The sequence below is a fragment of the Spinacia oleracea genome, chromosome 1 (assembly GCF_020520425.1).
Source record: "Spinacia oleracea cultivar Varoflay chromosome 1, BTI_SOV_V1, whole genome shotgun sequence".
Classification (NCBI taxonomy): domain Eukaryota; kingdom Viridiplantae; phylum Streptophyta; class Magnoliopsida; order Caryophyllales; family Amaranthaceae; genus Spinacia; species Spinacia oleracea.
The window spans coordinates 44,916,060-44,988,148 of NC_079487.1; the positions used below are offsets into that span (position 1 = coordinate 44,916,060).

The window sequence follows — 72,089 nt, forward strand, 5'->3', positions numbered from 1 at the left end:
GTTTTCGCTCAGCGAGGTGTTACTTATTGGTCCTAAAGGGGCAAGGTACACAAATAATTGTGAGTACATGTTAGTTTTGGTGAAACTCAACGATATAAGTAAGGAGTCCTTTTATGTCGTGGCAAAATCGATAGGTTTACCTAATAAGTTCTTAGACGTACCTATCAACCAAGAATAGTTTCTAGACTATTAGCAAAAGGCTTTTGCTTACCTAAAATGTTTTAGGATTAAGTCGACAAACTGTGCTTAGTTCTTCAATGATTTTAGGATCTTGGAATCATTTTATTCACACCTGCCGGAACACATAACTTGAATAAAATGCTTAATGAACATTGAATTATGCATGTGTGCTAGAATTTAAGTTTATTAAGAGAAACTGTGAATGGTTATTTATTTGTTTATTCTTTTCAATTGTAGTTTTAAATATGGCAAACAACAATTCATTCAACATTCGATCAATTCTCGAAAAGGAGAAGTTGAACGGGAAAAACTTCCTTGACTGGCAAAGGAACTTGCAAATAGTTCTTATGCAGGAAGAAAATGAGTATGTCCTAGAAGAGGCGATGCCCGAAGCCGCAGGCGACTGGGTCACTCAGGCAGCCCTCAATCGTTGGATTGATGCCAACAAGGATGTGAAATGTCTAATGCTCGCCACCATGAGTGCAGATCTGCAGAAAACGTTCATCAACTCAGATGCATTCACAATCATCAGTGAGTTGAAGAACATGTTCCAAGATCTGGCTCGAGTCGAAAGATTCGAGACTCATAGGAAAATTCTTGAGACCAAGCTTAAGAAAGGCGAGCCCATAAGTCCACATGTTCTCAAAATGATTGGACTCATTGAGAATATGAGTCGGCTGGATCAGCAATTTTCTCAGGAAATGGCTATAGACACCATCCTCCATTCTCTTCATAGCGGGTATGATCAGTTCAAACTGAACTACAGTATGAATAGTCTGGACAAAACGCTCACTGAGCTTCACGGTATGCTGAAGACCGCTGAAAAGACGCTCAAAAGTGATAAGCAGGATGTGCTTATGGTGCGTGGGGGCAAGTTCAAGAAATCTGGAAAGAAGAGGAATGCTAAGAAAGGTGGCAACAAGGCCAGCCCAACTAAGCAACTGGCGCCAAGTCTGTAAAGAGGAAGGTCAGTCAACCCACTTCTGAATCCGAATGCTTCTACTGCAAGAAAAAGGGGCATTGGAAGAGAAATTGCTTGAAGCTAAAGGAAGATCAAAAGAACGGAACAGTCGTTCCATCTTCAGGTACTTTCGTTATAGCCATATCCTGAGAAAATTGCTGATCCAGCCGACTCATATTCTCAATGAGTCCAATCATTTTGAGAACATGTGGACTTACGGGCTCGCCTTTCTTAAGCTTGGTCTCAAGAATTTGCCTATGAGTCTCGAATCTTTCGACTCGAGCCAGATCTTGGAACATGTTCTTCAACTCACTGATGATTGTGAAAGCATCTGAGTTGATGAACGTTTTCTGCAGATCCGCACTCATGGTGGCGAGCATTAGACATTTCACATCCTTGTTGGAATCAATCCAACGATTGAGGGATGCCTGAGTGACCCCGTCGCCTGCGGCTTCGGGCATCGCCTCATCTAGGACATACTCCTTTTCTTCCTGCATAAGAACTATTTGCAAGTTCCTTTGCCAGTCAAGGAAGTTTTTCCCGTTCAACTTCTCCTTTTCGAGAATTGATCGAATGTTGAATGAATTGTTGTTTGCCATATTAAAAACTACAATTGAAAAGAATAAACAAATAAATAACCATTCACAGTTTGTCTTAATAAACTTAAATTCTAGCATACATGCATAATTCAATGTTTATTAAGCATTTTATTCAAGTTATGTGTTCCGGCAGGTGTGAATAAAATGATTCCAAGATCCTAAAATCATTGAAGAACTAAGCACAGTTTGTCGACTTAATCCTAAAACATCTTAGGTAAGCAAAATCCTTTTGCTAATAGTCTAGAAACTATTCTTGGTTGATAGGTACGTCTAAGAACTTATTAGGTAAACCTATCGATTTTGCCACGACATAAAAGGACTCCTTACTTATATAGTTGAGTTTCACCAAAACTAACATGTACTCACAATTATTTGTGTACCTTGCCCCTTTAGGACCAATAAGTAACACCTCGCTGAGCGAAAACTATTACTAGATTGATGTAAAGGATATCCAAGCAAGTGTATATTTTGGCATGGCACCTTTTAACTCAATTTTTTAAGTTTGGAACTTAAGGCTCTTACTATGTTGGTTAGATTTTAAGTGAACTAAAATCCTTAATCATGCAACATAATCAAGCTTTTGATCTCATGCATTTTAAGACATATTTAAAAGCAATAAATAACTTAAAACATGCATAAGATAAATGTGATCTAGTATGGCCCGACTTCATCTTGAAGCTTTGACTTCAAAGTCTGTCTTGAAAATCTCCGTGGGAGGCACCATTTTCTTCAAATAGGATAAGCTATAACTAATTACAACTATTTGATGGTACGCAGACCATATTTGAATTGAAAAATAACTTTGGTACTTTAGACCAATTACATTCAAATTAATGGTACGCAGACCATATTTTCTATCCTATTTGGGCCATACTAGTCACTTCATAACCTGCAAAACAGTACATATACAATATATACCATTCACCCATTCATTATCATGAATGGCCCACATAGATGGTTAGTAAAACTCATTATGCATCACGTAAACATTTGCAGCAATTAATCAAGGGCACCAATAATCTACCAATTATTCAGTCCTTATTAATTCTAATCAAGTTGTTTTAACCTTAAGGATTTGTAGACCTAATCAAGAGTTTTATGACTAAAAGGGCTCCCACTCAAACCAATAAATTCATATTCTTTACTAATTTTAAACATAAAAATGTATTTCAAGTCTAACCGGAAACATACAAATTTAATTAAAATTTAAAGCTCATATAAATTTATAATTGAATCCAAAAGTTTAATTTAATTTCAGTCGTATTTAAATTAATTCATGATTTTAATTTTAGTAAAATAATTAGAATAAATAAAATTTATTATAATTACAATATTCAAAATTAAAATCCAAGAAAATAATTTAAATTATTAATTTTAAAATTAATTAAAATTACGTAAACTGAAAATTTTCAAATTAAACATTCAAAACGATCTAATCGCAACGCAAACACCCTACGCATCGCACGCCCATGGGCCGCACGCACACATCCATCGCTGGCCATGTTCGCGCAGCCCATGCGCTCGTCGCATAGCTGCTGCATCTACCATCGCAAGCCATCGCTCGCTGTGCGCGCGAGCCATTGCTCGCTGTGCGCGCGAGCCATTGCTCGCTGTGCGCGCGAGCCATTGCTCGTTGTGCGCGCGACATCGCTCGCTGTGCGCGCGAGCCATTGCTCGCTGTGCGCGCGACATCGCTCGCTGTGCGCGCGAGCCATTGCTCGCTGTGCGCGCGACATCGCTCGCTGTGCGCGCGAGCCATTGCTCGCTGTGCGCGCGAGCCATCGCGCGCGATCAACGCTGGGCGCAGCGATCGTGGCACGCGAGCTTGCGCTCGCTGCGCGCGAGGGTGCGCGCTCTTGCGCGAGGCAGTGCGCGTTGTGGCGCAGCTCGCTTGCTGCCCACACGCGACTGCCATGGCTCGCCTTTCGCCCATGCCCATTCGTCCATAGCTCGTGGCCCACGACACAAGGCAGGGCTGCTGCCTTGTGCTCGTGCACCATGCCTTGCTCATTGCATTCGTGCCGCACGGGCGACGAGCTCCCTTGCTCGTCGTCGCATGCCCGCACTATACAACACCCCTTAAGGGTAACACGAAGCGTCCATTGCTTTGTGCGTGCAAGTTATATGAACGAATCGCATAAAAATTTAAAATTTATATTTAAAATTAATGACAAATTAATAAATAATATTAATTTCATAATTTTAGGGCGAAAAATCGAAAATTTATTATTCAATTGATTTCCGATTATTATGGATTCAAGTCTAGGTCATAAAAATTTAAAATTTATCATAAATTTACAATTTTTATGGTGGTTTTTAATCATAGGTTTCTAATTAAATTATAATTAATTATGAAAATCAAATTAATTCTAAATTATTCTAATCTTCAACAAATTAATCATAATTACAAATTAGATTGCATAATTAACAAGGTTAGGCATTCAAACTTGTTAAACATATACAGTAGGTCAATCAAAAATTCAAGATTTATCAACAAGAATCGCAAATATTTAATTTAACATCTTAAATTTACGAAATTTTGCATTCGAAAAACTAAAACCTTCGAAAAGTCATAGTTAGGCTTCGAATTTGAGAATTCTGGGTTCGGCAGAAAAATACTATTTTATCAAAATTTTAGAATGCCTTTTACATGCGGAATTGACACAAAAATCACTCGATTTGGATGAGTAACGAAGAAACTGCCAAAAAACTGCGTACGTATAATTAAATAAACGCAATTTGCAATTAATTAACAATTACGAAAATTAATCACCCCTTTTAATTCTTGCAAATTTGTAATATTTAACCATGTTCATGCAATTTAGATTATGAAAATAATAAGGGGCTCGTGATACCACTGTTAGGTTATGATACATATGACAATTCATAAATCATGCGGAAACAACCATTTAGCCAGAAATACATATTATTTACACATAATCATATAGCATAGTTTAGATGCATACTATTTGTTGCGTGCCTTCCCTAGCTGCGCCCGAACCGAACAAGAACAAGTCTTTAGGACTCCAAGTGTCGTCCCTCCGTAGATAGTCCACAGCACGTCCGGATCCGCCTTAAGATTGACCAACTAGAATCGCCCTTAAGGTACTAGAATTTTCGGCACTCTTAGGTAAGAAATATGACTGAATTTTTCTCTTAAAACTCACTTTGAATACTTGAATTAATCTCTTAAAATATGTGACCCTAGGCACGTATTTATAGAGTTATGGAAAGAGAATTGGAATCCTAGTAGGATACGAATTAATTAAACTTAGAATCCTATAAGAACTCTAATTAATTAATTTATCCTTTTTGGAATAGGAATTTAATCATATACTAATTCTAATAGTTTTAGGAATCGTGCATGAACACAAACTCACACACACACACGGCAGCCACGAGGGCCGCCCATGCGTGCGTGCGAGCAGCAGCCCACGCAGCGAGGCCCATGGCCTTAAGCGCGCGCTTGGCCTGCCTTGCGGTGGGCCTGGGCGCTGCCTTGGCTGGGCGCGCGTTTGGCTTGCTGGGCGATGGCCCGACTTCGTGCTGGGCATTCGTCCGGCAGGCCTCGTCCGATGCTAATTCGTACGATACGCTTCCGATTAAATTCCCGGTTCCGGAATTCATTTCCGATACGAACAATATTTAATATTTCCGATTCCGGAATCAATTTCCGTTTCGAACAAATATTTAATATTTCCGTTTCCGGAATTATTTTCCGATTCCGATAATATTTCCGATTCTGACAATATTTCCGTTTCCGGCAATATTTCCGATTCTGGTAATATTTCCATTTCCGATAATATTTTCCGATACGTACCATGTTTCCGTTTCCGGCAACATCTACGACTTGGATAATATTTATATTTCCGATACGATCCATATTTCCGTTTCCGGCAATATCATCGTTTCCGGAGTATTCATTTCTTGCCTGTGACGATCTCAGCTCCCACTGAAACCAAGATCCGTCGATTCCGAATATCCATAGATGGAGTATCTAATGCCATTAAATACTTGATCCGTTTACGTACTATTTGTGTGACCCTACGGGTTCAGTCAAGAGTAAGCTGTGGATTAATATTATTAATTCCACTTGAACTGAAGCGGCCTCTAGCTAGGCATTCAGCTCACTTGATCTCACTGAATTATTAACTTGTTAATTAATACTGAACCGCATTTATTAGACTTAACATAGAATGCATACTTGGACCAAGGGCATTATTTCCTTCAGATTGGACTTAGTCAAAGCACTTATATCAATAAGGTGCTTAATAGGTTCAAGATGGCGGACTCCAAGCGAGGCTACCTACCCATGTCTCATGGAATAACTCTAAGCAAGACTCAGTGCCCAAAAACACTTGATGAGCGAAGACGAATGAATGGGATTCCATATGCATCATTGATTGGTTCAATAATGTATGCTATGATATGTACACGCCCGGATGTTGCGTACGCACTCAGTGCTACGAGCAGATACCAGTCAGACCCAGGAGAAGCGCATTGGACTACTGCCAAGAATATTCTGAAGTACCTGAAAAGGCACAAAGATGACTTCTTGGTCTATGGTGGAGATGATGAATTAATTGTTAAAGGCTATACAGACGCAAGTTTCCAAACCGACAAAGATGATTTCAGATCACAGTCTGGGTTTGTCTTCTGCCTCAACGGAGGTGCAGTAAGCTGGAAAAGTGCTAAGCAAAGCACCATTGCGGATTCTACAACTGAAGCGGAGTACATTGCTGCACATGAAGCAGCAAAGGAAGCTATATGGCTAAGGAAGTTCATAGGTGAACTTGGTGTAGTCCCCTCCATTAAAGGACCAATAGCCCTGTATTGTGATAATAACGGAGCTATTGCACAGGCAAAGGAGCCTAGACACCACCAGAGAGTCAAGCATGTACTTCGTAGATTTCACCTTCTACGAGAGTTCGTTGAAAGAAAAGAAGTCGAGATAAACAAGATTGGAACTGATGACAACATATCAGATCCATTGACTAAACCTCTGCCGCAGGCGAAGCACAACTCGCACACTGCAGCTATGGGAATCAAGCATATTGGAGAATGGCTTTGATATCCCTGTTTAATGTTTTAAAGTTTTAGAGTTTAAATCTTTGTAAAACATTATTGGTTAATCATTCACAACAAATGAAAAGAATTCATTTTTCCATTTAATTTGTGGTTTATTAAATGATGAGTCCCTTCAATTTGACGATATATTCAAGATAGACTGTCAGGACCAGTCCTGTGACTAAGAAATGTCTATCAAGTGAACTTGAATGTCAAAGGTTGAAAATGGTCCCTAGTCGGAGTTTTCTATAAAATTGGACGCATAGAAAACGTTAGACGATTAGAATGCAAGATGACTAGTAGTTCTGTTTCTTGAACTATGTGGACATGGCAATGTCATAATCATTTACATAGATACTTACTTTGGGAAGACTAGTATCGGACAAGACCTATGAAACTTTACTGTAAGAGATGAAAATTTGTCATAAGTAAATTTCATTAAAATTATTAGACACTAAATCCTCAATACCTGAGTGATTTGAGATTACTTGTTTGATAACTGGTTGCTTTGACGTTGACCAACCGTCGCACCGTAAAAGGAGGCTATAAAGGCAACGCTCAGGTAATCACCTATCAAACGAAGTCTAATCTCAAGATCGCAAGATTGGGATTGTCCTCCCATAAATCGGGATGAGATGCTTAAAAGTTGTACAAGGCCACTCAGAGAGCTAGAAACTGTGAAATGCATGGCCGTGCTCGGATGAATTATAGGCTATGATTATCTGTTTATTTGATCAGTTGAACTCTGAAACCGAGAAACACCTCTGGACATAATAAGGATGACAACTCTTACCTTATGTTCAAGAGCAAGCATCGAGCGACAAAGGAATTAGGAAATGCACACTTGTCCCTAAGGACAAGTGGGAGACTGAACGAAATAATGCCCTTGGTCCAAGTATGCATTCTATGTTAAGTCTAATAAGTGCGGTTCAGTATTAATTAACAAGTTAATAATTCAGTGAGATCAAGTGAGCTGAATGCCTAGCTAGAGGCCGCTTCAGTTCAAGTGGAATTAATGATATTAATCCACAGCTTACTCTTGACTGAACCCGTAGGGTCACACAAATAGTACGTAAACGGATCAAGTATTTAATGGCATTAAATACTCCATCTATGGATATTCGGAATCGACGGATCTTGGTTTCAGTGGGAGCTGAGATCGTCACAGGCAAGTAATGAATGCTCCAGAAACGATGATATTACCGGAAACGGAAATATGGATCGTATCGGAAATATAAATATTATCCAAGTCGTAGATGTTGCCGGAAACGGAAACATGGTACGTATCGGAAAATATTATCGGAAATGGAAATATTGCCGGAATCGAAAATATTGCCGGAAACGGAAATATTGTCAGAATCGGAAATATTATCGGAATCGGAAAATAATTCCGGAAACGGAAATATTAAATATTTGTTCGAAACGGAAATTAATTCCGGAATCGGAAATATTAAATATTGTTCGTATCGGAAATGAATTCCGGAATCGGGAAATTAATCGGAAGCGTATCGTACGAATTAGCATCGGACGAGGCCTGCCAGACGAAGGCGTACATATATTACTCTAAAACTTTAAAACATTAAACAGGGATATCGGACGAGGCCTGCCAGACGAAGGCGTACATATAGACGAAGACGAGGCCTGCCAGTCAAAAATTTAGAATGTCTTTTACATGCGGAATTGACACAAAAATCACTCGGTTTGGATGAGTAACGAAGAAACTGCCGAAAAAATGCGTACATATAATTAAATAAACGCAATTTGCAATTAATTAACAATTACGAAAATTAATCACCCCTTTTAATTCTTTGCAAATTTGTAAAATTTAACCATGTTTATGCAATTTAGATTATGAAAATAATAAGAGGCTCGTGATACCACTGTTAGGTTATGATTCATATGACAAAACATAAATCATGCGAAAAAACCATAAAGCCAGGAAAGCATATTATTTACACATAATCATTTAGCATAGTTTAGATGCATACACTTTGTTGCGTGCCCTCCCTAGCTGGCCCGAACCGAACAAGAACAAGTCTTTAAGACTCCAAGTGTCGTCCCTCCGTAGATAGTCCACAGCACGTCCGGATCCGCCTTAAGCTTGACCAACTAGAATCGCCCTTAAGGTTGCTTAGGAATTTCGGCTATTCGGTGCAAGTGTATGGCTGATTTTTTCTTCAAAATCTTACCTTTAGAATACTTCAATTGTGTCTATAAATTATGACCCTAGGCACCTATTTATAGAGGTATGGAAAAGGAACTGGAATCCTACTAGGATACGAATTAATTAGACTAGAATCCTATTAGAACTCTTATTTAATTAATTTATCCTTTTAGGATTAGGAATTTAATCATATATCAAATCCTGATAGCTTTAGGATTCGTATATGAACACAAACACACACACGCACGCACAACAGCCCACGAGGGGCGCCATGCGCGCGCGCGCAGCCCGCGAGCACTCGCAGCCCATTGCCACGAGGCCCACACGCTGCCGCAGCCTTGGAGCGCGCTGGGCCTGCCTTGCGGTGGGCCTGGCGCAGCCTTGGCTGGTGCGTTGTGGCGCGCTGGCTTGCTGGGCGATGGCCCGGCTTCGTGTTGGGCCTTCGTCTGGCAGGCCTCGTCCGATGCTAATTCGTATGATACGCTTCCGATTAAATTCCCGATTCTGGAATTTATTTCCGATACGAACAATATTCAATATTTCCGATTCCGGAATTAATTTCAGTTTCGAACAAATATTTAATATTTCCGTTTCCGGAATTATTTTCCGATTCCGATAATATTTCCGATTATGACAATATTTCCGTTTCCGGCAATATTTCCGATTCCGGCAATATTTCCATTTCCATTAATATTTTCCGATACGTGCCATGTTTCCGTTTCCGGCAACATTTACGACTTGGATAATATTTATATTTCTGATACGATCCATATTTCCGTTTCCGGTAATATCATCGTTTCCGGAGTATTCATTTCTTGCTTGTGACGATCTCAGCTCCCACTGAAACCAAGATCCGTCGATTCCGAATATCCATAGATGGAGTATTTAATGCCATTAAATACTTGATCCGTTTACGTACTATTTGTGTGACCCTACGGGTTCAGTCAAGAGTAAGCTGTGGATTAATATCATTAATTCCACTTGAACTGAAGCGGCCTCTAGCTAGGCATTCAGCTCACTTGATCTTACTGAATTATTAACTTGTTAATTAATACTGAACCGCATTTATTAGACTTAATATTATATGCATACTTGGACCAAGGGCACTATTTCCTTCAGGGACATGACCTCAAATAAATTCAAACTAGAATCTATCTTTGCTCTTCTTGAATTTCAAGATACGTCATGAAAAGGAGCATCTCAAACAATAATTTGGGAGATTCAACTTTCAAAGAGCTTAGGAAATTATCATGGAGATAAAGAAGATCATCAAGTGTAGTCGATTCATCATTTTGAGAAACAAAGGAAGTTGCCATTTTTTTGGTTTTCAAAAAAAAAAGAGAATGAAAAATGAACTAGACTAGTGAACTAGAATGAAAAATCAAACAATGATGCCATTCCCTGGCAACGGCGCCATTTTGATATAGGTATTTCCGGTCGTTGACGAATACACCTTTATCAAACAAAATTTATAAACTCCTAACTAACCGGCTATATGAGCTATAGCGGCAAGCATAGGGATCGTCCCAAGAGAATGAATATGTTTGGCTTTTCAATCTAATGTGTTCAAAAGCTAGTTTGAATGGAAAATGAATTTATGTAAGTATGAATCTATTGAAAGCAAGAAAAGTATGAAATATGAACAAGTAAAGAAATTCTAGAGGTTTCGAGAATCGGCAATGGAAGTTGAATTAGGAGAAGGACAAAGGTCAATACACATTGATTATGCAACGACTTGACAAATAGGGGAAAAGCATCGAATGACGCGCTCGCCACCTCTCGGATAGAACGCGCTTAGCTCTCTAATCTAGGAAGAGCTCTCGCATGATCCTAAGACTAAACAACTAGCAATTGAAACCAACTCTTCACATGCAACATAGAGATTCACAATCTCTTGCCAAATCAAAATGAAGCACTCCAATCTATTCTAATTGAACTAGCATTTGCAACTACTAATTCACTAGTCATGGAATTCCTAGCATCAAATCAAATTTAATTACAACATCAACATGAGTTTCCCCTCAATTTCCCCAAATTCATTCCCAAGGCTTCAACCCAAATCTCTAGACTAAGACTACTCAATAAGCATGATTAATATCAAGATTACACTGAAACTAATCCTAATCATGAAACTAATTGAATTAATGAAACTAATTGAATCAACAAAAATCAGAAAATTCAAATATCAAAATTGGGGGGGGAAATTCAAGAACTTTCAAAATATGAAACTAATTTTAGAATTCAACAATGAAATCAAAGCTTAAACAAAATTAATGAAGCATTGAAAGAATGAAAGAACAAATTAAAGAGAAAAGTAAGAATTATACCTTGAATGATTGAAATTGCATCAAAATTGAAGAAAAAAATTGAAGAACAAAACTCAAATGAAAGAGAAAAGAAATCTGAAATTTAGAGTTTGAATCAACTAAGAATTGAAGAATTTGAAGCTAAGAATCCTAATCCTAACCTCTAATCTAAGCCCTAATCTAATTCTCTCTTTAGAATTCTAATTATGAAAATCTAAAAATGAAACTAACAAACTACGTGTTTCAAACAATGCATCGAATTCTCTTTTATAACTTCAAACCCGCGCAGCTGTGCGGTCGAATAGAGGGTACGTTCGGTCGCACAACTTCCTGTTCGGTCGCACATATTCCTGTTCGGTCGCACAACAAAAATAGTATCTACTGATCTCAAATGGTTGTCTTGTGCGCCCGTGCTCTGTACCACGATCGCACAGCAGGCCTGTGCGACTGCACAGCCTGACTATTTGATCGCACAACACTGAAGTGTGGCAGTTCTGCTCGTGTTGTTGCTAAGCTGTGGCTGCTGTTCTGATGCGCTATTCTTGCTCGATTGCTGTTGTTGTGTAGCTGCTTGATGTTTGGAGCTGTTTACGTGTGTGACTGCAAGGTTGTAGCTGCTACAAGGGACTGCAAGGGAGCTCGTTGGTGAGTACAAGAGGCTGAAACAAAGGCTCGTGTTTGGCTGCTCGAGTGATGTTGTTCTTGTGATGCTGCGGAGCTGCAGTTCTGCCTTGCTAGCTCTTTGAGTTGCAACTGTGGCTGCTCGCGTATTGCTGCACATTAGAAGCCCGTCGCTGCAAATTAATAAGCAACGTATAGCACGTTAGAAAATCGCAATACATGTTACTAAGAATAGAAAATCGTATTATTAATTCGCATCGCAATTTTCCAAATCGTAAAATCATTTTAAACATCGTCAAGCATAATGACACATTATAAACACGTCAATGCTCAAAACGACCCTTACGCAATGAGAATGCGAACAAAAGGCACGTTTAAAGCAAAAACGACTAAAATCTACGCAAGACGAGAAAATGTTACGATTAATGCAAAAATTCGATAAACGAACTAAAAACGATAAAACTGAGCAAAAATAATAATAAAATGCTAATAAAATGAACTAAAATCCTAAGCTAAGAGCGACATAAATGTCGCTCATCAGTATCCCTTAAATAAATACAGGGGGATTAACTATTTTTACGTCACAAACAATGATCAAATAAGACTTTGTAACAATGTCAAAATTCAAAATGTACCCCAATAACGTATATTGAACAATATACTCATAGTACTTTGAAAACATCCTAAATTCCTAATATGTTATTCAAACTTAAAACAGTGAATTCCAAAATGAAGAAACATTATTGAAATCCAATTTCACAATAAAAAGTCAAACAATGTCGTTAATCATGTAAAAGAAGCACGGCATTGCGTGCAGTACTTTTAAATTAACGTTCTTTTTGTCAAAATTTAGAAACATAAACCAGTCTTCTAAAACAAGGAAATAATTACAGTACTTATATTTTTTTTTTATTTTTTTTTTGAGGGAAGAGTACTTAATTAGATATAACTTCAATTATTAGTTAATCAAATTTCGGCAGAAGTTTCCGTTTAAACCAAGCAAAATTACAAAAACTTTAACGTCATTAATGCTTAACTGTGTTACTCCAAACTTCCATAATAATCACATTCATTGCACATCTCTTTTTCAACCCCCTTCTTCTCTCTCCTTCTTTTGATACACCCTTCCCACCTTCCCTGACAATTACAACCAAACCATCTATAGTCGAGTAACGAGTTCGATCCTCTCGTTCGTGTTTCTGTTATTAGATCACTACCACCAATGAGGAAAATAGTTCCTCACTAGTGAAATATGGTGTGAATAAAAAAGTTTACCAACTACACCAATGAGAAGATGGAAAAGAGTTCACGAGGATTCGGAAAAAAAACCGCGCGGCGTTCTGCCTCACATATTTTCTCACGCCTTGGCCCTTGTGCAGAATGGGGACCACATGTATCAGTACCAGCAGGACTTTTATCATTTTGTTGCTGCAAGAAGACTAAAACGACGAGTACAAGATATTGCATGTACCCAACAAACCTAAAACGCAACATCTAAAGTTGAATCAGTTTGTTTTTACTTTAAATTGTACTTTTACAATAGCTATTTTTAGTCAGCAATCATTGTGGTGGGGTGTAATGAACAGTAGAAGTTAGAGAGTGGTGAATTTTTTTTTTAGTTTATTGGTGGGATAAATTTTTGTACATAAATTTTATTTGTGAGGAAAATGATAGGGAGGAGTAAGAAAGAGGTTGAGAGAGAGTGGTAAGCTTTTTTTTTCCCTCATTGGTGAGAGTGCTCTTAGGATTACACGAATATTGTAAAAATATATTATATCGTGTTTTCAGGGATAGGGACTCTGTTACTGTACCTTATAAAGACTAAAGAGTCCTGAAGGGTATGCAAATTTCTTAGAAAACCCTGAAATTTGCAAACTTTTTTCCCAATTTCTGTTAAAAATCAGAGCTTTTTCATATTGGTTGCGTTTATTTTCTGTCGATTTCAATGGGGTGTTCAGCATCGAGGCTCGATACTCTTCTGGCAAAAGCCATTGAAGACCCTTCTTTTTCTCTCTCCTCTCATCATTCTTCCTTTTCGTCTTCTTCTCCCTCAACAAACGCCGTTCCTTCTTCTTCTTCAACATCGTGTTCTTCAACTTCTACTTATGCAAATTCTTCTGCAATTTCAAAACCTCGTTCTCTTTCAACTCCGTTAGTTCACCACCCTGCGGTTCGAAAAGGCGATACCCACCACCTTGTTTCGCTCACCTCCACCACTTACGGCTCTCTAATCGTCGTCGACAACCACCCCACCTCCGTTGACGGTGGTGATTTCTCCGGGAAGTCGTCGCCGGACTCTGTGATCAACACATGGGAACTTATGGAAGGGCTTGAGGAGGAGGCAGAGGAGGGGTTTAATCATGATTTTGGTAACGATTTAAAGCTTAAGTCTTTGAATTCTTGTGATTTTGATGATGCCCAGAAAAAACCCACTTTGAGATTAGGTTTAAATTTAAGTGATTCTGTGAAAAAATTAAGTGACTCCTATGTGTTTGTTGAAATGCCTCAACGAAGAGTTGAGGAAGGGGAGTTGGATTCTAACCTAAATTCGAAACCTTTGTGGCAACTTTTGTCTGAGGAGTCACTCCTATCTAAAATGGACCCTAATGTTGCTTCTAGCTATCAAAGGGCATTATCATCTCAAAGTTTGGGTTATAATTCATCTATGCGGATGAATAAGTCGGTGGATTCGAGTCCGTTTACTCCTAAAGTCACCAAGTGTGTGGATTCTAGTGCCGTGGTCTCGAAATTATGTGGTGATGATAGTGCTGGGAAGGTGGCTGGTTGTGAGGACAAAATTGTGCTTTATTATACCAGTGTGAGAGGGATTAGGAAGACTTATGAAGATTGTAGCGCGGTTCGATTGATACTTAGAGGGTGTAGGGTTATGGTAGATGAGAAAGATATTTCTATGGATTCAAATTTTAAGAAGGAATTACAAAGTGCACTTGGTGGAAAAGCATTTAGTTTGCCTCAACTGTTTATTAGAGGGAAGCATGTAGGAGGTCCTGATTATGTCAAGCAGTTGCACGAAACCGGAGAGTTGGAGAGGCTTTTGGATGGATTTCCGATTCAAGATTGTGGGTTTGAATGTGAGGGGTGTGGTGATGCGAGGTTTATTCCTTGCTCGAATTGTTATGGAAGCCGGAAGGTTTTTCAAGAAGAGGAAGGAAGAACTAGAAGGTGCCCTGACTGCAATGAGAATGGGTTAGTTCGTTGTCCTGGTTGTTGCTCGTGAATGGTGATTCTGCTTCATTCATTTTTACTACGAAACTTCCTCAGTTTCTTGGTAGTAATCACTTCTTTTCACTATATTTTAATGCCTAGGTCTGAATTATATCCTTTATTCTTTATCTATCAATATCTTTTGTCATTGGATGCATTGCCACATTGTTCATTTTTCTCGTTGTGTAAATTTGTAGCGAAGGCTAATGAATCAATTCTCTAAGATTCTCCAATCTTTTATCTCAATGTGTCTGTTTTATTGCATAATTCATTGTAGTAGTAGTAGTAGCCAGTAGGGATGCGATCATGTGGAGTACTTGTTAGTTTAAGATTGATGTGCACGAGTAAAGGATTTGCTAGTTGTTGGGTCAATATTATCAAATATCGCATTGCTAGAATGAAGGGGCAAGTATGGTGGAACCAAAATAGTTTGTTAAAGAAACAAGTACTCTGTATTTGGTAAACAGGAGTAAGATAGTTTACGCAACTTAATGTTTTCTTTGAATTATGCAGAGAGAGTAGTTTCGTTTCATTTGATAATGTGGTCCTATTCTTGCCTAGAGAGTAATACCTAAAGGGTCACCTCATGCTTGCTGTTAGTCATAATTCTATTTGTGCTGATTCATACTACCATACCCTTTGCTCTTGCATTTGTTTTGGTGGTACTGGTAACATCATGTTTGTCAAGCCGAGCTTATAAATTTCCTTTATTATTCCTCAACTCTACTTGTGCAAACTTGAGTGGCTCACTGCCATTCATTTTTTATTCGGTTTCTACTTTCTAGTGTGGTTATTCGATTAGGCATGAAGTAAAGCTGGATGTGGTTATTGTGACTCTAGTGCTTAGCATTTTCTGTATTAGTAAAGCGAATTCTGGATATCACAATGATGTTGTGATTAGAAGTTTAAAAGATTGGAAATTATGAATATTTGCCATTAGGGTAGGTAGTTGTTATTATGTGTTGCATAGTCCATAAGCTATGGTAGGGTATTTTGCTGGAGAAAAGGGGCCTATTGTCTTATATCGATTTGATGGAAGTCAGCCTTAATTATGATGATATGAAAAACCTTGTCATTTTGAATTGAGTGGTCCTATTTTTGCCTAAAGATAGATTGCTTTTGGTAGAGCATTGTGTGTCTCCATCTGCCTTGTTGAAAGAAGTAATGGCCTGAAAGTTGGGCAAGAGGCGAAATTAGGACGTTTTGCTCCTTGTTATGTCTAGCTTTTTAGGCAAATAGAGCCACTGTACAGTTACGTAGGTTGTTTTAACCACGATACCTGATTACTGTCGCAGTACCTGTGAATCTATGATGGATTACATTACCATGCACGGCTCTAGGATTAATCTTGGATTAGTAAAGAGAGTTGTCGTTTGTCCTTGCAAATAAGAATAAGACTAGAGATTTGTCAATTACTATTCCTCAACTAGATTTGCTGCATGTTTAAGTGCCTTTGTCCTACACCCATAATTCTCAGGTTTTGGTTGTTTAAATGAAGTTGGCAACTTGCAATGCCATATACAGATTACAGAGTACTCCGTGTGAGTTAAAGCACAAAGTTTGTTTGTAACAAAAACCTGAACTGCACACTTGCAGAGCAGACTGCAAAGTTTTGAGAGGCTAGCAGTCAAGTGTCGGGTGCTCTCAGGTCTGAGGAAGTCTTTATCTATACTAGGTATACCATTTAAATGGTATACTAGTAATAAAATAATAATATCTATAATAGTGGGGCAAAAGCAATGCAAAAAGAAAAGTAAAAATGTTATTCCTGTGAGCGCCAAAAAAAAAGTTAGAGAGAGACTGAAATTTCCATTTTGCGCCATCAGCCAAAATACCCAAAATTGAGCGCCATAACCACAAACTTTCAACAAATATCCAAACCCTTCATAGCTTTCTCTCTCCTTCTTCAGAACCGGAAAAAACATCAATCTCTTGATTTCAAATTTGAGTTGCAGTTTTCTTAAACAAGAATATTTGATTCAACATCAACAGCGGAGGGTGGGAAAACAGTGAAAGAATTTCCCGGCAAGGTTTCCCTCTTTCTCTCTTCAGATTATCGATTTCATGCCATCTGATTGAATGGTGTTAATATGGTACGTTGTGATTTTGGTTTTTATTTGCGCATGTATATTCGCACATCACTAATTTTGACGAATTTTCCCCAGTCATTAAGATTTTAGGGTTTCTGGGGATTCCTGTTTGTCAAATTTGTTTTTTTTAATGGAGTTTTCTGTCCTTTTTAGTGTTAGGGTCTGCGGTTCGAGCTAGTTTTGATTAATCCGAGTTACAATGGGTTGGAAATGGATATTTTGCCATACAATGAAGTTTTGAAATTTTAATTTCCGTAGTTTTAGACCCAACACTTGAATAAAATAAGGGGTCAATGGTGCTTTAATTGAGGCCAGTTTAGTGATTTTGGTTATTGTGTTTCTTCTAGATCTAATAGGATAGAATTGCAAAGGATAATATTGCTAATTAGGTGACTTTATTTGCAATTGAAGAATTCATGATTTTGGTTAATGCATCTATTTGTTGGTCTTTTATTAAAGTATAATATGAGATGCTAGTGTTGTTTGTGTGTTGGCGCTATTAACAACTGTAAAGATTAGGTGACTTGGGTTGATTAGCACGAACCCATAGTTCACTATGATAACATTAAGAAGAAAATCTTGTATGAGTTTACCCTTATGTCATATATATGAATAAATAAAGATGGTTTTCCTTTCGAGTAAATAGGTCTGGAGGTCCCTAAACTTTGCCAAAAGGAGCAGTTAGGTCCCTCAAGTTTCAAAAGGAGCATTTAGGTCCCTCAAAATGGATGGAAACCGCTGCTTTTTTACTTCTGTTACTAACGTCTGTTAAATGAATTAAAAATAAAGGCAAATTAATATAAAGGGCAGAAAAGGACAAAATAACAGTTACTTTTACATATTAACAATAATTAAATAAAGGGAAACCCTTTTAAGTTAGCTTTTTACAAAAAACTAGCAGTTCAAAGTATTTAACAAGGCCATTTGTACCCAAATTATTCAACACTTAATAAAATAAAATAAAGGATCAACGCTTCCTACTAATCAAATCCCCCAAATTAACACACCCAACAAGCATAGGTTAATCAACAACATTTCTCAGAGACAATTTATCAAACACCTTGTGTGCACACCCAAGTAACTTACATTTCCGATAAAATTCATCCGAGCTCAAACCCATAAACTCCATGCATCATCATCATCTTCAATCTCATGTTTAATCAGCAAGTCAGCAACTCATACATGAAATCTAACGAGCCTACGACTAATGAGGCAATATTAGGTACTTCCGTTTTTCTACAGTCTAATGAGTGTCAATTTGTCTTAGAGTTTGCCTAGAGTTAGTGTAAAATGTGATACTTTACAACTAAGGTGTGTTTTGGGAGCTTTGTAAGGCCGTAAGGATTTGCATCTCCACCAAGTCAATATGTCGTACTTAATTTTAGGATAATGCAACACCCTTATGGGTTGTATATAAGGAGCTAATACTTGCTATCACATTTGGTATCATAGATTGGTAGGAGAAAAAGATAATGAGCCTCTGAGTGTTGGCATCACACCCTTCAATATAATCTGTTTAATTTTGCAAATTTATTTCTATTGTGGGTTTGCCTTGTCTCCGTTTTTTAGGCTTAAGCATTGAGGGCAATGACAAATGTGAAATTACAATGGAATTGTTGGAGAAATCCAGAAATTAAGAAAGAGAAGCAGATTGAAGAGAATCCATAATAAAAGATGAGAGAGAAAGAGAGAGAAAAAAGGTAGAAGAAGAACTAGTGGTAGTAGCAGACATCTGGGAGAAGAGAATTTGAAACTTTAGAGTTGTGGAAGAACAACAATTAGCTGAAGTTTATGGCGATAATTGCTGAAAATTTGGAGTAAATTTGCTTGGGTTACTCACTAAATTCGATTTGATTAGGAAGAGTTGTGGAAAAACCTAGAAAAGGGGAATATAAAGGGTGAAACGTGTAAATGGGGAAAAAGCCATATGAAAAAGCTAAGTAAGTTGAAAAAGCTAAGTCATAATTAAAATCAGCTGTTTTCATTTATTTATACACGTGTAAATTAATTTTCCTTTTCTTTAAAGCGGTTTTATTATTATTTTATTAAACTTAACAGAAAATGAAACGGTGTTAACAAAAGTAGCTGGTTCCATCCATTTTGAGGGACTAAAATGCTCCTTTTGAAACTTGAGGGACTTAACTGCTCCTTTTGCCAAAGTTTAGGGACCTCCAGTATAGTTTACTCTTTTCCTTTCAAAAGTGAGTACTCATTTTCTGGCATCAACTGATTGTGTGCACTAGCATTTCCTATTTTTTCATCAGAAAATGGATAATATTATTGTGTTCCATTATTACATATAGTCTGTAAGAACAATATGACACTTTATTTCCAACATCTTGCCTATGGACTATGTTACCGGACGCGGATACATTATATCCAACACGTGTACGTGCGTGCCTAATATCCGACTACAGTCTACAGGTAACATAGTCTAAGGATACATGCACAAGAACAGCTAGCATGATTTGTATTTGTAAGTTCAAGAGGAACAAATTGAAAAGAAAGGAAGAGTATTCACCATTGGTCTTTACATAAACATTGGCCATCTTTGAAATGATGGAAACAATTTCGATCTCTCGCAATGATCTCCCTGTTGAAGATCTTTGATATGAGCTTTGTAGCTGAATGACAATATTCACATACCTTTAAGTTCTTAACAATCCTAATCATTGTCCCGTGTTTCTTGTTAATCAACGCGGATACATTAAGGTCTTCTTGTTCTTATTTCTATTCTAATGGGGTTGCACATAGTTTCAAGAGCATATTTTTCTGGTTGGAGTGATGAAAATCATCTGAGTGATGAAAATGCGCCAAAAAATTATAGTTGAGTACCAAATTCATTTACTATCTTGTGAAATGCTATTGAAAATTTAGAGTTGAATATCAAGTTTATTTACTATCTTGTAAATCGGTTTTGTGAATTGGAGTTGAGTACAAAATTCATTTACTATCTTGTAAAATGGTATTGCAAATTTAGCTTTTCTTACATAATTTCAATTTCAAAACATTCCAAGTCCAAAACTCCAACTCCTAATTCAAAACTTCACAAGTTCAATATTCACAATTTCCAATTCAAAGTTACAATATTCCAATCCTCGAGTCCAAATCCCGAATTTGGATTCCAAATCAAGTTCACATATATTACAAGCCACATTTACAAAATCCGATACCAAATCGAACTCCGAGACACGTTTCCAATCAAAATCATGTATCAATTTGCAAAAACGGGCGTCGACCCCAAACCTCAGAAAACCCGAGCCCTAGTTTTGAGATTGAGCCAAGATGAAGGCAAGCAAACTATGATATTGGTCCAATAAATCTGATCTTATAAGATACTAATTCAAAACACAAGCTAAGTATATAATTGTAGACACCAAATTGTAGCTCCCCTAAGTTCCTATGACGATATCGCCAATTTGTTTGCGCGATTGATCTTTAAGTGCAAGCGACCGATTGGAAATGACATAATTCGACAAAGAAAATTTTAGATTATATTGGAAATTTGGTGTTAAACCCCAATTTATTTATTATCTTTAAAATGGTTTTTCAAATTTATATTTATAGTTAAGTACCAAATTCATGAAGAACACTATGAACTGGTATTGAAAAGTTGGAGTTGAGTACCAAATAATTGTAGTTTGATCAATAAAGAAACATATAATACAATTTGGTATGAACTGGTATTGAAAATTTGGAGTTGAGTACCAAATAATTGTAGTTTGATCAATAAAGAAACATATAATACAATTTGGTATAAGCTAAGTGTATGATTCAATATGGTCTTATAAATTTTTGTATGACTCGTAAGATAATTATACTCCCTGTGTTCTATAATGTTTCTCGTGTTTACTATTCATATGGTCAACGTTTAAAAACTTTGATCGTAATTAGTAGTACAGATAACAAAAAGAATATTAAAATTGTGTGTTCATATTGGATTCTTTTCAATGTAAATTTTCTAAATATCTATTTTTTTTAATAATTTTTACTAATGGTCAAGGTTGCATTGGAGACTGCTTATATATAATGACACGTGCAAACTATGATATTAATCCAATAAATATAATTTTATAAGATATTAATTCAAAACATAAACTAAGTATATAATTATCGGCACCACAATTGTGTTTCCTCGAAATTCCTACGACGACACCGTTAATAGATTTGAGAGATTGATCTCTAAGTGCAAGCAACTGATTGCAAAGGACGTATTCAATTCAATTATGAATGTGCCTATTAAGGAAAATGGTATTGCGTACCAAATTTATTTCGTATTCTTATAAAATGGTATTGGAAAACTACAACTCGTTTGTGTTTCAATATCCATTTATTTGTACCTTTTTGAGGATAAATTTCAAATTTTGAAATTAATTAAGATCATTGATGGATATTTTTTAATTATTGTAAGGAAGATTTCAATTTGAATGAGCCTATTAAGGAAAATGATATTGAGTAATCGGAGTTGAGTACCAAATTTATTTCGTATATTGTAAAATGGTATTGGAAATTTTATAATATGGTAAATGGCACCCTTAATTAATAACAAAAGTACCAATCTGATTCAAGTGATAAGAATGATACTTATTACTGCCTAGAAAAGTTATTTAGGGTTACTTATATTTGTTTGCATTACAGAATATAAGTGTATGTTTAGTTATTAAACGTATAACAAGTCGATTTTCTAAACATCTAAGTTAATCTCTATCATAGCAAGATATGAATCTACAATTCAAGATGCTTCATAGCAAGATGTGAATTTGTAACTATGAAAATGCAGTGTTACTACAGTGTTCTTGATTATGTTCAAATTCATAACAATCTAAATTTCAAGATTCTTCATAGCAAGATGTGAATTTGTTGCGCTCTCAATTTCACCATCCCGTCAATCTGTGTGACCTGCTTTGCCTATTTCATAAGTCTTATATATATAATAATTTCTCACGCATCGCGTGCATATAAGACTAGTTATTTATAAGAAACCAAACTATGATCTTATAAGGTAATGATTCAAAACATAAAGTAATTATACAATTTTAGACAAAACATTTATCTCCCCGAAAGTCCTACGACGGTACGACCACTAGACTTGAGAGATTGATCTCCAAGTGCAAGCGATTTTCGATTTAATTATGAACTTTCGTTCAAAATTCGAGCACAAATTCCAAGTCAAGCACAATTCCAATTTCAAAATATTCCAAATTCAAAATTCCAATTTATGTTCCCAATTCAAAGTTATGATACTCGAGTCCAAATCCTGATTTCGAACCCCAATTCAAGTTTAAATAAATTTCAAAGCTTCAATTACGAAATTCGATACTAAAATTTAACTCCGGAAAACATTTCCATTGCAAAAACAAGCGCCGACCCCTAACCCGACCAAATTCAAGCCCCGGTTTCAAAACGCGAATAAAAAGCAATCACGAGAAGTATTGTAAATTGAAATCGCATAAATTTACCATTCATACTATTCCAAGTTTAGATTGTTCACATTTTTTTTGCCAAACTTCAACTCGTTTGTGTTTCAATATTTATTTAATTGCAATTTTTGAGGATGAAGAAATTTTTATTAAGATCAAAGTGGATTGTTGATTATTGTAAGGAAGATTTCATTTCATGTGTCAATTGAGGCGAGCAAAGAGTGAGCCAAAAGGGGATAATGGTATTGAAAAATTGGAGTTGAATATCAAATTCATTTACTATCTTGTAAAATGGTTTTGACTACTTGGAGTTGAATACCAAATTTATTTGGTATCTTATAAAATGGTATTGGAACTTTTGGTACAATTTTCCAAATTTATAACGCTACCAAAGGTCATAGTTTGGCACTCACAAGTCAACTACCGGTAATTAGAAATTTGGACTTGGGTACCAATTTAGTTACTATGGTGTAAATGGTATTGTAAATTTGGAGTTAAGTACCAAATAACTTGTGACTTATGATAGTCAATTATCTTGTGTCGAAAACATAAAAGATAATCATACGATAAAACTCAAAATGAAGTAAATATGATGTTCTAAACATCTAAATTATATTATTTATATGCAAATTAAACAAACTATGATATCACTCCAATAAATACGATCTTAAAAAATATTAGTCCACTTTCGGTTCCTAATTCAATACTCCACAAGTACAATATCCGCAATTTCCATTCAAAGTTATGATATTCCAATCCTCGAGTCCAAATCACGATTCCTGATCCCAATTCAAGTTCACATACATTTACAAATTTCTCTTACAAAATCTGATACCAAAATCGAACTATGAGGCTCGTTTCCAATCAAAATTTGTATCAAATTCCAAAATCGGGCGCCAACCCCAAACCTGAGAAAACCCAAGCCCCGGTTTTGAAACCCGAACAAAAAGAAATCCTGAGAAGGATTGTTGATCTTTGTAAGGAACGATTGAGCCAAAGGGGGGAGCAAGAGAGATGAATTGTTGATCATTGTAAGGAACGATTAAGCCAAAATGGGGGAAATGGTATTGGAAATTTGGATTTGAGTACCAAATTTATTTACCATCTTGTAAAATGGTATTGAAAATTTAAATTTGAGTCAATTCATTTACTATCTTGCAAAATGGTATTGAAAAATTCAAATTGAAGTACCAAATTCATTTACTATCTTGTAAATTGGTATTGAAAAATTCAAATTGAAGTACCAAATTCATTTACTATCTTGTAAACTGGTATTGGGAATTTGGAGTTGAGTACAAATTAACTTGGACTGATGATAGTCAATTATTTTGTGTCAAAAACATAAAAGATAATCATATTACTCAAAAAAGTCATAATGAAGCAAACATGATGTTCTAAAATTCTAAATTTATTACTTATACGAAGAAAAAAAATATGATATTAATTAATCTAATAAAATATGATCGATCTTATAAAATATTATAAACAAACGTGATATTATACGACTCGTAATGAAAAAAAACTATGATATATTTATGTTATATGAATCATAATTGCAGTTTGATCAATAAATAAACATAGGCTACATACTCCATATATCACTATATGAATAATCTACATTTTCCACTAAAATAAACACATGGACTGACACATGTCGATGAAAATTTGGTGTTAAGCACCAATTAATTTGGTGTTGAGAACCAATTCATTTGGTGTCAAGCACCAACTGAAGATTCGAATTCATTTGAACGATCCAATTAGGGCAATCAACGATCAAGCCAAAAAGGAAGAATGGTATGGACAATTTAGAGTCGTTACCAAATTGATTTATTATCTTGAAAAACGGTATTGAATATTTGGAGTTGATTTATTTGGTATCATGTAAAATTGTATTGAAAATTTGGTACCAACAACATAGTTTGGTACTCACAATTCAACGTGGTTTGGTACTCAACTACTCACTTAAGATCCCACCTGACACACAAAGGAAAACAAATGCAGTCACAAAATAATCGAGTATCAAGAGAAACTGAACAATATATCGATTTCAATGACTTCAAAATAAACAATATATCGATTTCAATGACTTCAAAATTTTATGAAATAAAGGGTATGAACATCAAGTTGACTGGTTCTCCAGTAAAGCTATGAACATTTCTGACCTTCAAAATCTCATGTAAATAGCATGAAAGATTCTGAAATAAATTTAACTGATTAGAAATGTCTACTGTTGCTGCTGCCGCCGCCTTGACCTCTGCTTCGTAGAACTACAGTCCATCCTCACATCGCCAACCTAAGATAAGAGAGAAAGTAGTAGTACTCAAGAAGACTCCATAATCAGTAGCCTCAAGGGATTATCCACTTTCTTTAACAGGTTAGGAGCTTGAGCATGAAACTCTCTGATGTTGCTGCTGCTTTGATTTGTAATTTGGAGGTACCAATCCCCGGCTTAAATGTCTGTTGCTGCTGCTGATGCTTTCATTATTTGACCGTTAACTTCTACAATGAATGTCAAAAAAACCACTCAGTCAGAAAATAGAAACAATGAATATGTGTTACAGCCATACGGGAGAAACTCAAATGCCCCAAATCGTGAAGATACCCTCCCCGAGTCCCTGAATATCTACCAAAAATGAAAACGAAGAACTTCTCCGTGCTCTAAACCTATATATTTCTTAAAAAACAGTTCCCAACTTCATCCTCATCATCTAATAATCTATTAATCTATCATCAAACATGGGAAAGGCAATACTTCATACAAGTAAATACCCTACCAAGTAAATAATATATTATGTTTTACTCTTTTACCACTAACAAGACAATTTGTTATATAACTCGTATGCGTGTGATAAAAGGAAAAGAACTTAACAAAAGGTCCCAATGAGAGCAAATAACAACAGCCCCTGCAGTTGGAATGTCCTCCCCAGTCCCCATCTTCACCAAGGAACTTTACCTGGACCAATTTCAAACCTCATTAGTACTAGAATTGAATAAGTTGGTTGTCCGACAGTATATTGTAAGATTATAATCCACAAAACAAATATTCATAGAACCCAAATAATAATCTACCTATTATCGATCTCCCAGATAAGAACCCAAAACAATTGGGTGTTACCTCCTAATCTTATATAGCATCGATCTCGACCTAGACATAACATAAACAGCCCATCATTCCAAACTTCAAGGACACAAAAAAGAGAAGTAAGACAATGAGTAGTAAACATTGGATGGAGAAGATACTCTATGACAAAATATTCAATATGATGGATAAGTCAAAAGAAGAGACTGGACAAATATGAAATTAAGAAACCACATAGGAAACAAGCACACTGGTTTAACCAACCTATAGGCTATAGGAGGTAATATCTAATAAAGCGTGAAGATACCCTCCCCGAGTCCCTGAACATCTACCAAAAATGAAAACCAAGAACTTCTCCGTGCTCTAAACCTATCTACTTCTTAAAAAAAAAGTTCCCAACTTCATCCTCATGACTCTAGTATCTATCAATCTAGCATCAAACGTGGGATAATTATGTTTTACTCTTTTATGAATAATAAGACACTTTGTTATATAACTCGTATGCGTGTGATAAAATGAGAAAGAACTAACCAAAAGGTCCCAAGGAGAGAAAATAGCAACAACTATTATCCTCGAATGCCACTTGAAGATCATCTCTGGCAAGAATAGCCTCAATTCCAACAATGGATAAAGCCATGACCTCTTCTTGGAACCTTCATAGAAAAACCTCACATGAGACATTTCATCAAACAAATATATTAGCTAGATGATCATTCATGCAAGAAAGTAGCAATCTCAAGGTAAAGTAGGGAGGAATTATTTGGATATATAGCAATATCAGATCTCATAGCTCAGGGATAATTGAAGTTAAAATAGCTGAAGAAATCTACCAAATATAAACTGTCCCTGATAATTACAAATCATCTCACAGAGCGAAGTCATATGTACAAAACATGATTTAGATCTGTCATGGGTTTCTAGACTCCAAAATCAAAAAAACAAAATTACATATAAGGAAGTACCTACGCGCTAATAATTTATCATTAGTATACGATAAGCCAATATCACCCACAACTAAGCACTAAAATAAGCGAAGTAATTCGGGTCCTAACCTAAATAGACAAGTGATTCGGGTTCTAATCTAAATAGACAAGTAATTCGGGTTCTAACCTAAATAGACAACTAACTATACAAAGAGAACACTAGAATTCTTCAATAGCAAACACATTTTACCTCTCGCCCAGTGGTAAATTATCAAAACACCAGTTCCAAACTTCCAATAGCTTCATCATCCTCAGAATATGGCATCACAAAAAGCCAGTGTTCTTGCTAGGAATATCCATCCTCTACACCTTTCTCACTAATTCAACCCATTAACCAATGCCCGCAATACTCAGTTAGGCAACAGGAAAGAATTCATCGTCTTAACTGACAAAACTTCAAGAAAATTAACAAAACATATAAACCAACACTCACTCCACAAATCACTCATTCAAGCTATTCATCATCCAAATCCTTAATGCTGGTAGAATCTCATTAAATTTCCAAAGGTATCCGAATTAATATAACCTAATTTAGAGCATACATAATAAATCAAACAAATTAACTTACAACACAAAATCCAAACTCTCAATATCTTACGATCATAGCAATCTTAACTATATCAATAAATAGGCAAATGCGATAAATTATCACAGCAAATGCATAAGTTGGAAATTGAATACAGAAGAAATTGAATACCACTTTCTGGAGCATCTTGATGACAACCATAGTCTCGTGCACTCGTGCTTGAACATCTTTCGAGCCTGAAGAACAATTTAGTTTCAAAATAATTAAAACATTAATTTCTAAAGAACGAGAATTGCTTCCTAGCAGAAAAATTACAAAATTAGATGAAATTTAAAGAGAATTACTTCTACAATAACCACAATTACACAAACCCTATAAATTAAAAAAGTAGAATTAGAAAATAATTCAATAATTCAGAATTAATTCAGGTAAATTGAGAGATTACAGAGGGAATAATGTAATTCAATTAGACAAACAGACAAAGAGGACAAAGGAGGAGCAACACATACCTAGACCAAGCCCGGCGGCCGGCGAATTTGAAACAATGCTGACATTCACCCGATTTGAGTTTGTGGTTTTGTGAGACAGCGGCGGTGGAGATGAGTCTTTAGACACCGGCGATGGAGTTCAGTCCCAAATCTCTGAATTAGAGGAGAGAAACCCTAATAATTGAACATTAGAGATGCCCGTAGATTTTGCCAAACATCAGAGACTTTGGAGTGAGTTTAGAAGAGAGAGAAAATTTTAACCATTTACATAATTTTCACTTTTACAAAAGAAAAAAAGATAAATAAATAAAATTTTGAAATTTGAAATTGAAATCAGAAATGTTAGAGAGAGAATGAAAAAATAAAGGGAAAAGAAAAAGGAGTGGGCCAAACCAATAAAACCCACCTGCAATTACATATGTGTCCTTAGTATACCATTTAAATGGTATACCCAGTAGTGATTTAGAAGGCCTCCTCAGGTCTATACTGGATCCTGAATATTTTCAGATTGGCATTTATCAGGGCTCAGGTCACACTTCAAGGAAGGGCAATTGTGTCATTTTACACCCGGGTAGATGATAAACACCATGCGAGATGCCGGATGTGATACCTTTTACGTCAACCCCACAATGGTTATAGATTGAGCAATTTCAGGAGTTATGCATAAAGTTGGGGTCCAACCTTTCACAATTTTCACCGTTTGGGACCTGCACCTTTTTTTTCACCGTTAAGGACCTACTATTCATTTTTCGGTCAAATTCAACCAAAACATAAAAAAATTTAGTCCTTTTAGTTAAAAGCTTAGGTCCTTGAGTTAAAATCCACTTGACACAACTACAATTATTTTTGCTATTTTTAACGCGCGTGTGCTCAATAGCCAATGAAAAAAAGAGAACTAAATTTTTTTTTTGTAGGGAATAAAATTTAAATCAATTTTATTTTGAAGGAAAGAAAAGTTGTTCAGTCCAAATACAATTGTTTGGTCATATCTCAAAATACCCAGAAAAGAATAGAAAATTAATATTCGACCAAAGAGTTTCCAGAAAAATGCCACAAAAATGTAATGCTAGTAAAATAAAGATGAAAAACATTAATTAAAAAGAAATGGTGCATGTGTCACCTGGAAATCGAAGTTAAGGCTAAGGTGCTGCAAAAATGAGTTGCGATAGTAGGTAACTACATGCCATAGTCATAGACATTGATTTTAAGTTGTTGTTAAGTGATGCGGCGTTGTTGTATTTCAACCTTGAAATGCAGCAAATTATTTACCGATTTTTTAATTACAAATTACACTTTTTCTCCTATGGGTTCCGGGTGTGGAGTGATCTACTATGTACGAAACAGTATATCTTCCACAATTTTCTTCTTCTCTATGTCTATTTGTTAACAATAGGGTCTTATCTTCATCAAAAGTAGCTCATCGATTATCCGAGAGCTCCAGTATGATTATACTGCTCTTTTGCTCGTATCCATCTCTTCTTCCCCTCTATTAATTCTAAAATCAAGCCTATCCTTACCTAATTTACAAGAAAAACATCAAAATTTTAAACGTTGGGCTCGGATTTAGTATTGAATTTTTGAAAATCACGGTACCTCCAATGCAAAATTGATTGAAATAAGTGGAAATTTCTTAATATTCGGGACGGGAGTGACGACATAAGGGATGAAGAGAGAAAATTGATAATACCCAGAAATTTTGGAAAATTGTGAGAATTGATTGAAAATGATGTGATTTAGGTGATCAAATTGTAATGAAAACGGATGAAAATATGCAGGGAAAGAAAGGGGAGGAGCTAGGAATCAATTGCGCTTTTTTTATTTTGCTGTAAAAAGTATTAAAAATTTAATTTTAAAGGACCTTACCTTTTTAGTTTTTACATTAACCACCGGTGAGTTAAAGTTGGGTTAAGTGGCCGGAAAATAAAATGAGGTCCTAAAAGGTGAAAAAAAAAGGTGTAGGTCCTTAAAGGAGAAAAATGTGAAAGGTTAAACCCCATCCTTTATCTTAACTCGCAATTTCAGTGTAAAGTGTAAACTGTAAAGTTTCAACTTTGCCTCACGGGAAGGATAAAAGATGGTCCCTAGTTTCTCATGCGCATGGATACTTTATTTGGAGGTTGCATAATATAATTATAATGGATTGTGGGGGCATGCAGTAAAATTTATTGAACCATCAACCAATTAACTGTGTCTGTAACCTAGAACCCTGAAATTTGTTCAAATTCAAAACGCCAAAAGTGGCATAATCAACTAACGCCCTGACATCATGAGAAACACATAGCTTATCATCATAATATTCACTCACAAGATCTTAATAATATAATATGACTCTAAGCCATTCAAAGTCTTCAGTAGATTTTAAATTGGGCATTAATTGTTATTTGGCACAATAAATGGACAAGAAACGAGGATTTTTACCATAAAATCGATTGCATAAGACCCCTTGAACTCGGTCATAAACAAGTACAAGACCACGCCTTTTTTTTTTCCTTTTTTTTTTTGACAATAGCTAAAGATCCTTATACTATGTTATACGAAAATGAAAACCCGGCTACTCGACAGTTGTTGGCAATGTTGTGCGCTCTCTGGACTTGTTGTCGATCCGCTTTAGTGATGACACATGCCTTAAAGGTAGAAGCGACCTCCCTGATTCGTGCCAACGTCCATAATATGGTAATGTGTGGCTCCTTTGTTGTATTCTCCAAATTGGATAATAGGGTTGTTGAGTCCGTTAAGATTAAAACCTCATCAATACCTTGGTTTTTGCACCATAAAATTCCATTGAGGCATGCTTGAGCTTCCGAATGCAACGGTGTGTGAGCTAACCCATAGGATCCTCCCCCGTCTGTTGTTGACTTCGTGGGTGGAGTATAGATGGCCCATCCTGCTCCTGCTTTCCTTGTGTGCTTGTCCCATGATCCATCAACCTGCAAAACAAGGTTAGGATAAAAGGATTGTTCCTTGCCAAGTTGGACGTGGTGGAATCCAGGAGGTTGGACTAAGTGTTGTGTATTCAAAGAAGCATCATTATTCCCTGGTTCGAGTCGGTTGTTCTTGAAAATTTTGCACTTATGAACTTCTTGTGATACACCAATCAAAATTCTCCTTGCATGTCCCTCCTCATTCTTGTGGATTCTAGCATTTCTTGCCAACCACAAACTCCATAAGATTGCCACAAAGGTATCAATTCTCAAACTGTCCTTTCCATCCTCGCTACGAAAGAGCAGGATATATCGTTGGAACCATTCCTCAAAGCCAATGAGACCACGCCTTTTGAGTTCATTCAAATAAGGCTAGCTAATAAATAGTTTTATGCCTAACAGCAGATACGAGTCGGGTTGAGTCTGTGAGCTTAATGTTTTTCTCTGACCATAGTTTAGATTGCTTCATGTAGTGAACTAATTTCCATTTCTTTGTTACTATGCGCAATTAGACATTTAGGGGTACAAGGGGTACCGTTGCCCATCCATTCCCTAGGTCCGTGGAAAAATATTTAATAGTAACAAGTTTTTCGTATATATTTAAAATTCCCTATTATGTATCACATAAATGAGTTTGTCTCAGTTGGTAGAGTGTTTAGCCTCATTATGTTGGAACACAAATGAGTTTGTCTCAGTTGGTTGAGTGTTTAGCCTCATTATGTTGGAGCAAAAGAGGTGCAGGGGTTGAGTCCTAGTAACTCTTATGTTTCACCACTTTTTTTCCCATTTATTTAGCTCCTTAATGTTTTACTTTCTCATTGTTTAGCACTTAATAGTTTTTCCACCATTTAACTATTTATTGAATTTAGTCTTCTCTTCTATCAACTCTTTAATGATTTTGGTTATATCATTTGTGAGTTTCTTTTTTACTCGTTTAATTTCAATTACATAGATACATCATGTTTTGTGAATTTCACTTTTGTACCTAGCTAAAATTAGTTGCATGGGTTATGTAATTTTTTAAAAATAAAATTTGTGAACACAATTAATGCTAGGTGTCTTTTTTTTTATTTTTTTAATTTCATTAACGGTTTTTATATACACAGTTCACTACTCCCTTTGTTTTTCTAATTGTTCTATTGTTTATCGAATATACTGAAAGACTAGTAAATAGTTGATAATATAAATGAAATGAACGGTGGGTTTAGATTTTAATTATTTAGAATAAAATATTGCGGAGTACAACGAGTAATTTTGACCCCTATTTTAATACCGTAAGTAGACCATTTTTTTGAATCCTTTTTATAGCGGAATTGGACCCGGACATTTTTTCCTTTGGTAGACTATAAGAATTTTTATTCGTACCCCCATTTCTCAAATCATGAATCCGCCACTGCATGTAGTACACATTTAGGACAAATAAAAAAAACTTTCACATGACTATGTTTTTTAAAAATATAAATCATAAAATATAGTTAAAGTATAGTGTGTGAATAACGTAAAAGTCAAAATTGCAACCGCTGAAAACAAAGAAAAAGTATTCCTTTCACAAACATATTCAAGCAATCATTTTTGGAAAAATTGACGTTACCGGTTCCAACTTCGGAAGATCATTTTTAAAATTTCTCATTTTTTTATAAATCAATGGTGGTCTTAACATTGGGGCATCTCCATTATAAACAGTCCTTACACATTATTAACCTATTGATCAGTTAAGATAGCCACCTGACATGTTTTTATCGGTTGATTGATTATTTTTTTATTCTTAATTTACTTCCTCTGCTTCCATGTGCTACCCTTCTCACACCATAATCACCACCAGCTAGATATTTAAATTCTAACCTCCACCCGCATCGGAGACGGAAATATATCCATCTCTCTCCTCCCTCACAACCACCCCATTTTCTCTTTCCTCCCAAACAACTACCCCACTTTCTCTCTCCATTAAATATTAAGTGCCACCAACATTGTTTTTTCTCCCTCAATTGATTATTTTTTTTGGTTTTTCTACCCTTGTAGTTCTTTGATATGTTGTACCCAAACGTTTTACATTTTACACATTGTACCCTTGAAGTTGCAAAAATTAATTATTTTTATCCTTGTCGTCAACCCAATGTTAACGAGTTACGTTATATTTTATTAAAAATAAAGATTTTTCTACTTTAATGTTTGATTAACAACAAACATAAAGTTGATTATAATATAGAAAAACCTTAGTTTGTTTAAAAACTAACGGAATTTTAAACGTCGATTAACAACAAGGATACATTGACTAAATTTTACAAGTACATGGGTACAATGTGGAAGTTTTTAAATGCATGGGTACAACATAGAAATCAAAGAATACATGCAGGGGTACAACGTAGAAAGACCCTAATTTTGTTTACTAAATTCAGTATGCAATAATACAAATACGAGAGTCAATTTTGATTTACTCATCAATTTCAACTAATTGGCCAATTTAATTCCATGATCAATTCCCATCTCTTACCCCGCCACCCCCAAACCTCCACTTTCCTTAAAAAAATTGGTGCACACCGGCGGTGGAGGAAGCAACATCAGAGTACACTTCGTGGATGTTATGAAATTTGCAGAAAAATCAATCGAAAAATTGCAAAGCTAAGGTTTGAGAGAAGTGATCAATTTGGGGTTGGAGTTTGGGCAGCGGGTGCTTGGGTAGGGTGATCAGCGGAGGTAACAATTACGGAGAGTAAGGAGGAGAACGACAATGGGATCAGCAAGAAGGGAGACGATAGAAGGGGTTTTTAGCCCAGGTGGCGAAATCGGGTCCAAGAAATACCCAAATGATAAATCTGCGATTTGCTGAGATATGTCACTTCTTTCTGGTTGCTGCTAGGATTTAAACTTGGTTCGACCGAGAAGAATTGCGACTGGTTAAACAACGTGGGAGACATATTGGTGGGTTTTAATGGGACCATGTTACAATAAATCTACTGGAAGTTAAAGGTTTGCAAGTCAGTTATCGCAAAAGCCTAGCCATTTTTTTTGGTAGGATAGAGAAAATGAGGAAGATGGCTAAAATTGACGAGATTTTTAGGGATTTAGCATGAACCAAATTAAGGGTTTTGGCATTTAGAAAATTAGAAGTATGAACTTTGATTTGAGGGGATGAAGGGGAAAAAGGTTAAAAAAAAGTTATTTTAATCTAATGTAACCTTTTTTTGTAAAGTTATATAAAAAGAATTAAAAAAAATTAAAAAAAAAACTTATTTAACAGGTTGTAAGTCACATACTCACATGACCCTATTAGAATGGAGATCCCCGAAGTTAAAACTGTCATAAGTTAATCAAAAGTTATGACCTTTTAAAGACAATCGGCCATAATTGAAATTGGTAACGCAAATTTTCCTTCATTTTTTAGTCGTTTGACAAAAATAGTTTACACGTAGCTTTTCCTTCCTTTTCAAGACATATGATCATAGTGTACTATTTACTTCTTTCTCCACTTTTTCCATCTACTGTTTTATTAATTTTATGTTGCAACATTGACTACTTTGGATTCACTACTAGTTTCAATCATATGCTTAGTTTTTTTTTTTTAATAAAAAAAATAAAGTGTAAAAATACATTTGTAACGAAAAAAAATCCATGACAAACTATTTTGGGACGGAAAGGGTAAAGAAAAAAGAATCAAGAGAAAGAGACGCCAGCTCACACTTCTAACGGCTTGAGTTTGAAGACTTTGAACTTTGCCCTCCCGTGCGCTTTCTCTCTCCTCCAAAACCCCTGACACCCCCAACAAAAACCCTGCTACAAATCAACCCGACAACACGATGGAGGTGGACGGCGAGATCAACGGCGAGGCTGTGGGGCGGTGTTTGAGCAGCTTTATAGACGACGGCACAACCGAGAGCCATCGCTACTATTTAGCTCGTAGAACAACGCTGGAGATGCTGAAAGACAGGGGATATATTATCCCCTCTTCCGAAATCAATCAAACTCTTCATGAATTCCGCAGTATTTTTGGCCCTAAACCTGACCTTGATCGCCTCCGTATCGCCTCTGTCCTTCAAGCCGATCAGTCTAAAAGGGTATAAACAAATTTCCTTCCTTTTTCTAAAACCCCTTTTTTTTTGTTAATAATTTTATCATTTTTTGTGAATAATTTGAGTAATTTGGTTTTGAAATTTGTAGGTTTTGTTTAATTTATGTTAATTTGATAGCTTTGTGTTTGATTTATGTTTGATGTGTTTTGTATGTGTTCACTTGTTTTATTGTTTAGTTGCTTGACAATTGACTCATGTGCATTACTTGCATGTGCTATTTATTGTACTTGGATGAGCTTGATGAACCTTCTCCCCATTTCTAAACCCCCATTTTTTTATTAATAAATTTTATCCTTTTTTGTGAATAATTTTAGTAATTGGATTTAGAAATTTGTGGGGTTTGTTTAATTCATGTTAATTTGATAGCTTTGTGTTTGATTTATGTATGATGTGTTTTGTATGTGTTCACTTGTTTATCGTTTAGTTGCTTGACAATTGACTCATGTTGCATTGCTTGCATGTGCTATTTATTGTACTTGGATGAGCTTGGTGAACCTTCTCCCCATTTCCCTTTATGTGTGCGCGCGCCTGTGCTTAAGCGAGTGAGTAGAGAGAGACAGTGAGAGCTACAAAGTGCGTGGACGGGAGTCAATCCCAGGTCTTGTGTACTGAGTCCTAAACCAAGACTTTAATCACTAAGGTAGTCGTTCTCGAATTTTTTATATTATTTTAACTTGTTGAATAAATAGGCGATTGATTAGCTACGGACTATGATGAGTGTTTAATGGGTACCAGCTGGGTATCTGGTGAAGTTTTTGGGAGAATGTAACCAAATTTGTATACTTTTTATATCATTTCACTGAAGATGTACTGATATTGCATGGCCAATTGGTCGACTTGAGAGCTTGGCCATACAATTTTTTTCTAGCAAAAAAGATCTGGTTAAATACTCATCTGCGGTGTGGCATTTTAATTGAATGGAAAATGTGTACTTTTGCAGTTTTGAAAGGGTTTGTATCAGTTTTTGTATGTTTGGTACCTTTGAAGCTGTAGTTGGTGCATATATATATGACTATATGAGTCCATAATTTGATGAGAATGTTGACACTCCAGCTTTCTTGCATGCTTCAATTGGATACAAGTGCATTTGTGTACAAATATATGGGTATATTGAGCAGAGATAATGTATAAGAGCAGAAAATGTGACTTCTGATCTTCTGGAATTGTCGAGTCATTTCCAGTGTTATATTCTTTGTTCCTGAAATAATTCATGAAATTTTTACTTCATTTGTGATTGTAACACTATCTATGTGCAGTAACACTATCTATGTGCAATGAAAATATTCAAACATAGGTCTCTGGGAAATGGGAATGCATTGCCTATCTCCCACTTTCTACGTGCTGTGATTGGCCGTTAAGGTAGATACATATTTAGTATATACTTGTGTACCTGTAGTTGCGTGACTTAAATAGCTGCATTTGTTACTGTTATATCTAATATATTGAACTGGTGAAGCCCTCACTCTCTGCGTTTTGCACTTACCTGTTTCTACTATTAAAATCTGGATAACTCATTTTAATCAGGTTACCTTAATGTCGAATGCAGATCATGGTGATATTCTGTGGGCCTCAGCTAGTCAAAGTGAATACAGTACGTGGCATTGGAGCCCAGATTGTTAACAAAGAAGGTTTGAATGGCTTGATACTGATATTACAAAGTAAAATAACAAGCCAAGCTCAGAGAGCTGTGGATCAATTCCAATTTAAAGTTGAGATATTTCAAGTAAGTTTGTGGAATTATATAATACTAAATGCTAATTTCCCTCGTTGAGTTTCATTCTGTTTCTGGGAGCTCTACATCCTGTTCTGTTGTATAAATTTTTATGACGGGAAGTACTTAAATGGTTAAAGTTTGTTTCAATGAAAATTTTCTCTACCTCATGCTTAACTCCCTAAGTGATGTAAACTTTCTCTGCGTCTTCAGATAACTGACTTGCTCGTGAATATCACGAGTCATGTTTTGAAGCCAAAGCATCAAGTGCTGACTCCTAGGGAGAAAGAAAAGCTCTTGAAGAAATACAATTTGGAAGAAAAGCAGGTAAGCAGCTTATCAACCGCATATACTATGGATAATAAAATTTGTCATGTACAATATATGTTTTTTGAAATATTATGCATTTTAGCTGTATGTTTGTTTGGTGCAACTGTGTATAGAACACCAGTGATACACATATTATTAGAATTAAGTGGTTCAGTATGAGTCAAGGTCCATTTCGGAATTCCTGAGCCAGTACTCACAAAGTCGCAAACTTCTTTTCGGAGAATATTTATGTTTTTGTTTTGTGGCAAGGATATGTAGAGGAGGATAGGAAGAAGGGTAAGAAATGGATGAACCGATGAAGGGAGGTAAAGAGGGTTGTTTTGAGAGTGAGAGAGAGAATGGCATATACTCCCTCCGTTTCAAAAATAATGGGACACTTAACCTTTTCACGCTTGCCAATATAAATGTTTGGACATTAATGTCTCTAATTTTGTATTCGTAAAAGTTATAAAAAGTTGATATTTTGAAAGTACATATCGAGACGAATCAAACAAGACCTTACACGATTATATTTTTGTTACCCGTAAATGACAAATGATAGTCAAATTGAAATCGTGAATAGTGTCAAATATCAAAGTGTCCCTATTATTTTGAAACAGAAGGAGTAGTCAGCAGTGTGGGCGTGTTAATTCTAATAGTCAATTTCGGCCCTTTTAACTTTTTAAAGCCAATAAAGGATGTTCTAGGAAGTTCTTGTTTCTAGAAGATTTTGGCATTGTTCTTGATCTTTTGTTACTTCGTATGAGGCTTGTCCTGCTGCATCAGTTGAGTGATTGATTGATCACAATCTTGCTTTTTGTTTTCTTTGGTGATCACACGACATCTAATTGCACAATGAGTCTGTTTTTTACTAGAATTTTTCTTCCTTGTTTTTCAGCTTCCAAGAATGTCGATGAAAGATGCAATTGTACGATATTATGGATATGAGAAAGGGCAGGTACTCAAAGTGACTTATAGTGGTGAGATTACCCAATCTCATGTGACTTACCGTTGTGTATCGTAATGGCCTGGCACAAATATCTTAGGCCTTACTGGTTTTAGGCCTAAGTAGTTTAGTCTTGTAACTTTATCGAACTAATAATGTTAAATTTCAGTTCTTGCGCAGTATCATCGTTGTGTATCTTAATGGTATGCAACATTTATGTAGTTTCCCTGTCCTTTCTGTTTTTAGGCCCAGATTAGGTTGGCCTTGTAATTTTATGAAACCAATATTGTTCAATGTTCTGTAATATTATAAATATGAATGTTTCCAGAAACTTTAATGTTGGTTCTTGTCCCTTTTGTAGCTTGTGATTCAACAATCTCTATAATGTTGCTTTAATGTCTTGCCTCCTACTTCGCTTCTCATTGACAAGAATCTTGGTCTCTTGCTAATGTAGTGACTAGGCATTAATGATATTTCAGGCCAACTTGAGGCAACCTTGCCAAAATACTACAGATTAGTTTAGGGAGAAGTTCTTTCTAAACTATATTGAGAAATGATATACAAAGTATAACATAGTTGAAGATTAGCGCACAATGATGGCAATGATATACTTAATAGTGATATGAGCAAAACTTTCTCCTCCAGAAATCTCTAAGCTCCTAGGAAAACTGTATTTAAAGGTGAAACTTTCTGAGTATAACTTGGTTTAACATTAGCAAATTTATGAAATTCCATGATCTTTAGAAAGGTTGCCATAGAGTAAGCCGTTTATTCACTCGTTTGTCTACTTTCCTGCTTGCATGCATCCAGACATGCTATACGACAAAATGACGAAGAATCTGTTGTAAGTCGGTTGTTCCATTTGTCGAGAAGATTACCACATTCTATTTTCTATCACTGCAAAGACTACGGCCTTGACTGTACCCTGCCATGTATCAAGAATCATCATAAAAATTCTGGTAAAACTGATTAAGGTGCCAAGGAATTGACTAGGGATTATACCATTGAATGGTCTTTCAGACCTAGGGAAAGTACCAGCGACCTAGATGAGCCAGCAGCACTGAAGAAATAATTTAAGAAAAGTGTCAATGTTTACAGAACAACTTCCGAAAACAAACTGTAAAAATGCAAGAAAATATTGTTTAAGAGCCTTTCCCTAATTGGATAGAGCTGGCATGCCAGATCATAGACCGAGCTTGCCCCTTGTTACTATTATCTACTCCCTCCGTCCCAGAATACTTGACCTGTTTTCCTTATCGGGCCGTCCCTTAATACTTGACCTGTTTCTAAAAATGGAAATATTCTAATATTATATTATTTCTCACTCCACCCCTATTAACCCACCTACCCCCTACTCCATACAAAAAATAATTAAAAATTCAACCCCTACTCTCCCCCAACCCCACCCCTTTACACATTTCCCACTAACTACATTAAAATAATACCCCACTATCAACTACTATTAAATTAAATAAGTCAATTCACGTTCCTTAAACTCTGCGCCGGTCAAACCTGGTCGAGTATTCCGGGACGGAGGGAGTATTAAGGTACAAGAAAATTTCCAAAGAAAATACAGTTTAAATTTATCCTCTGCTCGAGAAAAATGTACCAGTCAATAAAAAAAAGTTTCTTCAATCTTCTGTTAAAACAATTCTAAACTTTATGAGATCTCCGTGCCTGAAGTGTGGGTTATTACTTCTTCCTTTCTTTTTAGGGAGGAAAAATAATGAGTTTTAGTGGAGAGTAACTTAAACATCCAATGGAAGGAGAGCCTTTTTTTCCTAAAGAAGAAAGAATCAAGTGGTTCAATTCAGCAGAAAATCTTCACTTACATTAAGAAAGATACTTTGGGCTAGGGATAATTCAAATATCAATAAAACTTCAGGGACCTGAGTTTCTCCCCTTAATGCATACTCCCTCCGTCCCGGAATACACGCACCGGTTTGATTTTTTGCACTATTCACATAATATATTTGACCCTATTTTATTTCTAGTATATGAAAACAAAAGTTAGCATATAATATATTGTTGGCTTCATCTTAACATATATTTTCAAAATATTAATATTTCATAAGTTTTTATAATATGTAGTTAAAGATATTGGTGGTCAAAGTTGTGCATTGGCAAGCGTGTCGACTCGAACCGGTGCAAATATTCTGGGACAGAGGGGGTACATGATTAGGAAGGCTGCCTTAGGCCTGCATACAACTAAGGAGTTACTCCGATGAAAGCTTGTGATTAACTAGATAGTCAAAGAAGGTGAAATCAATTAAAATCGTATAGCCAAGGATGATGTACCAGGGAAGCTAGGATTGGGGAATGATGCCCACTAACGGGTTATAATGGTCGTCACAAATCTTTTTTTAATTCCATTGTATATTCAGGATTTCGGTGATAAACAATCTTTCAATATTGTGGAAGGTGGTTTCGCACACTTCGAAGGAAACCAAATACATGATATCTCCAATTGACCCTCTGGCCCTCAACTCAGGGTGTGGATGGAGGGTTTTTAACCCATAATGAAAAAACTGGAACAATCTAGATACACAAGCTCTATTGTCTCTTGGTTAGCCTTAGATACCTAAACTCAGCTACAACAATAGGCCTTGATAGTAATTGGACCTTCAGAAGAAACTCAAAAAGTATAGGCGATTTATGTTGATGAGTCCCACATATGGAAAAATCATCCAAGAGATTATTGCTGGTGTTAAAATTCAAGAATACCTTTCTTCCCTTACCAACAAAGAGGAGGGAAGGGTGTTTTCTCTTATCAGAAAAAATGAGAGATGAAATAAGAGGGGCTGAGGGGCATTCCTAGATCCTATACCAGTTACATATCACTTGATTAAAAAATGAACAAGGATAATGGCAACGGATCATCTTGTCTTGAGCTTCTTGTCGCATAAGTACAATCAGGCCATACCTTGTATCATATCCCTTCAATGTAACTAATTTGAGTGTCAAGTTGTCAACTATGTAGTTTCCGTCTTTCTTCAATAAAATCTGTGCAATCATGCAAAATCTCATGAATGGTACTAGATATGTTGTTGTCGATATGAATGAATCTGTTCAGGATAAGGGCCTTAAAGAGGACAAATAATCCTTTTTAGTATGAATCTTAGAGCATGTTTGATATAGTGGTTTTACGTGATGGAAATGGGATCACTTAACTATTTCCATTACCTAATATGTGGTACGAAAGGTGTAGTAACACAATTATTTTCTAAGGAAACCATTACTATCAATTGTTACCGTTCCCAACCATATGGTAACAAATTGTTACCCTCCTCGATACTCAATTTGATGCCAGTGATCCCTTTTCTAAGTTATACTTCATTTGTTTCACAATAAATGCATCATTTTGACTTTCTATATATATACTTACTCTGACTATCAATACTTTTAATTACATATCAATAAAAAATTATAAAAATGCATATTATAAAAATTTAGTAATTGATTAGTGTCAAAAGTCAAAATGATGCACCTATTGTAAAAAGGAGAAAATACCAAACAACTAATTTATCTATTACAGTAAACTAACACTAAACCAGACACCAATAGTGATGCATGTCAATTCTTGATGCAAAATTTTCCCTCAGAAAACATTTTTCCTAAAAATCACTATTTTTTAGGAAAATTTGTTAATATTAATCCAACCTTTGGGCCGGTTTTCTTTAATTAAGCCTACATATGCGATATTTTTTAATAATCCCACCTTTAAGCCATAACTACTTTTATTAGGCCAAAGTGACTGGCTACCGAGAACAAAGTCAACGCTTCTTTCGTTGACAACCTAAACTTGGTTTCCCTCCTACAATGATTGCCACGTCGTTCATTAATTGCCTACTAATCAAGTTTTCCAACTTTTTTTAAAAAAGAACCCAAAATTTTACAACTCTCTCTCTCTTCTCCTCTCTCCCGTACTTCCTCTCTCCAATACCTCTGCAGAATTATTAATTTCTTGCAATTCCCAGAATTATTGCCACACAAATCAAACCCTAATACAGGAATTTGAGCCACAGTTTGAACCAAAGATTTCAAACTATCAGGAAACTCACCCAAATGCATCAAACCCGGTACAAGACCTAACTCATCAAGTACATTCAATAACAACTTAATGTCACATTCATTATCCAACCTCTCCCCACCACCACCACTACCATCGTCGTCAACTTCTAATTTATTCGAAACCCTAGGTTTCTTACCATGACCCTTCTTTCGCCGGGGTTCGTTCGAGGTGGGAGGCGAAGGACCCTCTTTTCGATACTTCAGCGACCGGCGAATGGAGTGGAGAAGAGACAAAAATGACATGGGAGAAGAGGTGTGAGGGATAGTAATTGATGATTTTCGAATAATTGGTAATTTTCTTTCGAATTTCGATTGAAGAGGTGTGAGGGAGCAAGAACGGTGGAGAAGAAGAAAAATTGAAGAGGAGGGAAAGGAGTGCAGAGGAGAACAAGAAAAATAGCAGAGAAAATGAGGAAGAAAGAGAAAGAAAGAAGATACAAAAGAAAAAGAGGGGAAAAACAATTTAATTTATAGTGGTTATAATGCCACGTAGGATGATTCATCGGCTAAATCAGGTTAATTACCTGTTAGGCCTAATAAAAGTAGTTAGGGCTTAAAGGTGGGATTATTAAAAAATATTGCATAGGTAGGCTTAATTAAAGAAAATCGGTCAAAGGTTGGATTAAAAATTTACAAATTTTCCTTTTTTTTATTTATTTTCTATCCTTTTTTATTAACAAAGAAACAATCCACCATAGGGGTACTTACTACACCGAAACAATCAAACCCACCATAGGGGTACTTACTACACTGAAACTATGTAGTTTTATTGAAATCTAACGCAAAAACACAACAGAATTGAAAGAGAAGGGACGGAAATCATATTTGTCACGGCTACAACAGATCTATAGATCTATATGGAGTGTAAGTTTAGTGGAGTCCAAGTTAGAGAGACAGGGGAGATTACCTTTATTGGAAAATTGTCCAAGGCTCTGAAATGTTCCTTTATTTAGGATCTATTATCCAAAAGGATGGAGAATTGGATGGCGATGTGGCCCATAGAATCAAAGCAGGTTGGTTGAAGTGGAAAGGTGCCACGGGGTTCCTATGTGATTCAGGCATGCCCCAAAGATTGAAGGGAAAATTTTACCGCATGGCAATTCGACCGGTTTTGTTATACGGCACAGAATGCCGGGCAGTGAAACATTGTCACGTGCACAAGATGAATGTGGCGGAGATGCGCATGTTATGTTGGATGTGTGGGCATACAAGAAAGGATCGTTTGAGGAATGAGATTATTAGGAGGAAAGTAGGGGTTGCACCGATTGAGTTTAAGAAGATGGAAAATCGTTTAAGATGGTTTGGACATGTGAGCAGAAGACCAAGTGATGCCCCGGTTAGGAGAATAGAAGGGGGGCAAAGTTGAAGGAAATATGTCCTTCACCCAAGGTGCATTAAATCTAATACCAAGGTTCAGATTAATTGCGAACAATTAATTCAGTGAGATCAAGTGATCGGAACAGCTAGCTGGAGCAATGCTTCCGATCAGTGAGTTCTAATGGATATTGAACTCATAACTTACTCCTGACTGAACCTACAAGGTCACACCAATGACACGTAACAGATCACCGGATTAAATGAATCGGAAATTCATTTAATAGCTTTTCGGGATTTAAGTTGGAAACGTATTATACGATACGACCTTGCATCGTAATCGTATATCGTATCGCGAATATTCGTAAGCTAGGCGAAACGAATAAATCGTATCGTACGACGGTGATTCGTCTTATACGAAACGATAAATAATATATCGGAAATATATTAAACGCGAATACGAAGGGCGGCCCACGAGCCGAGTGCGCGAAGCACTCGAGGCCCATGGGCGCGCTAGGCGAGCGAGCAAAAGGCCAAGGCAACACGGCAGCGCTAGGCCCATGGCCGAGCATAGCTGTGCGTGTGCGCGCGGGCCTGTGCAGCGACACAGCCACAACAAGCGAGGCCCATGGCCCAGCGCGTTGTGCTTGTCGCACGCACGGCTTGCTGGCAGGCCTTGCCTACGGGCTTGGTCGGTTAATAAGGTTATGTAAATAACCTTATGACCTAATTTCCAACTAAGGCAATCACAATTCAGATTACACACAACCCTAGGAGAAAACAGAGAACCCTAATTCTCTCTGTGCCTCCATAGTGTGTTCATCCCAAAAGCAAATCTCTTGATCGATTGTCTAAGCTACGATAATCAAGACGGATCTGAACGTGTCGGTGAACCAAGTAGAGGAACGACAAGTGAAGTTCTTTGTTCGTGTTCGTTGACAGATTATTGTAGAAAACACGCTTCGAATGTAAGTTTGCTTAATCTGTGCTTTATACATGTTTCCTGGCTTTGGGGATTGTTCCGCACATGTTATTATGTTTAACTGTATTCCCCTACAGTGGTATCATGAGCCTTATGTATTCAAAGCATGAATTAGCATGATTATTATTGTTTTTGCATTATCGAAATTTTTGGAATTTTTGTTGCTTTTTTGGAATTTTTTCGAATTATGGGATTAATTGCGAAATTGGCAGTTCCGAAATCAAAGAAATTCGCTTTTTCGATTTTTAAAACCCTAATCTGATGGAAAACGATTTTCTAAGATCAACTCATGGGAATAGAATTGCGAAAATAGGCCTCGAAGCATCAGTTTTTGGGCTTTTTGTTAATTTTTCATTAAAAATTAAATGTGTCGGACAGTAATTCAATTAAAAGGTCGACCTAAACTACTCGGAATTGCTTGAAATTTTGACACAATGTTTCTGGGTACATGCTTGATCTATGGTGAAAATTTCAGATTTTTCCGATAAGTATAAACCATAATTTTGCCTTTCCCCAATTCGTAAAATTTACAACCCTAATTGATTTTTAATTAATTATGGATTAATAATTCGGTTAATTGGGAAAGGGGATATAATTTCAAGGGTCAGTGGCAAATTTTATAAATTATTGGATTAAAATTTTGAATGGTTTCGTTAATTTTAATCGTAGTTAAACCAATTTATTAATAATCTGAAATTTAATTGTTTATGAACGATGTAAAATTTCGGATTTTGTTAATTTAAGGTTCAAATTTTAAAGTTGATTCGATCGTTCTTAAAAGTTTGAATATTGTTAGCCCTTGATTTATTAATTTTACGAAATTGGATTGTCGTTAAAGTTTATTAAATCGTTAAAAATCGTTGTTTTTCGAAAATTAAATCGTAACTTTTTGAAAAATAAAATTAATGCAAGTTCGTGAATTAAAATTTAATTTTAATTAGGTTGGTCCGTTTTACGAACCAAAAACACGAACATAGGCATGATGGAAGTATGGCTCGTCGAGCCATACGAGGCCGTTATGCGGAGCCGTGCCATGCGACACGGGCAGCAGCACGAGCTGCGTGCCTCGTGCGCGCTAGGCAAGGCAGGGGCGGGCGATGCCTGCGGGGCTGCGACGAAGCAAAGCGCGATGCTTGCGACGTCGAGCGCCCACGATGCACAACACACACGCAACGCAGGGCAGCTAGGCTGCGGGTACGCGATGCGCATGCGCAAGGCATGGCGCGCGACGCGTGTGGGCGAGGCATGGCGCGCGAGCGATGGGCGAGCGATGGCATGCTATGCGGTGCGATGGGCTGGGCGCGCGCGGGCAATGCTCGTGTGCTCTTGGGCCTCTCGCACGACGGGCTGGGCGCAAGCCTAGGCCGTTTGATTAAATTTTTTTTTTTAAATCATTTAATTAGTTGTGCTTCATGTATTTGCATTAATTTGGGCTAACGGAATTTTTAATTTAATATTTTATTTGCTTAGGCCGGGCCGCGAGTTTTAATTTAATATTTCATAATTAATTATCCGGAATAATTATTGGTTTGAGTGGGAGCCACTAAATGAAATCAAAATGAAATAATTATTTTAATTACTTCGTAGGTCGCATTATTTTAATTAAATTCAATTTTAATTAGAATAAAGTCTAAGGATTAATAATTTGGAAATTGATTAATCTTTTAGGACGCGTTTATGTGAACGTGAATTTTAATTAATTCACATAAATACTTGCATATTAACATGGGCCATTCGTTTTAGCATACGAATGGGTGAATGCATAGAATATATATTTTATGCAATGCAGGTACTCCAAGTGACTAGTATGGCCAAATTTAGGATAGTTAAATACGGTATGCGCACCGTTCTATCTTTGAATGTAAAGTTTTAAATATGGTCTGCGTACCATGGAAATTTTGATGTAATTTATTATTTTCAAGTATTTCTAAGTTTAGAACTTTAAGTTAGCATTTGAACGAAGATTCAAGACGATGCCAAGCTAACAAGGAGGTGATGAAGATTGGATGCTTCAAGACAAGAAGTTTTGGGCCATACTAGATCACCAATTGTTTATGCAATTTAATATATATATATTATGCAATGTATGAATGTATGTATGCTTTGCATGAACAGGTTGTTTCCTATGAATCGATTAGTTTTAAGTTCACTAAATAATCGAACCAACATAGAAACAACTAGGTCCAAGTAATATTGAGTTTTAAAAATTGCCTTCCAAATCAACACTTACAAAAATCTAGGGATCTAAGATAGTAGGTTTACGCTAAAGCGAGGTGCTATTTTAGTTGACTTAGATGGTAAGACGTCCTAAAGGAGCACGTTGATTGTGGTTATAACTCAAACAACAATGGCATTAAGTTGTGGCAATGGGATAAATTATGGCATTAATTTATTAACCAAGAGTAATTTGGAGATTACTAGCAATAGGTTTTGCTTACCTAAAATCTTAAAATACTTAAGACATGCTAAAGCTGCTTAAGTATTTAGGACTTTTGGGGTCTTGGAATTGTTTCATTCATTTCGGACCATGTTTTTGCTTTTTGCATGAATGAAATGTTTTAATAGCTTTAATGATTGCATGTTTTGCTTTTATTTCAAAGTTATTGAATTGTATGAATGGTTATTTATTGCAAATTCTTTTCGATTGTAGTAATCAAAATGGTCGCAAACATAACAACAATCATATCATCTGAAATTCTGGATGTCGAGTTAGACTTGACTAATTTTCTTGAATGGAAAGGGAAACTTGTCGAAGTTTTGAAAGTTAATGGCATACATTATGTCATTGAACGACCTTTCCCTAGCTATGATGCGCGAGGCATGACTCCTGAAAGGTACAGAAGTTGGGCACTTCACAAGTACCTTGTCACGGAGTTCATCCTTAAGTCTATCCCTGAGAATTGGAGAGGGAGGTTCATTACTTTTGAACCTCAAGCTCTCCTAAGTAGCCTCGAGGATAAGTGTGCAGGTTTTTCGACCCTTGTGCCAAACTGGTGGCAATGGGGTTGACGAATTGGCTAATTCGATGAGCAATCTCAAGCTCATAACTGGGCGTGTGCGCGCGGGCCTGTGCAGCGACACAGCCACAGCAAGCGAGGCCCATGGCCCAGCGCGCTGTGGTTGTCGCACGCACGGCTTGCTGGCCGGCCTTGCCTACGGGCTTGGTCGGTTAGTAAGGTTATGTAAATAACCTTATGACCTAATTTCCAACTAAGGCAATCACAATTCAGATTACACACAACCCTAGGAGAAAACAGAGAACCCTAATTCTCTCTGTGCCTCCATAGTGTGTTCATCCCAAAAGCAAATCTCTTGATCGATTGTCTAAGCTACGATAATCAAGACGGATCTGAACGTGTCGGTGAACCAAGTAGAGGAACGACAAGTGGAGTTCTTTGTTCGTGTTCGTTGACAGATTATTGTGAAAAACACGCTTCGAATGTAAGTTTGCTTAATCTGTGCTTTATACATGTTTCCTGGCTTTGGGGATTGTTCCGCACATGTTATTATGTTTAACTGTATTCCCCTACAAAAGTGATAGAATTACAAGGGGTAGGGGAAGACCTAAGAAAACTTGGAGGAAGGTGATTGAGCACGATATGAGCTGAGGAAAATATGGCGTTGGATAGGACAGAGTAGAGGGAGAGAATATACATTGATAACTTCAGTTGATTTATACAGATTTCATGTTTTTGTTTCTTTCTATTTTTTATTTTATTTTTATTCTTATTTTTATTTTATTTTTAAAATTCTTTAAATTTTTTTTAATTTACATGCTATTTTGAAATATACTTATTTTACTTATTCATTTATTATAAACTTTACTTATTTTTATTATCTTTTACAATATTTTCTTCTATAATATATATATATACATTTTTCTCTTATCTTACTTTCATTAATTCCACTCTCTTCCTTGATTTTTTGACGATCTCCTACGACGATTCATGTTAGCCGACCCCAAATCATGTTGGGACTAAGGCTTTGTTGTTGTTGTTGTTGTTGTTGTTGTACAACAGATCTATAGACCCCCTCGTCAATGAAGGCTGTAAATCATAGCAATATAAAAGAGGGTATACAGAATATTTGATATACTACGATCGCAGCTATGGTGAAAGGAAGTTTTTATTTGATTCGATTTTTATGTATTTGTTAGATTTAAATCTTTATGTAGATGTCGTATGACTTTTTATCAATGAATTAATTTGTTTATCAAAAAAACAAAACATAATAATTTGTTAAAAATGATTTTTGGTAATATTTTAGTCAAATCATTATATCAATAATGAAGACTATATTTACTAAATATTTTGGTCATATCAACATATTAGTATATCGAATATTTTAGTCAAATTAGCGTATCAAACATAAATAATATTTTTTCCGTTCTTATTTACATGACACAATTAGGTTTTAGACACTGTTCACACAAGCTCATTTGAATTCCTTTTGTGATTTATACTTAAGAAAAAAAACATATCGTGTGGGGTCTTATTAGATTCGTCTCAATAAATATATTTTAAATATCAACTTTTTATAATTTTTTCTTATCCATAATTAAAGATATTAATGTGTGAAATCGTGCATTGGCAAACGTGCCTAAATAACTGTGCCATTTAAAATTTTCCACACGAAATATGTAATAGGACGGAAATTGCATATTTTGTAAGCTGGTTGAATGAGTATGTTCAAGATTTATTAATTATATAATAACTTAGGAGGGAAAAAGACAAAGCATTAAAGAATTGGTCAATAATTTTAGAATATTCTTGCATGAGTGTATGAAAAACGCTCCTAAAGCGCTCAAGCGCAAAACTCAAGGACGAAGCGCTTATTTAATCCTCGGCGAATCGTTTTGGAAGAAGCGCATGAAGCGTGCTTTTCTGCGCTTCATTGAAATTCTTTTTCTCGTTTTTATTTTATGTTGGAATCTTCTCCTTTTATGTTGTTAGTGTGTTCTGGACCCTTAGTTTTAAAAAGCGCGAAGCGCTAAGGGTCCTTGGAGCCTAGGCACGAAGCGCGAAGCAAAAGCGCAAGCTTAAATTATTTTTAAAAAAATATTTTAGTGATATAAAATTCAATTAAAAAGCACAGTTTTACTAATGGTGAAAGACTTGTTTTTTAATTAAAGGGAAAAGGCCCTAAAAAATTAAATCCTTCGATCAACATGCCCAAAATCTATAAGTACATAATTAGGCAATACTCCCTCCGTCCCGGAATACTCGACCCGGTTTGACCGGCACAGAGTTTAAGAGACTTGAATTGACTTATTTAATTTAATAGGTAGTAGTTGATAGTGGGGTATTATTTTAATGTAGTTAGTGGGAGGTGGGTTAAGAGGTGGGGTTGGGGGAGAGTAGGGGTTGAATTTTTAATTATTTTTTGTATGGAGTAGGGGGTAGGTGGGTTAATGGGGGTGGAGTGAGAAATAATATAATATTGTTAGAATATTTCCATTTTTAGAAATAGGTCAAGTATTAAGGGACGGCCCGATAAGGAAAACAGGTCAAGTATTTCGGGACGGATGGAGTAGTTTATTTTATTTCTTATAAGGGAAGGACAACAAAAATTGAGAAAAAAAGAAAAAGAAAAATGGTGTAAAACTGTAAAATAGATATTCAATGCTAAAATAAAAAGAGAAAAAAAACAAAGATAAGAAGGGGAAAGGTCACGTGAAAGAACAAAAAGAAAAAGGTAATTGTCGACGGCTAATCTAAAACGAATATAAAAATAAATATAATTAAAATAGAAGAGTATTAAAAGGATAAAATGACAAAGAAACCAAAAACCTTTCATTTCCATCCCTCCTTTTTACTGTTTTTAGTGTCATTTGTCTTTTTTTGTCTAAGCTAAGGGATGGTGGGGTCAGGGTCACATGCCTCTTATTTCTTGTGCAACTGTCACTGTTCATGCATAAAACACGATAAAACATGCTCCAAGACCAAAAGGCGATCGCTTTTTTCGCTTGACGCTTAAGTAAAAGCGCATAGAAGCGCGCGCTTCTTGTAGTTCGCTTCGCCTATGCAAGGTGGGGCATTTTCTGCTGCGCCTAGGGTCGCTTCTCGCTTTTAGCGCGCTTAGGCACGCTTTTTAAAACTAAGTCTGGACCACATCCTATTAATCCTTAACAACACAATAGAAAGTTGGCCAAGAGTCCAAAAGAAAAAGAAAGGAAGGAAAGAAGAAGACAATAGCCACCGGTGTTTATAGTATATTCCCTTTCTAGTGGATGGATAGTGCATGATAAACACTATGTTATATGTTAATAGGGAAGAAAATTTTATGTTTACATATTTTTATGGTTTAAGTACTCTATTTTAGACAGATATATATGCATAATATTAAAGAAACCTTTAATTTTAACTTCAATGAGCCGCACCCTTGCGCTTAGGCTCTGGGACTCTTATTGTTACGCGTTTTCATACATTGTGTGCATGCACGAGACCTAATCTAGTAATGGGAATAGTTCACATTACCCTTTTTCCTTCTTTGTTCCAGTTCCATTTCTTTTCCTAAATTTATATCAAACATGTACTTAGGCTTGTTTTATAGCTAAAGCTATGCTTTTGTTGACACAGAAAGGCCGACAAAAGCAGTGTTTTTAGCACGCTTTCTAAAGCGTTTAGCTTCTGCTAGCGGCGGTGCGGCAAGGCCATTCAATTACCAATTACTCTCTATATGATTGATATTATGTCGCATATGTAGAACCATTGGAATTTCACATAAATATGTAATTGATCTTCTAGGACAAGAGAAGTGAATGTGTCTAAAATTGCAGATTTTTTTACCCTGGCTCCTTAGCACAATCCTTCATAAATAATGGACCAGTAGGCTAGGGAAAATTGTTCAGCATCGATAAGGGGTCAGGGCTTAAAATGTTTTCATCAAGTTTGTTTGTTAGGTACCTTTTTACCCCCCTGGCAGCAAAGTCTGCATAACTGCTACATGGCTCTTCCAAGAAGCTCCTTCCCAACTGATATAAATTAGTCATGCAAACCAAGGACCCAAAGTCTATCTATATCCTATCATTCAACTCCACTCCCCTTCAAATCCTAGATAAATCTACCAGGGTGATGTAGATAGCCAGCAGACAATGGAGAGAGGTGAAGATAAACCATCGCCAAGTTCTGCTCCATTCACGACCCTATTATAGAAAAACAGTTTTAAGGACTTTAGGCAGAAAGCAGGCCTATGCATGGATGCATTCTGGGAATCCATAGACCAAACTTTCTGCTTAAGATGACTGAAACCGATTAATTACTTCAAAGTGAGACACACCAAGTATTCTAAAAAATGAAAACATAACACATCAATTTAAAAGATTGCTCAAAAACTTACATAAAAATTAAAAAAAATACCTTATGTTTTCAATCAGCTGGCGAGCACACACCAATAGCATTGGCTGCATAGATAATTCTCACTCAAATTATTTACTCCCACATGAAAGCTTTAATCAATTGAATAAGAATTTTTGGACGAGCTTACCTCATCTCGCTTGCCAAATATAACAGAAACATTAAATGTCGGGTGAACTGATACACCTTCCTCCTTTCTGGCTTGCAGTAACGTTCCCATACTTCCAAGTTGAGTCACAATTACCTGTTTTCAACCTATTATTTAATTACCATTACCTGGTGGATAGAAAATAACATGAGAGGCCGTCAAAAAGAATGCCCACTAGATGGAGAAAAATGAGTCCAATACTCACAAGGAAATGATCTTCATAACGACAAATGACCAGATCTGTTTTTACTCCCTGCCAACCATGATACAAGCATCCAATAAAAAAAGTGTCAAATTATCTTCAAGATTCTAAGTCCAATTGGTATTTTTAGGGAAAAGGGAAAAAGAAACCCAATTTGGCACTACACAGTCACGAACCGTACCACCAAGGAACTTGCACTAGAATACGTTCAAATTCCTACCAGAATAGGTAAACTGGCAAGCAAGTTAAGGACCATGTACAAGCTACAATTATTACCTCAAGTACCCTCATTGAGTTGGTGAACTTCATATTAACACATGGGTGTATAAATAAGAAATGTATGTACGAGTATTAGAATTAGAGATGAAAAATCCCTTCCAAGCATCATTACCAACCACTTGACGCATATCTATTGAGGTACAAGGGTAGGTAATACTCCCTCCGTCCCGGAATACTTGCACCGCTTCCCTTATAAAGCCGTCCCGGATTACTTGCACCGTTTCTATAAATGGTAAACTTTTATTAATATTATATCAACTATTCCTTTCACATGTTATTTTGTGGTCCCATGCACCCTACCCCCTCTCCCTTACCCCTTTAAAAAGTTGACACATACCCCCTATCTATATTAAAAAAATACCCCACTATCAACTACCATCTATTTAATAATAAGTCAATTATTTTGTATTAAACTCTGTGCCGGTCAAACCGGTTCAAGTATTCCGAGGCGGAGGGAGTATCACCCCAAAACAGTTGAAATCAGTAGAAGATTGTTTATAAAGACTGAAAGAAAACATTTTGAAATGAGGTAAGCAGAACAAGAAACATCTATCAAACATTTGTGAAACCAATGGCAGCAGAAGAGCAAGGAGGTCAAAAGAATCACAGAATATAGGATTGAGACCAATTCACATTTATGTACAAAGTACTGCAGATAAACAATGTTATGGGATATAACTATAAGAATCATGATACAATGATACATGACTTTCCGTAACCAAGAATTAAACTGTAGCACACAATTGAAGAAAACTTCACCAGAAGAAAACACAGCATAAATAATGACGTAAGAAGTATATGGCTTGAGCTTTACAACAATAAGGTACTCAAAGTTTCTGTCATGACTCGTGTTCAACAGATAGCATTTTCTGGAAATTTAATAGATTCATAAGAATTCATGTGGGAAATAAGGCAACAGAGCATAAGTGGCTAGATTCTCAGGTGAACATGTGGGAAATTAGTGAGCAACAGAGCATGCCACATTATATTCAACACAGTGTCTAGCTATCAAGTTTTGAGGAAAATTGAAGATTGTTACTGTAGTCTAGAGACAGAGAGAAACCTTAATATCAATAGTGAGCTTCTTATGAGGTACAGGAAACCCAGCAGGTGAAGTGTCCATAAAGAACGTGAGAACGTCTTACCTGCATTAAGGAGCATCGTTACTCAGAATACAAATAAACAAAATGGACGGACAAGTTTTCATCATGTACTCCCTAAGTACAGATTTTTAATACACAAAAAAGGTGCCCAAAAATTTTTAGGAATCAAATGGAAGAAAGTACAATGTTTGCCTAATTGAAAGAATGTAAAATAGTACGAAGTACTAGGCTACAGGATGCAATTCTAGTCCAAGGATAAAGTAGCCAAATTGAACAGAGACTGATCAGTTAGCACAACTGAGCTAACTCAGTCCTACTTAGACCAATAAAGACTTAAAACCAAAGGGCTAGCCATAATCTATAGGGCCCATGTTATAACCAAACACGTTCCACGGAGGATTAGGAACACACACTGCAAATACAAAGTCGAACAAATAGAAAAATAACAATAATAAAAGAGACAAGTGTTTGTGAGGAAATTTATATTTCCTCCCCTCAAATAATATTGTATCAATAAGTTCCTACAAAATAACACAATAACCCTCTTTGATATTTCCTTTCACCAATTGTATTTTCCCTCTTATTTTCTAGCTAGGCCTAACCTCCTTTTACAGGCTAAACTATAAACTCTCGTCTACTAGAAATCTAGAATTATAATACTCTCCCCAAGAATATAATTCTAGGGATTATTACATATAAAAATACTATTGGTTTCTGACTCACAATTGTAATAACTAGGAAACAAAATATTAACAAACAAGAAACTTAACAAAACCAAAAGCCTTGCGGATTGCGGAATTGTCTTGTTTTCACACATGAAGTTGTCCAATGAATTACCAATTCCTACAACATATGCAAATTTGGCAGCAACCTGTTAAAGTTTGTCTTGGCATGTAAGTAATAGTCTGATTTTGACTCCAATCTCCAATAAGAGTCCCCGGCGGTTTATTGGTTTAATTAAGTTGCATTTAGTTTCTAACAGTTCATGACCTGGGAAACCAATTTAGTTATGGCCAGAATTAGAGATTTTATATTGAACCTCAAATGTTAAACTAAGTACAGGGATAGACATTACCTCTATGTTGCCTAAACCAGTAATCAGGGCCATAACTAGGTCTACAAGGAAGAGTCATGGTCATAGCTCAGTTTAATGAGCTAAACAATGAGCTCCTTTTCCAAGTATTTCGAGTAGTTGATAAGCATCTTCCTAAAAGAGCACTAGCGAGTAGCGAATGGGACTTCGCTAGTTAAACCTTATTGAACTTTTAGTTCCAAGGTTCCTGTACTAGGCTAAGAAGTTTGTTTCTCAAGACAGTACCAGTCTGCAGGGATCATCCTGTATGATTCCCCAAGAGTGGTATGTGGGCGAACTAGAGTACTTTGTTATATTGAGCCTCTCGTGGGATTAGGTCAAAATAATTCTTGTCAATTTCACTGAACTACTAGTTGATTGTAATCTAGGACCTCTCTTTCACCAGCTTTGGTACCATTAAAGCCGGTTAGGACAGGAGAGAAGTAGCTCTCCCTCCTACGAAAGAATTTCTAGTAGGGGTTGAAGAGGGCCCTTTTTAATCAGCTAATCAAGCATTCAACAAATAAGTCAAGAACCTTAATTCCTAAGTCCACTCTGGCCTTGGACTAGTGTAAGCTAAGGGTAGGTAACGAATTAGTATCCTCGAAGGACAACAACTTCTTTTGAAAGGCCTCCCCACACTGCATCCTATGTGTTAGCTTTAATGTCTATAGTGCTTCAAAAACCACATTGCATCCGTGATTCTAGTGGCTTACGTATGCATTCAATCTTTGAAGGCAATAAAAATCTACAACAACATTGTTGTGGTTTTCAAAGCAATATTACCTTTATTAGTTGTCTATGAAGGAATTCACTGATAGCATTATATGTAAAATGCCCAGAAACATTATTATAATACTTCACAAACATTTCTACCTCAATACAAAGAGTAAAAACCAATGATGATGCGTGGTTTTCTAAACCGGGTGCAATGGAAGACTAAAATAAAGCACGGAAAACATTAATTTGGAGTCTATATAGCTAAATGTATGTAAAATTGAGTTGAAATAACAACGATCATAACCAGGCCTGTCCCTGACGCGCCATTGGCCCTGATTGTCAGAAAAATTGAATCATATTAAAAAGGATTATTCGAAATTCAAGTAGAATTTCTCATGAAAAACACCAGGATATATTTAACAATTTGATACCAATCGTCTCAGAAAAATCGAAACATATCATACAGGTATAATACGAACTTCACAACACCAAAACAAAGATAACAAAAAAAACCAACCCAGAATATATTTAACAATTTAGAAAATTACAAATAAAATCAACAGAAAAATCGATTGTAGATAATTACCGAGAATAGCAGCAGCAGAGAAGGGGAGGTGGTCGGCAGAGGCGGCGACGACTATGGATACAACTACAATACGCTGCTTATGTTGTTAGGGTTTTAAGAGGAGAAAATACGGGAAGACTGAGGACTGAGGAGGAAGGAGATGCAGACACAACCTTGAGAAACTTCATCTCATAATTATAACTAACTAGATTAGGTCCCGTGCACGCACGGATATTTGAAAATTATTATTTAACTATCTTAAGTATAAAAAAATTTATTGAATTATTTATCCCTTAAATCTATTGCGTAATTAATAATCTCTAAGATACTCATTTTATCATATTTTAACTTACTACATATTATATATTTTATGGTTTAATATAATGATCTGACTAAAATTTTTGATATATTTAATATGCTAATTTGGCCAAAATATTGAGTATTCCTATCAATTTATTCCATATCTATTTTGAATGGGTATATTTGATATCAATGCACTAAAATCAGTAATAGAGTATATTCCGAACGGGTATATTTGATATCAATGCACTATTATTGAGTATTCCATAATCTATTACTGTTTAAACAATTAAACAGGGGAGGAGTACATAAATCTATTCCATATGTGTTAGTAAAATTTTAACTCCAATAATATTGAGTATTCCTATAAATGTATTCCATAATCCTATATATTTTTTTTGCATATATAAACATTTATACAAAAGGAGAGAAAATAAAAAAAGGAAAAAGTAAATATGTCTTTTTAGGAAAGATTTTTTGGCGAGAAAATTTTTCACCAGAAACTGACACGTGTCATTTCTGGTGTCTCTTTTAGTATATAGTAATAGATAAATATCTATATTACTAGATTTGATGCCCGTGCGATGCACGGGTTTTTTTGCACAAAGTTTCATACTTTCTTTGTTCCTATATTATTGCACCATGATGTGATTATATCAAAGAATTTGGCAGTGGTTAAAAAGAAAAGAGAGAAAGATAAAAATACAAACTTGTCATGATGTGATTGCAACATTAAATAAATCAAGAAGGGTTAAGATTTAAAGGTATATTAGATATTTGTAGTGTAAAAACACCTATTTTATTTCCTATAATGGAAATGCTGCAATATTTGTGAAACTTCCTTAAAAAGTAAATGGTAAATACTATTGGAATGGAGTAAGAAATATGATTTTATAAGGTAGTTTTTAACAAATTTATCTTTAAATTATTAAAAGTTTGGATAATGTTTTAATCAACTTTTAACATTAATTGGTTATTTTGATAATCTATTTAACTCTATCATTTAATAAATAAGCGTTTTAGATTTTAATTAATTATATGTGCGTGGTTTTTTTTTTTGGATATATACATAGCATATGTACATTTTTTGGGGAGAATGATTTAGACTTTACTTCAAGTAGAGATATAGTGTGACTTCAGAAGTTACATACTCCGTACAAAGTAAAAAATTATCTGTGTTAAAATCTGGTTTCAGGTAGATTCAATATGCATTATTATTTTATCTTGAATAGTAAAAATTGATCTTCATTATAAATTATCATATTGAATCTGATTCGAAGAACTATTTTATCCTCTCTACATCCAAGAATATATTCTCACATAAAATATACGAAGTATATGTTCTTGAGTTCTTCTTCAACATATTGTATATATGATTGCATTACAAAACATGAACATCAAATATAAAAGATAAAAATAAGAATTACAATCAAACAACCACGTATATATTTTAGATGAATAAACAACCACATATATTACATAATCAAGATGTGAAGGAATTTGAGAAAATTTTACGATAGACGTTACAACTAAAAGTACTACAATCATCATCGTATTCGTACAATTCACCAACAAAAAACCAATTGACTGCCGCAAATAAATGAAAAGTTGATATGAAGAGAGGTGTTACAAATTTACGATTAATCCTAAGAAAATCAAGCCTATTTATAATGTTTCAATTACTGAAAGTTTTAGTTAGGTTAATCTCTGGGTTTTTTATTGAACCAAAATTTTATCTATTCTTTTAATCTTTATCTCATTGAATATATCCCAAAATTATTTCATCTATATTTTGTACTTAATAATTAATATTTAATTACAAAAAATTATATCGTACTTCAATAATGTATTAGGTTACGTTTAAAAACAAAACATTAGTTATTTGATACATTACAACCTTATCAATTGGATAAGCGAACCCAATCAATCTTCTCATTTAATTAATTATAAATATAAAATTTTAAAGATAATTACAAGTTTAAAAATTTTTATTTATTTTTCTAATCGATTTTATTAGTATAATCTTAAAATTCTATTTAGTGACATGGCTATCCTACGTGGACGCTCTAAATGCTCTTGAAAAAACTCCCCTTTATATATATATATTAGATTGTAGGGTGTTCATGTAAAAAAAAAAAAAAAAAAAAAGTAGAAGGTTGGTGAATACAAGATCTCCAATCACTCAATCCTCTCTTCTCACTTATAACACGTCAATTGCCACATTATATTCCATCGAAAGGAAACCAATCAATCACAACTTCAATCATGCACCAATCAAGCAATAAATAAGAAAAAAAAAGAGGAGAATTCAAAATACCAATAATAAGAAAATAACAAAAAAAAAAAAGAATATCGTATTAAATGAACGAAATATACATACCAATAAATAAGGAAAACTAAAAGAAAAATAAAAAAAGTCAGGTTGCTTATCTTTTGAAAGGAAATTTAAATAACATAAATATAATGACTTACTATTTCGACACAAATTATCAAATATTATGAGATAATTGAAAATAATTCCAATCAATCTAACACATAGAATGTCAATTTTTTTTTTAATTTTTCATTTAACGTATATTTAATCAATTTAATAAAAAAAAAGTAGGTACTTCAGTTAAATGATTTATCCATACATTTTATAATTTATTACGGAGTATTAAAAAATTAGAATAAACATACAATCCTTTCGGCTATCAAAAAAAGTATAAAATAAGGAGGTAATATTGTAGGAGAGAGTAAAAAATAAGGAGCAAGATAAAATTACATCATCAGTCATTTGAAAAAGATATTATTATGAGATACATGTGAGAGGATGATGGTTTATGGCTTCGTGGTAGCTAGAAGATTTTTACGGGTGATTATGTGGATTATTAAGAGGGTAGTTCATTCGGTCGTTGGTGGATCGAAATGAGATTTTTGTCGGCGATGGTGGGGATTTTTATTGTAGTTCGGTTGGTTGGGATATTTTTGTTGATGGTGTAAAATTCATGATAGTTGGGTAAGATTTCTATCTTGGTGGTTGGAGGTGGAGGGTTAGGAAGGTAGATGATTCTGGTAGATGTGGTCGTTGGATCGAGAGGTGCTGGAATAATGTTAGGTGACATGATCAAGGTGGCCTTAGAGTAGAGGAGAAGAAGAGACGAGGGTGGGGAGGAAGTTTGGCGGTAAGAAAGGGTAAAGGGAAGGAAACAAAATTTAACTAACAACACATATATAAGGGAATCAACTCAATTGATTCACTTATCTTTCTTGAAAACCTTAAAACAAACACTCCTTAATATATATCTACATGTTAACAACTATATAAAAAGTACATGGAGAAAAACAAGAATACATTTAGGAGGAGATCATTAAAGTCGAAATAATAAAAATATGTGAAACATGACTGTATAGTACGAGAAAAAAAATTATATGTACTACGGAGTATTATATACATATTCACTTAGTCAACAATATGGAAACTTAAGAAAAAACATCATTTTTTATGAGGGGTATAGAACATCTTTTAAACAAAGAAAATATGAAAACTTATTAAATAAAAGGAATATTGAATAAAAGGAATATTGGTTCTAATAATCCAACCTACTTATAAAATCAGACAAAATATATTTATAGAAATTCAAATCTTGAATAATTATATAAAAATTAGTACCTTTTCAAGAAAATTTTTATTTCATAAAAATCAACTAACATCCATAAAATTATACAATATCGCTATTGGAATCATTCTTATAAGCGTTCTTCAAACTAGCTAAATACAGTAACTCAAAACTGAAATGATATACTAGAGGTGATCAAATGGCGGGCCGGGCCGGGCTTGAGCGTAAAAAATCAGCCCGCTATGTCCGGCCGGCCGGGCCAAGATTCGGGCCAAATTTTTGTGCCCAAACCCGTTATTTTCGGGCCGAGCCTACCGGGCTTTCGGGCCATTTTCGGGCCGGGCCAAATTTATAACTAAAAAGTGTATTTTTGTGTTTCCCAAACCCGCCCAAAAAAATAAAATTTCCGGGCCGGGTCTGGCCGGGCCCGGAAACCGGGCCGGAAAATTCTGCCCAAACCCGCAAAAATTTCGGGCGGGCCGGGTCGGGCCGACGGGCCGGGCTCATCTTGATCAGGTCTATGATATACCTAGAAAAGTCAATTGATAACAACTTTTTGATAAGATACTTTATTAGAATATGACATTTTGTCTCAGGCGTCTAGCAACATTTCAATTATCTAGCATCATTAAAAAAATATTTCATAATTACTCCTTATTTATGTTATTACTACTATAATGTACAAAGGAAGTGTTTTTAAAAATCTAATGCACTATTTTATTTATTTCCTAATTTATACAAAACCCCGTGCATTAGCACGGGCCCATACTAGTACAATCTAAAAGTTGTAATGTATCATCTATTTGATACATTAAAAATAAAAATTAGAAAAAATTGACATAAATAATCCCAACTTTCACACATCTTCTAAAAATAATCTCAACTTTGGATTATTTTTGAATAATCCAAACTTTAGGGGTTACCTTCTCAAAATAATCCGAAGTCTTTTTTTCTTGTAATTACTAATCCATTTTGGGTCTATTGTACATAGGCAAATTGATAGTTTGGATTATTTTCTTAATTTGTGCATGGATACAGTAGGAAAATATATATACTTGATGTGGCCATAACTAGGAGTCCACCCTGGACCTACCGCAGAATGACACATGGCACCCTCATGTCTAATAGGCAGATATATATAATTAAGAGGCCCAAACTACTTGCAACAGGCCCAAAACCCTAAAGGCTCCCTAAGCCCATTATACCTGGTGAGGACACATGTCATCATCTCTAAGGTCAGCCAATCATATAGTTGGGGTTTGAGAACACTTTCCAAAACCTTAGTCATATAAATAGTTCAGATCCCAAGGTAAAGGGCAATCAATTCATTCCTACATACCTTAAACTATTCTGCTATGTCTTCTCTCTAGAAATTACTTCTCTCTCTAGCCAATACTTACTTAGGCATCGGAGGGAATATTCCTACGGAAATATTCTTGTTTTGCAGGTTTGCAGGAAGATCGTGCCAGCGCATACTTGATACCTCCGAGGAAAAGGTGACACATCATCACCAACAAAGTTCCCACAACATTTGACGCCGTCTGTGGGGAGGTACAGTATCATTGTAGATTTGCAATCTGAAGGACATGAGGGCAACTCAAGGGGAAGGCGTCTGCACGAGAAAAGCACCTCATGGGCTACCTACAAAGATAGTCAGTCCACCGCAAAAGGCGCAACGCCAACTAGAAGGCAAGAAGCTACAACGCCTCTCAACGCAGTAGCAAGTCAACCTGCTTCAGCAAGATCTCTACAACAAGTGTTGAATGGTCTCCACCAGGACATCACGAGAGGATGGCAGATGCAGCTTCAACATACCCTCCAAGAGGAAGTTTCAAGGTCTTTAAACTAAGCCGTCCCGATGATGGGACAAGACGAGACAACCACTCTAAAGGATAAACTGCCCCACGGCCTCCACGAGGAAAGTCAGACCGCGGACGAAGTGTCGGATATCGACTTTACACCAAGTGTAACTCACTCAACTAAGACGCTCGACTACCATGTAAGGGAAGAATGCCCAAGGCGGTGGATGAAACCAGTGCATCACATCCAACAAGGGTTTTCGCCTGCACGACTAGGCTATACATCCCCCTTCTGTGCCGACATCATATTTACACCTAAAGAGCCCAAGGTAAAAGCTCCTCACATGGACGCTTATGATGGTACCTCTGACCCTGACATGCACTTAATAGCATACCGGCATCATATGTATGTACAAGGGACTAGTGAAGCCACCTGGTGCAAGTATTTCCCTGCAACGTTAAAGGGAGCCGCGGCTAAAAGGTTTGAGAGGCTGCCAAGTGGTCTATAACTTCCTTTGGAGAATTGGAAAATCTCTTTCCTCCCGATTTATGGCTCACAAAGAAGAGAAAAGGACAAGTATGCACTTACGACACCTACAACAAGGGCCAGACGAGACGCTAAGAAGTTATGTGAAGAAGTTCAACATGGAAGCTGGTAAAATCCCAGACTTGCCGGACGGAATAGCTCTCGATAACTTTGTACGTGGATTAAAGAAAGGAACTTTCAAGTTAGACTTAATAAACAAGAATGTGAGGACTATGGCAGATGCTTTGAGCGAAGCAGAAGCTTTCATGCACGCCACAGAAATTTGTAGCCACCCATATGACGTGGTGACCATAAAACTCAGTGAGCACTCCAAATTCAAAAGTGATCACTTAGCGGCTCGAGCTAGCAATATCTGGGCCATGAACGAAGACGTATCAGAGTCACTTAGGTCGAAAAGAGAACGTCCTGTTTGAATACAACACCGATCTCAGTGTCATCCTAATGAAAAAAGGACCCAGACTGCAGATAGAGCGGCCGTCTCCACTTTAGTCACCTATGGAAAACCGAAGTCTAGGCTTATTTTGCACCTTCCATGGGGAAACAGGGCATGAGACCCAAGAGTGTCAGAAGCTAAAAAGAGCCTTGGACAGTTTTGCAGCCAGGGGTTATCTAAAACAGTATCTTCGCCCGGTAGATAATGACAGTGTTAGAAGACGCGCGAAGTCACAGGCGTCTTTTTCCGATGATGAGGATATCCCTTCAGATGGGGAATTTGTAGTCGTTATCTCAGGGGGGTTAGCGTCCGGAGGGCCTACAAACCTAGGACATCAAACCTATGCTTATAGTTCTAGGCATGAGCAAACAAATATGCCTCGAATAGAGATATCAGAAGATGATTACCGCAAGTCGGCAACCCCGTATGATGAATACCCATTGGTCGTAGAAATCAAGGTGGCCAATCTAAAAGTAAAAAGACTTCTGGTTGACACAAAGAGCTCGTCTGACATAATTAGTCTATAGTGTCTACAAAAGCTGCGGCATGAACCTAAAGCAATAGAACACGTCCATAGTCCGCTGGTGAGTTTTGGGGGAAGTGTCATCCGTCCCATAGGCACCATTTCTCTCTCTATTCTAATCAGCGAATCCCCGTTGATTAGATAGGACGTCGTCTGTTTTGTGATTGTGTAGGATCTTACTACATTCAACATTATATTAGGACGACCGACCCTTAACAACATGAGGGCCATAATCGTCCCCCATTTATTATTGCTAAAATTTGTGGGAGACAATGGGGGCGTCGACACCATTTATGGGAATCAACAGCTAGCTAGAGACTGCTATATCACTATGCTGGACCCAATAGCCTGGGGTGTGACCGCGAAAAAGACTGAATACACAAGCTTGCAGAAGAAAGAGCGGAGACCTGTAGAATTGCCCATGGCGCACAATGCTGATAGACGACCCGAGCCGGTGGGAGTACACTATGATGTGGTTCTAGATCTTGAAAGACCGTCTCGAACTGTTCCGATATAATTCCTCTAGATGACCCAATGGCCGCAAAATTGGTTCGCCTATTACAGGAATATAAGGAAATATTTTCCTTCACCGTAGAAGAAATGTCTGCCATTGACCCAGCTGTGGCGGTACATAAGTTAAACGTGGACACCACAACGAAACCAGTGCGTCAGAATAAAAGTGTAACACCCTAATAATTCCTTGGTTTTTATAAAACATTTTCCCACTTAAAACAAAGGAATTACCAAGATATTACCGCCACCGTGATAACGGTTAAGGCTATTTTTCAGAATTACGCAGCGGAATATAACTAACTTTCAAACATAATAAATAGTTAATGGTCGTTTAACAACTTGGAACCACTAAGGACCAAAACCAAACATTAAATAGTTTTAGAAATCCATTAACTAAAGTTTAAATAAATACTGTAGTCATGACTAGAAAATAAATGTAAAATTTATAAATACGGAAGAGAAAACATAATCTCTCAAACACAATCCCATGTTAACTTCTCCCGCAAGTTATCTCTACAAAACTGTTTATTAAAATCTACTCCCCAACAACGCAAATGCAATGATGGATCATCATAGGTCATTAAGGCAAAGACCATGACCAAAAGAACCTGAAGCACGAATTCAGCGAAAGCTGAGTACGAACAAGCTAGAATGAAATCCTAGTCCAACATGCTTCACTCAACAATATATAATAATCCACATGCAAAACCCATTTAATAAACAAGTAATCATGGAGACAAGACTCGACACTTGAAACGACCCTTGACTCAGATTAATATGAATTAGCTTCGAACAAGTAAAAGAAAGTATCCATAAAAGGAAAGAAAAAGGTGATGGAAGCCAACCATACACCAAAATAAATAAAGGTCGGGCTCCTACGGACAGTCGGGCCATACCGACGGAATTCCAGTGCATAAAAGCATATAAGAAAGAATGAAACAACATCTTGTATCATTCAAGGAGTACAAGTTTTCCGGCAAGACTCCCCCCATTGTTCACACTCAAGGTATATACGTTCCAAGAGTTTTGAATCTCATTCGGGTTGCACTTTACGTTAATTAATATTTTATGCACAATGTGAACTCAAGACACAACAACAAGACATACCTGAAATATATGGTTTCTTAGATAATAAGAATCAAAGAAACCAGAGATCTTTCTAAACCAGTTTCTTATTCATATCCTACTGACTATGGTTTCCCAATTAATTAATTTCGTAAAAATAAATAAAAAGTAATACTAATTAATTTCAACCTTTTTTTTTGAGGTAATTTTGACTATTATATAAACATGTTCTAATCCACATTTCACTCTCTCTCCTCACCAGTTTCATATTCTTTGTTAAGGGTGTAGCAGTTTTTTCAAAATTTCAATTCTCAAAATCCATATATTCAAGGGAACTCCTTCTTTTCTCAAAAATCAAAATCCAAGACCTCCTTCTTTTCTCTCTCCTCGATCTGCGATTCAAGCGCATCAATTCCGGCGAACAACAACGGATTCCGGCGAACAACAAAGTTTGAGGGAGCGTTTTCTTGGAAGTTTTGGGAGGAAGGAGGGCGGTTGCCGGGGATTGTGGGGCGGGGGTGGGTTTAGAAGGTGGTGCGGTGGCCGATTGTGGTGGTTGCGTGGCTGGTTACGTGGGTTTAGAAAGAGGGAGGCACGGGAGTGCGTGAAAGGGAAGAGCATGGGAGGGGAGGCACAATGGTGGTCGAGTGGTGTTGGGGTGGTTGAGGAGGTGTTGATCGGTGGTGATAATGGTGGTGGTGGTTTCAGGCAGCAGCCACCGATGGTGGTGGTGGTTCGCACAAAGCAGGAAACAAAGGGGAACAAAAATTGGTATTGATTTATTTGAGTTTGAAATTCAACTCTGGAATGTGGAATATGAAAAAGAAGAAGAAGAAGAATGCAGTTTGGATTTTTCAACTGAATGTAGACTGAATTTGGGGAGGAGAAGAAGAAAGGAATGGAAATTCCCTTAATTGATTTCACTTCCAATGGTTATGGCTATACCATTTTTAATTGGGGATATTTGGTGATTGATATGTGTTCGGGAAATTTGATAGTCTTTGTGTATCAAAAACTTAGTCTTTGTGTATCAAAAACTTAACAAATGTAAGACCATTTCAACGAAAGTAGCAAATTGTTTTAAAAAATTGCTAATTGATGATCTCGACGATGTGGGATGGCGGTGGTGATGATGATGATGACGATGTAGGATGCGGTTGATGATAAGTATATTGGAAGAAAAACCCTAGTTAAACTATATTTTTTTTTGAAGAATAATACCAGCATATTTAAAATTTATTAAAAAAAAGAAATTTAATTTAAAAAAATAAAAAACTAGATATTTAATAAATCATCAAAGAAACCGTAGATGATTAAAATATAGTTTCTTAAAAAAATCAAAGGAACCGCACTTTGTAACGAAGTGGTTTCCTAGTACAGCCAAAGAAACCGCATAATTCATCAATTCGGTCTCGTATTCTTTGTATTTAAATTGACAGAAAAGGATCTAAGAAACTAGTTTTCTGTCAAAATCGGTTTCTTAGATATATCAAAGAAACCAAGCGAACACTCCGGTCTCTTATGCTAAGAGACCTACTACCTAGGCACCGTATAAAGTGAGGTTTCTTTGCCTTGTTTTGCCCTGTTTCTTAGGCTATTTTTGTAGTAGTGAAAGTTCGAATGTGCGTCGATTACAAAGATCTTAACAGGGCCAACCCCAATGACGGTTTTCCACTTCCACATATGGACATTCTGGTCGACAACATATCAGATCATGCCTTACCTCTCGTTTATGGACAGGTATGCAGGCTACAATCAGATTCCCATGGCAGAGGACAATATGGAGAAAACAACCTTCATCACTCAGTGGGGTACATGTTGCTACACAGCTATGCCGTTCGGACTGAAGAACACGGGGGATAATTATTAGAGAACAACTACAACCATCATGAGTGATATGATTCACATGGAAATCTAGGTATATGTCGAAGACATGATCGTCAAATCCAAAAAGCGACATGAAAATACAACAGTGCTTTGAAAATTCTTCAACATACTCAGGCAATACAATACGAAGCTCAATCCTCAAAAATGTGCATTCGGTGTAGCGTCAAGCAAGTTGCTCGGGTATGTCATCAGCTCTCGAGGCATCGAGGCCGATCCTTCCAAAATCAAGGCTGTAGACACCTACTTTTGTCCCCATTCCCGAAAGGGAAGGTTCGATGATGAGAACATAAATCTCCACTTGACAACGCATCTCCTATAAAATAACGAATCTCAATCACCCTTTTCATTTCACCCGAAACCTGCTATTTATAGAAACCTGCTATTTATGGAAACCTGCTAAAAATAGTAACTGCCGCAATGGGTAGTTGTTAAAAGTGGCAAGTCATAAAAGATAGAAACCTGTCAGAATTAGGTGTTGCACTCCAACATAAATCCTAAATGAGATAGAAATTACAAGAAGAATCCTATTCCTAATATGATTCGAAAATAAGAGTTACGTATTAATTAAAATCCTAACGAGCCTAGAGTTCGTAACAGGCCCAAACGTATTCCGTCATAAAGTTAATACGTGCTAAAAGACTCGAATAAGTCTCAAACACTCCGGATTCTAAGAGTCCAAAACTAACAAAGAAAAAGGCCCAGACCCTATTTTCAACGCCTGGCTCTGGGCGCCGAAATCTTCGGCGCCCAGCCCTGGGCGCTGAAAATACCTGGGACGTGTTCTCTCCTAATTCTTCTTGGATTAGAGCTCTACAATTCTATCTTTCCATGAACTCCTCCCTATAAATACAGCCCCAAATTCGACGTGAACACACACAATTCATTATTCTGAGTATTGACTCCAACCCTAAGCCTAAGCCTCACGCTGCGAAATTGATCCCGCGTTCTGTCGCAATCGACCCAAAATTCGAACAGAACGTATCCTGTCCCTTGTAGCTGATGAATTAAGCCTAAATACTGGAACACTGCTTAGAAACCCGAGATCCGTTAAATAAAAGGAGAAATAGCAAAGTCAAAGTGGTTAGTTTTCTGAGAACCGTGACGCACCTCTCAAGGGTGCGTCGTAATGTGCCCCTTCGCATGATTTAATTGCTTTCCTCGCCCTTTTATGAACTGTTAAACTAATCAAATCTGATTGTTCTATCACGCCTAATAAAGATAATATGTTGGGAAATTGGATTATCATGCTAGGTCCCTTAAAACAATTTAAATCAGATAATCGCGATCGATCTAGTATTATATGTTGCATATTGTTAAAATCAACTCAGATTAGTTTAATAGTTAACACATGTCCCTTCAATTATTTATGCTGAGCTAGTAAGGATATCCTGCCTCTGGAGTTATCGAAGAGCGAGTACTCCTCTCGGTAGTTACAGTCCCTCGAACCCTCAATCTCTACCTTGCGGGTGTATGTTGAGAGATACCCACACCAGGGATCACAAGGGAACCTACGGCCGTCGTGGTCAAACATAATTGCACTCCCTTTATGTCACGATAACCGGGTTTTGTCAGTTTTTCTCATTGTCGTTAAAAACTGAATGGCGACTCCTATATTACTAGTCAATTGGGTGTAAACTCACAGGAAATCCAATTACACTTGATTTGACAAAAAGAAACGTCACACCCACGAGGGACGAGGTCACGCATTAGCCTCGTGCTTTTTCGACCCCCTCACAGTGGCGACTCCGCTGGGGATAGTGAAGGAAATACTCGTGCTCGTAGGTAATCAAAATAGCCGAAGGGTGAAACGATCCTACCCCGCGTTTATTTCCCCATGAAGTTGGGATGACCTGAAAATCAGCATATTAATGTGAACGGACAGAACCGCATAACGAATCTTGGCTCCCTTAGGGAGTTAGGACTAAGGATACCCATCGCCAACCGGGGGGTGCATACGCTTCGAATGTTGTCCACTCGGCACTTTCGCTAGTAGTACACTCGTCCCAAACCCAATCGCTCGCCCATTAGGTCCCTCTCATTGGTGCATTCCCCCTTGGCTTACATCGTGATTGGCCTCTTGGGCGAAATTCGTCTGTTGAAGGCACTACCTCGACCGGGGTCATGTGTTGGATCTGCGATAGAAGCGGTACCAAGCCAGGCGCAAATACTACCCATAGAAGCCTATCATAAACTACATGACATATTATTATTGCCTCATGATGTAATGTTAGTTATGTGTAGCGAAATGTATGATTGTGTGTGACAAACAATGTTAGAAAACCAACGACCTTAAAAATTGCCCAAACATTCATAAACCAATTGGCCAAAGAGTTATACCAAGATACGTGTTCCGCAAACCCGAACGATCGCCGCAAAAATAAGCGACGCTCGGGATAGCCCGTAACGAATCCCACAAACGCTGCACAACGCGTAAAGGACGTTATTGGGCAAGCACACAAAATCAAAGTCGCATAAACAAAAAGTATACGCAAACAAAAGACGAGAACCAGCCAGGGACGCATTTTAACGCCCCTGGCTGGGCGCGAAAATTTCTCACGCCCTACGCTGGGCGCTGAAGTTGCTGTCTGGCCTTTGGGTCAGGCGCAGCAGCCTCGGTGCCCGCACAAAAAATACGTAGCAAAAAAACTATTCGTAAAAAAAATTTGCTGCAAGGGCGTGTGAAAAGCACTCGATTCTTAAAGCGACTAAAAAAAATATGAATAAAAATAAATAACTCTTTGTGTCGTTGATTAGGTCTCCTACGACGACAATGCTCGGCACCAAAACCGAGCATGCTAATAACTACGAATGTCACACGGGCAAGTGTTTCGAAAATCCAAAGAATGACCAAAAGAAAAACCAAAAGTGTACCAACAAAAGAAAGAGCGAAAAACCAATAGAGAAAGTCAAAAGTCTAGACTAAGTAATGCTTGAAACTTTGGGGCCTAAACTTTAGCTTATCTTATGCATAGGGCTTGTCCTGCCACTTGGTGCCGATCTGAAAATTAAAGGTTAGTGCGTCTCGAAGATACATCACCAACACCAGGTTTAGTGACTCCAAGCTCCGTCCGTCATCCCTCATTTCAAGGATCTCCGCTTCCCCAACCTCGATTCACACCCTCAAATATGTCTATAGAAGAGTTACAGAACCAAATGACCCAAATGACCCTACTCATGAACCAACTGAAAATGGAAAACGAATCCTTAGCGGCTGCGCAAGCCAAACATTTTGCATTACTGATCATTTAGCCCCCGAAACCGAATTAGTCCAAAAATTCATTGACAACCTGGACCCAACTTACAAACCACATCTTAGATACTTGAGCCGTGATACCTTCAAGAGGGTTTATGAAGTAGGAATGAAGATCGAGGATGACCTCACAAAAACAGTACAAAGCAAACCTGCATACAAGAGTAGTGTTGTGGGCAAAATTACCATGCCTTCGTGTACCAATGAGGATGCGACACATGGCACGTATTACGCCCCCTAAGCAGAAACCATACGAAGACTAGACCACAGCATGGGTATCAATCTACGTGTTTACAATGTATATGTATTTGTATTTAAGAATGTATAAATGTATGTAATGTACCTATACCTGAAAAGGGGCCTAGGTAGTAGGTATTCCAAGTGGTATGAATAAGCACAATAGGCCCAAAAAGCCCACTATTGCCAAAAGGGCCAGGGAATTGTAAGGAGAAAGGACACATGTCCTCCTCCCATACCCTAGCCATCATGTAAAGGGAATATTAGGTCATTCCCACAAAAACCTAGTACTATAAATAGTCCCACTTCCCTAGAAAAAGGGGTCACAATCAATACATTCAAGAGCAATTGCTGCTCTGCCTTCTCTCTACTTTCTCTCTCTATAAAAATACAATCTTGTGAAATCCTTAAAAGTTACCGGAAAACCTCCAAGGTATCTCACCGGAAAAACCCCACAACATTTGGCGCCGTCTGTGGGGAGGTACGGTAACATGGAAGATCAACGACAGGACAACGATACTGGGCGGCCTACGCGAGTAGAGCGACCACCCCTCGAAAGATAAATGCCGACTGAACATCATACGCCGGCCACGAGAATCACTGGAGATGCCGCGCGTATATTTGCGGCCGGGCACACCCCTCGTCACGCTGCCGAGGTAGAGGTGCTCAGCGAGGAGGACGACCAGGCCAATCGCACCCCTCATGGAGGACACCTGGATCCTCGGGCGGATATGGTAATAAAGGAGAACCCTGATATGCCTGTCTCTGTGGGTGCTCTTCGGGCTATTTTGGCCGAGTTCCAAGCTGATGTGGGAAAGACAGTTAATGCTGAGGTACAGAAGAGTATGCTGATCTACACCACTGCTGTGGCTGCAAATCATGAGGGGCCGGCAAGCAATAGGCCAACACTTTCTTTGCGCCCCCCAAACGTCTGGACCAGGCTGACAGGCGAGGACCTGAGGAGACGGCCGCCAGCAAGTCAGCCCAATCAGGCAATGTCTTACCTACCACGCCGACTGCCACGACGGCTGATCGGAGAAACGTCCCGAGGACGTGAGCAACCACGCGCAGAGCAATTGCCTGACTCTGAGTCTGAACTTTCTGACACTGGGTCAACCCCCGTCATGCCGGATAGACCTCTCCCTGATCCAACTTATACGCATCTGAGCCAGGCGCGCCCAGGGGTCACCCGTCCAACCCGTCAAACTCGCGGACGCGAGTCTTCCCAGCGGGCACCCTACTCAAGGCGTCAAGATCTTGTGTATCACATTCAGGAGGGGGTGTCCAACATGGCCCTGGGACACACCACCCCTTTTGCAGACTCCATCATGAGAGCCCCGAGGGAACCCAAAGTCAAGCCGCCCAACATTGATGCTTACGATGGGACCACAAATCCAGACATGCACCTCTTGGTCTACCGGCATCACATGTATGTCCAAGGAACAACTGACTCAACCTGGTGTAAGTATTTTCCGGGCACACTCAAAGGAGTAGCATCTAAGTGGTTCGAGAGACTTCCAGCCGGAACTATTCGCTCTTTTTCGGAGCTCGAGCTATTGTTCTCTACTCGGTTCATGGCTCACAAGGAAGAAAAGAAGACGAGCATGCATCTGAGTAGAATTCAGCAAGGGAAAGACGAGTCTCTGAGGAGCTATGTGAAGAGATTCAATCTAGGGGCAGGGCAAATTCCGGATTTGCCAGATGGTGTTGCATTCGATAACTTCATTCGAGGGCTTAAAAAGGGCTCTTTCAAGTTTGATCTGGTTAAGAAAAGCGTCCGAACAATGCCAGAAGTGCTGGATGAGGCCGAGGCCTTCATCCATGCAACAGAGATTTGCAGCGTCCCAAAAGATCCCAGAGGAAGTGATACCGCCAAGCCGACGGCAAAAAAGGAGAAATTCGAAAAGAAGAGCCGCCTAACGGGACGTGGGCTATTGCAAAAGAGTCAGACAGGGCTCCCGGGGCGGCAGGCCAGAAACGGTCCAGAACTTATGATCGGGAGCGATTTGAGTATAACACAGACATGTACACAATTCTGATGGACGTCGGGTCCAAATATGACATTGATCGTCCATTTCCCATGAAGTCGCCACCAGAAAGTAGGGACCCCAAACTGTACTGTCACTTTCACAGTGACATTGGGCATGACACCAAAGAATGTAAGAGCTTGAAAAGGGCATTGGACGGCCTAGCCGCCAAGGGATTCTTAAAGAGTTATATCAGCAGGAACACGGGAGGTTCTGGCAAACCCTTCTACAAGAAAAACAAATCCCCTCCCTCGGAGGAAGATGGGAATCGTACCGACCCAGAGTGCGTAGCAGTCATCTCCGGAGGATTGGCCGCCGGCGGGCCGACCATGAGGGGCCAGAAGGATTATGCCAAGCGATTGGGGCAAGTGATGCTGTCCGGCAAGGCCACAGTTGACCCGTTTCCAAAAGTTGAAATCGGCGAGGCCGACCGTG

At 37.0% G+C, this 72,089-nt stretch overlaps 4 protein-coding genes across 9 annotated transcripts; 3 read left to right on the plus strand and 1 right to left on the minus strand.

Annotated features, from left to right (window-relative positions):
- The first annotated feature begins 13,018 nt into the window (after positions 1 to 13,018).
- LOC110777631 (uncharacterized protein At5g39865) lies at positions 13,019 to 15,369 on the plus strand. The gene has a single exon (XM_021982216.2). It carries the CDS (start codon positions 13,844 to 13,846, stop codon positions 15,134 to 15,136), a length of 1,293 nt encoding a protein of 430 aa, XP_021837908.1. The 5' UTR covers positions 13,019 to 13,843; the 3' UTR covers positions 15,137 to 15,369.
- An 18,907-nt stretch (positions 15,370 to 34,276) lies between these two features.
- Positions 34,277 to 37,994, plus strand: LOC110777633 (DNA-directed RNA polymerase V subunit 5A). The gene is made up of 4 exons (XM_021982218.2): positions 34,277 to 34,682; positions 36,244 to 36,420; positions 36,622 to 36,735; positions 37,616 to 37,994. Exons 1-4 carry the CDS (start codon positions 34,425 to 34,427, stop codon positions 37,739 to 37,741), a joined length of 675 nt encoding a protein of 224 aa, XP_021837910.1. The 5' UTR covers positions 34,277 to 34,424; the 3' UTR covers positions 37,742 to 37,994.
- A 187-nt stretch (positions 37,995 to 38,181) lies between these two features.
- Positions 38,182 to 55,651, minus strand: LOC110777634 (uncharacterized). Of its 6 annotated transcripts, none has more exons than XM_021982220.2 (8): positions 55,496 to 55,640; positions 55,214 to 55,241; positions 53,078 to 53,159; positions 51,739 to 51,786; positions 51,516 to 51,629; positions 51,389 to 51,432; positions 38,666 to 38,723; positions 38,182 to 38,588 (listed from the first exon to the last, which is right to left on the minus strand). In XM_021982220.2, the coding sequence occupies exons 3-8, from the start codon at positions 53,135 to 53,137 to the stop codon at positions 38,538 to 38,540; spliced, it is 375 nt and encodes a 124-aa protein (XP_021837912.1). In that variant the 5' UTR covers positions 53,138 to 53,159; positions 55,214 to 55,241; positions 55,496 to 55,640; the 3' UTR covers positions 38,182 to 38,537. The 6 variants fall into 6 exon arrangements, with proteins under 6 accessions (XP_021837912.1, XP_021837913.1, XP_021837911.1 ...); XM_021982221.2 differs by having other exon boundaries at positions 55,205 to 55,241; XM_021982219.2 differs by lacking the exon at positions 55,214 to 55,241 and having other exon boundaries at positions 55,496 to 55,651.
- Positions 55,652 to 61,721: 6,070 nt separating this feature from the next.
- LOC110777635 (uncharacterized) lies at positions 61,722 to 62,132 on the plus strand. The gene has a single exon (XM_021982223.1). It carries the CDS (start codon positions 61,722 to 61,724, stop codon positions 62,130 to 62,132), a length of 411 nt encoding a protein of 136 aa, XP_021837915.1.
- The last annotated feature ends 9,957 nt before the right edge of the window (positions 62,133 to 72,089 follow it).

Coding starts and splice junctions, on each gene's coding strand:
- LOC110777631 (XM_021982216.2), top strand. CDS start 13,844: ATGGGGTGTTCAGCATCGAGGCTCGATACTCTTCTGGCAAAAGCCATT.
- LOC110777633 (XM_021982218.2), top strand. CDS start 34,425: ATGGAGGTGGACGGCGAGATCAACGGCGAGGCTGTGGGGCGGTGTTTG. Junction 34,683..36,243: donor AAGCCGATCAGTCTAAAAGG/GTATAAACAAAT, acceptor TGTCGAATGCAG/ATCATGGTGATATTCTGTGG. Junction 36,736..37,615: donor ACAATTTGGAAGAAAAGCAG/GTAAGCAGCTTA, acceptor CTTGTTTTTCAG/CTTCCAAGAATGTCGATGAA.
- LOC110777634 (XM_021982219.2), bottom strand. CDS start 53,137: ATGGACACTTCACCTGCTGGGTTTCCTGTACCTCATAAGAAGCTCACT. Junction 51,787..53,077: donor AGCTCACTATTGATATTAAG/GTTTCTCTCTGT, acceptor CATGGTTGGCAG/GGAGTAAAAACAGATCTGGT. Junction 51,433..51,515: donor TATTTGGCAAGCGAGATGAG/GTAAGCTCGTCC, acceptor TTATCTATGCAG/CCAATGCTATTGGTGTGTGC.
- LOC110777635 (XM_021982223.1), top strand. CDS start 61,722: ATGGCTCACAAAGAAGAGAAAAGGACAAGTATGCACTTACGACACCTA.